The sequence below is a fragment of the Pteronotus mesoamericanus genome, unplaced genomic scaffold, assembly GCF_021234165.1.
Source record: "Pteronotus mesoamericanus isolate MK-2021 breed Mesoamerican mustached bat unplaced genomic scaffold, CSHL_Meso_final contig_246, whole genome shotgun sequence".
Taxonomy (NCBI): domain Eukaryota; kingdom Metazoa; phylum Chordata; class Mammalia; order Chiroptera; family Mormoopidae; genus Pteronotus; species Pteronotus mesoamericanus.
Window position 1 is genome coordinate 4,006,986 of NW_026555104.1, and position 72,089 is coordinate 4,079,074.

General features: G+C 41.2%; 2 protein-coding genes across 3 annotated transcripts in view; both read left to right on the forward strand.

Annotated features, from left to right (window-relative positions):
- The first annotated feature begins 3,133 nt into the window (after positions 1-3,133).
- Positions 3,134-45,454, forward strand: KCNJ16 (potassium inwardly rectifying channel subfamily J member 16). 2 transcript variants are annotated; one of them, XM_054572922.1, is made up of 2 exons: positions 3,134-3,191; positions 43,992-45,454. In XM_054572922.1, the coding sequence occupies exon 2, from the start codon at positions 44,083-44,085 to the stop codon at positions 45,343-45,345; it is 1,263 nt and encodes a 420-aa protein (XP_054428897.1). In that variant the 5' UTR covers positions 3,134-3,191; positions 43,992-44,082; the 3' UTR covers positions 45,346-45,454. The 2 variants fall into 2 exon arrangements, with proteins under 2 accessions (XP_054428897.1, XP_054428896.1); XM_054572921.1 differs by lacking the exon at positions 3,134-3,191 and adding an exon at positions 22,798-22,880.
- Positions 45,455-70,338: 24,884 nt separating this feature from the next.
- The window catches only part of KCNJ2 (potassium inwardly rectifying channel subfamily J member 2), an 8,925-nt gene continuing 7,174 nt past the window's right edge, over positions 70,339-72,089 (forward strand). Inside the window, exon 1 of the mRNA XM_054573108.1 lies at positions 70,339-70,526. Within this exon, the coding sequence (XP_054429083.1) occupies positions 70,469-70,526 (58 nt within the window). The 5' untranslated portion in view covers positions 70,339-70,468. The remainder of the gene's footprint in view (positions 70,527-72,089) is intronic.

The window sequence follows — 72,089 nt, forward strand, 5'->3', positions numbered from 1 at the left end:
TGTTGAGAGCTGGGATGACAAAGAGAGAAAATGCTATGATGTTGTGTGGAGTCTATGGGCTGCAAGAGGGTCTTGGCCTTTCAGGAGGGTGAGAGATGGACAAGAAATATAAGAAGCTCATTGAAAGTGCGAATCGGAGGAGACTGTTAAGAAGAGTAAAAAAAAAAAAAACAAAAAAAAAACAAAACAAAGTGTACACTTGTTTACACTTAGTTAAGAAAAGTAATTTATTTCTTAGTATCTCCTGTATTCTAGCTCTTTGCTAGACATCTCACTGGATTCAAAGATGAATAAGCTTCAGTCAGTTCTTACCCACTGGTATTTAAAATTTGGTGAAGGAAATGACACATGCGACTAAGAGCCATATTATGTAGATTGAAAGGGAGGGTGCCTTTAAAAGTTTGTTTTTAAAAAAATTAAAAAAAAATAACTGTAAACTGATGTTTAGAGAAGGCAAGGCAGGAAGGAGTTAGTGAAAGGAACCTTGAAAGACAGGTAGGGTTTTTTTTAAGGCTTTATTTTTTAGAGCCATTTTAGATTTACAGTAAAATTGAGGGAAGGTATAGAGATGTCCCATATAGCCCCTGCTCCCATGCATGGATAGCCTCCTTCACACCAACATCACTCACAAGAGTGATACATTTTTTAGCAAGGGTGAACCTACCTTGACACATCACTATCACCCCACGTCCGCAGTGTACCTTAGGCTTCACTCTTGGGTTTGGAAAAACCCATGTCACATGTATGCCTCATCATAGCTCCATACAGAGTCTTTTCACTGCTCTGAAAACCCTCTGTGCTCTGCCTGTTTATCACTCCCTCTGTCTGCCCTTCGCCCACCCCTGGTCTTTGTATTGTCTCCATCATTTCATCTTTTCCATACTGTTATATAGCAATACAGGATGGGACAAAAGTAGGTTTACAGTTGTGCGTATGTGAAACACAGAGTCTGTTCTCGTATGATTATTTATTAATTACGGTATTTTTCCATCTCAACAACTGTAAACCTACTTTTGCTCTACCCTGTATCTGTTTCTCCATGTTTTTTCATGGCTTGATCGTTCATTTCTTTTTTAGCACTGAATAATATTCAATTTTCTGGATATACCACACTTTATTCACGCGCTTAAGGAAAACTTTTCTTGGCATTTATAAATAAAGCTGCTATAAGCATCCGTGTACAGGTCTATGTGTGGACATATATTTTTAACTCTTTTGGGTGAAGACCAAGGAACATGGTTGCTGGATTGTATGTAGAAAGATAGGTTTTCAAATTATAGAAATTCAGTTGACTTGAAGTTCACCATGTGATAATCATTAATCAGAAAGGAAGAACATTGTCTTTAGAGAAGAGTGAAGTATATGATTTACCGAGCTCATGAATTGGCAAACAGTTCTCTGTAAAGGGCCACATACAAGATATCTTAGGCTTTGAGGGTCACATGGTCTTTGGTGAGACTCTGAAGGTCTCTATTTTTCTACTTACATGTGCATATGGGTGTGTCTGATGTTCTGGGAATTTACTTCAAAGGAATGAAGCCAGGCTGCGGTGATATGACTCAGTTGAAGTTGGGAAGCCATCCAGTTTCCCCATCTTGCTTCCTGTCCTGTCTTCTCTGTGGTCTTTTTCAGGCTGTACAGTTCAGATGCCTCATCTTCTCAGATCAGTCCAAACACAGCCACCTTCCTTGAAACTGACCTTGCAGAGAAGAGGGAGTTATGTGTGTAACTCAGGGTCCACTACTCCACTGGCATTTACGGGTGATTGGCAAGATTGGTCCCTTGGAGGGTTCAAACTCTTCTCCCTGTTACTAACAGGTTGTGTTTTGTGTGCTCCATCAGAATGTCAAAGCCTGAATGCTATCTAACAGCTGTGGAGCACTAAGAGTCTGCCTTAGGTTGGTGTTTGTGTTGCTGATGTTGTTGTTGTTGTTGTTGTTGTTATTACTATCATTATCAGCCCTGTTTTATAGATGAAGAAGCTGAGGTGCACCCAGGTTAAGCAGCTCCCAAAGTGACAAAACTAATAAATAACAACACCAACGTTGAAATCCAATTTTGCTTCCTGGAGTGTTCATACTTTTAAAAATGGAAACACAAAGTAAAAAGCCCCCAAACAGCAACTATGTTCAGCACCTAGAAATCGTCCCTTCAGTTTAGAGGGTGTTCTTTGGAGAAAAGAAAAAATACTTATTCCTCGCCAGCACAATACTGCTTTTCAGCGCTCCTGGAACAGCTCCCCCAGGGTTTGAATCGCTTGGAATTGTTATTTAGTTTCTCGTGGCCGCCTTTCACATTTTTAGGAACTTTCTCATGACGCTCCCACTTGAAGCCAGCTCTACACTTACCCGTTTGATTTTCTGACTTCTAGTCAGCCACCTGACCTGCATGACCCCCTGCCACATTCCTTTTCACCCCTGAGGTCCTGTGGCTGGGGTGAAAGAGCCGCCTGCACACAGACTGCAGGCCCTGGTGTGGCCTGCGGGGATGTATTCATCCTCTGCCTGAGGCCCGGATTCTGGGCGTGGGAGAGGGAAGACCCTCCAGCCTTTCTCAGTCTGCTATCTCTCAGGGCTTTGAAACTGGGCAGCACACAGTAAATGATCATTAAAGGTATGCTGAATAAAGGCAGGGAGGGATTTCTGATTGTCTTGTCTCGGTTTTCATTGGCTTCCATCTCAACCCTCACCTGCTAAGATGCAGACAAAGAATTCTGGTTAGAAAGGGTTTCTTTGCATTGTCCAAAGTCTGAGAGCTGGCCAGGAGGGTTCCGTACGTTAGTTCCCAGCACTCCTGTTTGTAAATACTTGAGTTGCTTACTGGCATTGTTGAGCATATTCCTGGCCCAGGAAATCTTCCTCCTTTGTATCCCTGACTGAGTGAAAACTTAGTCAGGGTATGCTTGAATGACCTTCACGCTGTACCTTCTCCAGAGGTACAGAGGTGGGGAGGTAACCTCAGTCTCAGCTGACTGGCTATCACCTGCTTTATAAGATGCCAAGGGCTACCTATGTAGATTCCCAGGGTGGAATTGTAGGAACAACCAATGTCAATGGTTAACCCAGGTTCTTGGTGTCTGGACCTTTTCTCTCCTTTATTATTAACCAGAGCACATTTTTTTTTTTTTTTTTTACCGTTGCTCAGCTGTGAGCACCCAGATCACAGATCCTCTGTGGGGAGAGTGAATAAAGGTAAGCTTCGCTCTATTTTGTTATTATACAAGGTCATGCAGCCTATGTTTTGCTCATCCTGGATTCTTTTCAGGGAGCAGCAATGCTCTGTATCCAGCAATGTAAATAGCAATGTTGAATTAAATGCAATAAAGGTAATTTTGTTTCCTAAGTGCTTCAACTAGGAGTAGGTGTGTCATCCCTTGAGTTCTTTTGAAGATTTGGTCACAAGTAGTTTCAAGTTTTCTTTACAGAATTTATTAAATAGATCTTTGTACCACTGTACATGTAGATCTCTGAAAGTGAAGTCATCATATTCCATATTCAATACCAGATGGAGTATTCTATAATTCCTTTCAGAAACAAATTATTACATCCTGTCACATAAATATATAGCATAAAGCATTGAAATATGCATCTACATACCACCTAAAAAAATAGGTTAATTTTTCTGAGAATTGCATACAATGTGTTGAGAGAGAATAAAAACATCCACTTTCTGGATTGATTTTAACATAAATTAGAAGTAAAGAATTTTCTCCTGTTGTAATCACTTTCCTCTCTCTAGAGCTTATTTTCTTGTCCATTAAAATCATAGAACTTTTGTCTCTTGTGCATTTATTCATAAAAGTGTAGATCTGTTGATCCCTTCTCTCTGGCTTTCATGAGTTCTGTAATGTATGTAATTGAATTGTGTCCCTTGTTAGTGAGTGTAGGTGGTAAATAAGAATTTTACTATAAATCTGATGATTTTGATCATGTGCATTATACTTTTATATAGTCATATAAACAGAAAGGTCTTTATGAAAAAGAGACTAGAGTGGTTCTGCTGAATATTAGCCTTATAGCTACAAGAGTCAAACCCTTAAGAAGAAAGAATACATTAGTGTATCTTTGCCACTTGACTTTGGGAAATGTAAGCAAACCACTCTCTATGTCAGATTTCAAGCAATAAAGTAACACATAGTGTTGTGTCTACACCATAGCTGTTTTGTAGAATACCATTGAAGGAGTTCTAAAATTAAGCCAAGAAGAAGTTTAAGGGTGAACATAGTCCAGAGTGCAATTCAACTCAAATTAGGAGAAGCAAGAGACAGAGAGAGGCAGAGACAGACAGGCAGTGAGAGAATGAGAGTAACTGATAGGATTTCTGCTTGACTTTATTTTTGGAGCATGAGAATGTGAGAATTGTGGTCAATCTGAGACATCGGTCTCATGCAAAACAAGACCATGACAACATTTGACACTGGAAGAAAAGAATGTAGTGGGTGGGGCACTCAATGAGTTATTTTAATGCATTTTCCTAAATCAGTGCATTTGGACTTGCAAGAGAACAAGTTTTCAAGGACTTAAAAAATATGTCTCTTTCATTATATGTGTTAATGGTGAATCCAAGTTAAGGCTTGGATATAAATTAGTTGAAAATTGGAACTTGGCAAAAAGTGCAATCGTGTGGAAAACAGTAGGTATATAAAGGGTGTTCAGAGTAAACATTTAGTACCAAAACAACCCACATAGTTAGTGGAACCTTCTCTTTTTTGAATTTGTAAAACCCATCATTTGAACAAACTGTTCACCTTTTTGTCTCATATAAATTTATCCTCGAGTATTCTATGTTACTTCCTTGTTCTAGGAAAAGTGGCCTCAATCCTAACTTTAGGAATAGAGGATGGAAAATTTCATGACTTCAGGCATCAGATAGACTATAATTGTTTGTGTGGTGAGGTGGAGAAATAAGCATTTTTGTGCTTATTATGTTCTGGATGCTTAAATGTTGTATTCATTGGATCTTCATTTCAACTTGAGAAGAGCTATTATATTCATTTTACAGAGGAAACTTAGATTTTTCCACTTTCTAGTTGTGCAATCTTGGGAAAGTCATGTTACTTCTTTGAGTCTAAGATTCAAACTCAGTCTTGTCTGAATTCTAAATGCAATTTGATCAAAAGGGAGGGGACTTCTTTTCATTGAGGCAAAGGGTAGCATAAGGGGCTCCTGCAGGACAGCCCTTTCCTCAATGGCATTGTTTCCTCTTCCATTAGCTTCCTGTTCTCTGCCATGTGTGCAGGCTCTTATGTTCCTCTCCTGTATCTTTATGTAGTTTATTTTTCATGTGTCTGAGTTCTGCCTCTGAGTAATCGCCTTCACAACAGCAGCAATTAGCCCAAAGCTATGAGAGCCTGTGAGATGCACATAGCATGCTTTTCGGCAGCACTTATTTAACTCAGCAATTTGGATGGGGAATAAGAGGAATTAAGTAATTTAACTGATAAACAGTTTCAACGATTATTTTTGTAATGGAACTATTCTCGGGGTGTGTGTGTGTGTGTGTGTGTGTGTGTGTGTGTGTGTGTAATGTCAGAATTCAAATTTAGCCTATGTTGTGAAGAAAAATTCTAAGACTGGAATATTTTGAACTTGGGGCACAGTTCTTTCTGTTATATTCTTTATCTCCCAGGATTTGGGGTAGAGATAAAGATAATAGGCTCATTTCTCTTCTGTTTTCTCACTTTTTTATGGAAAATTTTGAGCAGCTCTATTAAAGGATGATTGTTGTGAGACTAAATTCTTAGGTTAGGTTACTGCTTGATTAATTAGTTGGCTGTGACCTCAGGAAAAATAGCTACTCACCTGCAAACACGGCTGATCTTTTCAAAAATCTGTGCTCTCCTCATCACGTGTGAGACTGTTCCAAGCAATGGGTAATTCAGTACCGTCTGTCTCTGCATTGGGATAAGAATTCCAAAGTAGCTTCACAAAACAAGGTACCTGGCATAATTGCTGGACCACAGAAATTGTCCAGTCAATGTCTGATTCAAGGTTCTCCTGTACAGAAGCCAGAACAACATTGAGTCAGCTGAACGAGAGCGTAATAGCTCTCACCACCAGCACTTACCTGAAAGTCACGCTCAGCCATCTTACAGCATTCTCATGATGTGCTATTGGGTTCTATTTATAGTTGGCACTGTAAAATCCTTCTCCAGGCATGCAACTAACACTTGAGAAGGTGCCAGAACATTAGAGACTGTAATTAGACACCAGGCTTGTCACATCAAGAAGCTTGCTCCTTTTGTGTGTTTACTCGCCTTTTGTTAGGGTCAGAATTGAACCAACTTTGTGGGTGGTTAGAGAACACTCAAGGAGAAAGTTGTGTGACTAATTTGAACAAATTATCTAAGACTTACGAATTACACATATTTAAATTTAGGCTTTGTGGGAATAGGAGGTCGTTTCATTTCCTTATGACTAAAGTTTTATTTTAACTGTATTAGATAACAATATTGAGCTGATGATAAGATTACACCATTGGCCTTAGGAGTTTAAAAGCTAAAGAAATATTATGAGAAATAAAACTGAACAAAGCAAAATCACAAACAAGCAGACTCAAACAAAACCAAATGGAAGGAAAACATGCTGTGCTCTCACAGGAATGAAGTACAATAGAAGTCAGGACAATATTTCCCTGCATTATACTGTTGTAGGAAGAATTTTTTTTTTATGTGCTTCTCCTGCACAATTGTGTCTTGCTAGTATGAAGAGTGGATACCATTTCTCCAGCTGTACATGGAATTTGTGATCTGTTGGAGCAGCTTGTGCAAAAGCAGCACAGGAACATAGAGTGAGCAAAGCCAGGAGGTGAGAAGAAGTCCAAATTGTGCCTGTAGGCAATTAGCTTCCTAGAGTCCCCATGCTTCTTTTTGTGTGGAAAATAAGTGACTCTTAATTATATACAAAGTAGTATCTTGAGAATCACTATACAACTGTCACCATATTATGGACCTGGTTATTTTAGGGTATCAAAATAATAGTCTTCAGTGACCCCACTGACATCTAGTAGACAGAGTGTTGGTGAACTAAACAAATGGCAGGTCCTTTCTTCTAAGTAGATGTGCAATACTCATCCCATTGAGCACTAGATATGTAAGACCAAGCCATCAGTTCCTTGCCATTGGGAAAGTCTATGCCTAGCAAAGGAGGGCATGAGCAGAAAATGCAGCCATGCCTGGGTAATTGAAGGAGGTCTTAAAGTAGAAGTCACACTTGTGTTTTAGAAGAAAGAAGAGATGTCTATATAATTTATAAAGAACCTGATATGTTTGTGAAGATGGGAGAAGTTCCATGTGGCTGGTTGTAGGGTTCTTGGTGTGAAGATAGAGGGAGAGTCATAATAAGTGGAATAAAGGAATGGGTATGGCCTAGGTAGTAGCTTACATGGAAGGATGCTTATAGTGTTTACTCCCACCCCCCAAATCACTCCGGACTGTAGTTCTAAAACTGAGCTATTTCCCCATTACCTGAGATGGATTCTGAGGAAGAAAGTGAGCTTAATAGGAAATATGGAGAGTAGGGAAGAGATCAAAGAAGTGGATTAGTGATGTTTTCCTAACTTTATAGAGGACATTTTGGTTCCAATGCAAAGTACATTTTTCCAATAAATAGAACTGTCTCTAATGCAAATAGCTTGGTAATTAGGGCTCTATTTTCTTTTGAAGTCATTCATTCCCTGTGTTTTATCATTCCAAGCTGCATTACTGTTAACTTGGTGCCACTCTGTTAGGAAACAGATGCTCAGAATATCTTTTCACACCTGAATGGAGTACTTAAGATGGTTTTAGGAATTTGCCTACAAAGACTCAGTTCCTCTATATACCAAGGGATAAGTGGATAGACCAAAAGACACATCACGATGTGGTAGAAAGAACGTTGGACTCAATGTCAGAAGTCTTTAGTCTTACTATTTATTATTTCACAGTAATAACTCTTCATAGTCAGTTCCATCATTTATAAAATAAACGTGACATTTCCTATTGGTTTTGCTTCTCTAATGAAGCCCTGATGATTAAGCCTCTTAATATATATTTATCATAGGATTATGATAAGGTTTGACCTTGCATAATGGGTCTCACAATGTATGTGAAGCTGTTGCTTCTGTATCTGGTGCTGTGAGGCAAGTAGTTGGAAGAACAGATGTATGTGAATTGGAGGGAGGTGACAAGTGGGAACCTAGGAAGATTGGCCAGAGTCACCAGGATGAAATGGAGCCCATGTCCAAAGCTTTGAGTCTCCAATCAGATAATGGGGTTGCCAGGAGGGGAAACTGGTGCCCTCCCCAATGTAACCCAGAGGCCACAGAAGCTGAAGGCGGAGACCCAGCGGGGACTGTGACTCACCTGCTGCCCTGGGCCAACAGTGCGATACAACAGGTCAGTGACAACCTGGGTGTGTGGCCACACTGCCACTTGCCCTTCACTGACCCTCTGGTGTAAAAAGAATGTGGCTATTGGTTTACTTCTGCCTTATATCCTGCAAAATGTCTCCATGGCCCAAGTTAACCTGGGACTATGAAGGGAATGGAATTCCAGGACATGCAGTCCTAGCTTAACTAAAATAAAACAATCAAAATCTATCACATCTAACACCTGCCACTCAGGATGGTATGCAAATGATTGAGACATAGTTCCTCCCTCCAAACAGCCACCTGTGTGGTGGGACAGAGTCTTCCTTCCCCTTGATGGGTATTATGGTAGAACTACTTTGCCACTTTTACAAGCATAACGTGAGATGAATGCACATGAACAAGCTTTGAAGTGTTAAAGTTCTAATAGTTTTTCAGAGTCTCATTTTGGCTATTTGACATTCAATGACCTCTGTTTTTAAAAGTAAACACTGGGAAATAAGTTCATTCTAGATATTTTAATAAGCTTAGATTCCACGAGATCCCTTGGTCTTTGTCATATTTCACTTGGGAGGGTGGTGGTGCTGAATGGATAGCAACCAAATCCCCACGCCACCCCAGGTCCTTTCGTCCCTGGGATCACGCCTGCATGTTTGTCACCAGCTATTCGTCCAGAGTCCGTGTCTGCCCTGCTTAAGCATAACTGACTCCTCTTTTAAGCTGAGAAAAATAACAGATACGTTAATGATAGCAAAATTCCTCCTCCGCTATTTAAAAAATAAATCACAGATAGGAAGTAGTCTCAAAATGTTATGCCAAAGCTGTACTATGAAAATTACTTGTGTGCCTGCATCGTCTTGCATAAGTTTTCCCAGCCATTTCTTTTTAAGTTTCCGTTTGACCAACTCTCTCACCTTAATCTTCTGCCTCTGTTTTGCTTCCGTTGATGCTGTCTAATTAGGGTAGATTTAGTGTATTTCAAAGACTTCACGTTTTCTCCACATCATGAAGATAGTGTCAGAATGCTAAGTGGCCTCATTCTTTCATTGAAAGGTTTGTATCTACATCTCAAATGTTCTGTTGCCAAAGCCAAGAAAAGAGGATATTTTTGGTGATTATTCCATGAATTACATGAGTCTATAGGGAGAGAGTTAGGAAAACATTCCTCTACCAATGGCAAAAGTGCCATTTCATAGCAGAGACATTTTCAATGCGCTGATTGATATTTAACAAGCACAGGCTGCTAACTACTTTCTGGGCATCTTTCTCAGGGCTTCACAAATATTAAGTCTTTATCCTCCTGAAGGGTTTTAAAGAAGCAGGGGCACAGAGAGCCCATGCAATATTTCCAAGGTCACACACAGCTAGACAATGCATAGCTGATTTCGGACCAGGCAGTCTTTCTCTATAATATGTGTTTTAAACCATAATCTGTTCTGTCTAAAGAACCTCAATTCCCCATAAATTCATATTAGTTTTATTATTAGAGATCCTAAGTTGTATTAACATATAATTTAGATTACACACCCACCAGTCATGAAACTTTGTATACAACTCAAAGTGAGGGGCTGAGGAATGTTCAGGCATTGAAATGGTGAGATAGAATCAAACCACTGAGCCCTACTCTCTGAAGTCTGATTATTGATTTCTGTGTAGTATTCTATTTTGCACACCAAGCATTAAATTGTACTTTCTCTGTGAAGTCATTTAAAGAATAAATTCCAGCACGTCAGAAAGAGAAAAGATTTATGCAGTTCGTTTAACGGGCAGAACCCTGGCTGCACCAGCAGAGATTTGTCATTCTCATCAAAAGCTCATAAGCACCGACAGAACTTTAAAAATGTCCATCAATACAGACTTCACTTCATTGAGCAAGTATAATCTTCAATCCACGGAAAGAAATGTTTCATGAGTGAGGAGCATGCAATTGCTCTGTGTGGTCCTAATCACATAGGGAGGTCTGTTGGCTTTAATACCAAATATTGAACTAATACCGAGTAAGCCATTTGTAAGTAAAAGTGGAGCCCAATGGTCCTTGACAGGTTTCTTACTTTAGTGAAAAGCCTCTTCTTGATTAATCTGATCTAAAATTGCTCCTTTTCTTTGTGCCAGTGAAAATTAACTTTTCTAGTTAGAAATTACTGCTTGGAAATGCAAGTGTTTAGAATGAAAATTTTCAGGGAGAAAGAAATGTTAGTTTTTACTATTTTTTTTTTTTTTACTTTTCAACTTTTACTATTCAAAAAAATAATTACTTCAAAATACTTGTTGAATGATCATTTTTCAGTATTCACCAAAAGAATGTCTCTTGAAGAAAGAAATAGGATGTTTACTTTTTAAGTTGAAAAAAAAAAACAACTTAGAAAAAAATGTGCCAGTCGCCCTCATCTGAAAACCACTAGGGCCTTCACCTTTGAGAGGACTGAACTGGAGCTCCTCACAAACTTCTTTATTGTGTCTGGCATTTCCTTTTACGTAGTCTCAGCTCTTAAACTAAAGACCAGATCGTTCTCTGACATATTTTTGTTTCTGTTGTTTTGTTCATCTTTACTCTTTTTCTGAGTTGATTCCTAATGAAAATAACAAACAACATGTGTGGCAGTACCTCAAGGCTTAGCAAATTCTTTTATAGCAGTTACATCACCTTTTATCTTCAAACAACTCAGTGAGGTCAGTGAGAGTAACAGTAGTAGAATTCTTGCTATAGCGATGAGAATAGTAAGGATCAGGTCAGTTAAGTGACATGCTGGTACATGGCAGAGGGGGACTTACACCCCACATCATCGACTCCAGCTTCATTCCCCTTTGCAGGTACTATGGTGCCTGCTCTCCTTGTCCGTCTCTGCTGCAGAGAAATCTTGAAGAGGACAACACGTACCTTCTCAGTGTGGCAGAGGTGTACATTTTCAAATCAGACACACCTGGTTTTTAATCTAGGCTTGGCCACTTAGGACTCCTGTGATTTAGGCTGGTGCTTCTCAAAGTGTGGCCTGGGATAAGCAGCATCAGAGCCACCTGGGAACTTGTAATAAATAGTGCAAACTCTCAGGCTCACCCCAGACCTACTGAATGAGCAACTCTGGGGCTGGGGCCAGCATCCCTGTTTCTCACAAGCCCTCCTGGTGATTCTGATGAACACGAAGGTTTGAAAGCCAGTGGTCTAGGCACTTCTCGCTGCAGGACTTCCATTTCTCTTCCATTTGGGTCAATGGCAGCTATGCTATAGAATTCTTTCAAGGATTGGAGCAATGAATGTGAAACAGCTAATGCATAGTAGGGGGCACCTTCGACATGCTCACATTCCCAGCGGATGGGATTTTATTGCAAGGGTTCGTTCCAGCTCAGGCAGTACATGTCGTTTTCAAGGTGAGCAGGAATGGCCACCTCTCTTGGATGCAACACTACTTCTAAACATGGGAGAGAGGACCATTTCTAACCTACAGATAAACTGGATGGTGCACTTGAGCGGCACTCAAAGTAGTTAGTGGCTGCCATGGAAAAGAAACCAAATGAAGCCAAGCGACTGTTTTCTCCCTGGGAACTTCTAAGAAATCAGGGTGGGGTGTGACCTCTGTCTTTGTCACCACTGTTTTATTAGTCCGTGTGATTCTGGCAGTGGGGTCACAAGAACATTGCTCAGTGGCCACATTTAGTTCCATAGTTTGGATTGCTTAAAATTTGTATAGCTAAATATGGCTTAGTAATTAAGTCCTTAGCTTAAAAAAAATCTGTAAATTCTATTTAAAAACTCATTGAAAAAAATTCCAACCTGTGTTCATCAGAACATATGGAAGCTGGTCTTTGGTGGCTATGCGGAGTACAGGCGTGCGAGCAAGTGAACCACGCCAGTTCCTGCTTCTGATCCCCTGTTTGTCCTCTGCCAGGGCCCACAAATATAGAAACCACTTGTTAAATACCTACCATGTGCCAGGTGCTATGTGCATGCATGGGGCCACCCTACCTTTTATTTGGATTTATTAAGGGGAGGGTGGGAGGTGTTTTGTAACAGAATTGGGGGAGTTAAGCCACATCACTTAGCCATCTAAGTTTTTGTTTCTCGATTGAATTAAGATCCTTACATAATCTACACATGAACTTTAACTATCAGGAAGGACAGTAGCGTTATGCCTGCTTTTAATAAATGCTCAACATCCCCAGTTTCTGGAAGTTTAAAGAGAAACAACCAGCGAAAGCCATGTTCTTTATTGTTTGTTTCAATAGTTCCCAAAGGTGGGGTTCCTGACATGGGAGGAGGCAGTGAGAGAAAAACCGTCCCTCATGGTACTAGCGTGTAAAAGTACAGGGTTTCCTTAATTGTGGTCGTCTGTAACCAGAAGGCACTCTGATAAATCGCCTTAACTCACCAGGAAGAGAGGGAAATATTTAGCTATAAACTAGACTTACAACTTCATGTAACATGTTTTCAAAAGGTTACCATATCTCTGTTTACTAAATTTATCTGTACATAAAAAAAGTTAAAAGCTAGTTACTCCAGTGTTGACATAGAACACAAGGCTCTGACTAACTCTGTTTAGAATCTCTAGTTACATCACCATCCAGATAAAGAGAATATGACGTGCTGGCCCTTCATCACCCTGGGCCTGGCCGTCGTGCACTGTGGCGTTAGGAAGGAGACCTTGACTGGTGGGAACTGGTGTTGTCTGCTTCTGTCCAGCCTCAGCTGTTTCACTGCACCACAAGAGAGCTGTTCAATCATTTGCTCAAGCATTTATTATTTTAGGCTCCACGTCCAATTTAATCACTGACTTATCTTCCTGTGAAAGTATTTGTGCTGGTTAAACAGGGCAACTCGATCTAGGCAGAACCTGCTGTTTCTGCTTCTGTCCAAAGGCTCAGCGTAGAAGAAGGGCTGATCACAGTGATTTTATAATTGAATGGGGTCATTGTCCCAGGTTTTTTGTTTTTCCCTTGGAAGAAAATTCTACAGCCCTGAAAGCTCTAAGATAAGGGGAAAATCTACCTGAAAACACTGTTTCTTCTCACAGACCCTTAGTTTGTTGAAAACAGATTATCTCTTACACTTTGGCTGGATTAAATGATACACATGATCTGGGTAATTGAGGTCAGTGGAAACACTTGGACTTTATTTTCCCAGGGACTTTTCTGGGCTGAATTAGGGACCTAATTTAGCCACATAGCCTTACTTACAGACTGAGTTGCCAATTCATTGGGGGCATTTAGCATGCTCCTATTCCCCTTCTGATACTTTTATTTCATCTGAGCTTTTGGGTGCAGGTCCAGTTCTTGGCTGTGGCCCTGGGTGGGTTTTAGGTTTCACGCTCTTCCCCAGGTAGACCTTTGTGAGACACTTAAGGGCTACTCAGCTTGATTTTAGCTTATACTCTCCCATCGTCCTGATGTCCTACTCCACAAAGACCTTCTTCTCCCTTATTTTACCCTCTAATGTAATATGGACATTTATGCGGAGACTCTTGAGTGCATCGGCCCACACAGTGAAATAATGTCAATATGTTGAATACTATGATGTCCTTGGTGGGGGTGGCGTGGTTACTTGCACTGTTTAAGCAGAGCTTCATTTATAGGCCAAGAGAACAGGCATTAGTGCCAAGTCGTCTAAAATTTGGTCTGCAGCCTAAATAACAGAGTGCTAAAATATCTATTTAAAAGCACATTTGAGTGAACTATAGTGGGATTTTAATTTTTTAATTTAGTTTTTACTGTTTTATGAGTCTCAATTTCCACATAGGATCAAAATAACTTTAAATATCATCTTCTAAAGATATGCTTGCTCCCTTCAGCCGATATGTTCAGAATTATAATAAACTCTTATTTACATGCTGGAAATATACATCTAGTGATCTGTAGCTACCATGAAAAGTTGAAGCACAACTTTTAAGATTTTCATCACCTTTTGATAATGCAATGTGTTCCAATCTAAGAATAAGCTTAGCACCCAGAAGGGCATTTTGGGAAAACAATTTCAGAGCCTGACTTTTGTTAGACAGCTACTTTAGTTGGAAATAATTGATCTACTCACTAGGCCATAAATTTGCAAAAGTTGAAAGGTAGTAAAAGATTTCTCAGAGATGAAGAAATGGAAGAAAATTCTAAAAGATGTAAAATAGCCTTTCACAGGCAAGTATGGATGTTTGTATTTGTTTCCTGTGGCTGCCTTAATAGGGTGGCATCCTAGTTCCAGAGGATTTCCATCTGAAATCAAGGCCACCCTCCCTTCCAAAGGCTATAGAGGAGGCCCCTCCTTTGCCTCTTCCAGTTTCTGGGGGCCCTAGGTATTCCTGGCTTGTGGCCACATCACTCCCATCTCTGCCTTCATCTTCTCATGGCTTTCTTCTTCTTCCCTCTATGGAGAGAGAGAGAGAGAGAGAGAGAGAGAGAGAGAGTGTGTGTGTGTGTGTGCGCGCGCACGCACATCGTTTTGGATTAGGACCTACCCTAATGATCTCATCTTAACTCAATTACATCTGCCAAGACCCTATTTCTAAATAAAGTCACATTGACAGTTACCAGAGATTAGGGCTTTAAAATATCTTTTGGCGGTAAGCACAGTTCAGCCCGAAACAGGTGATAATGGCAAGAAGATGAGAAACTCCATACTTTCCTTAGAAAATAATAGAGAAACACAATGAAATAAAAAAGAAAATGACTTTCTTTCCTTTGCTTAACAATTATTCTTGTGCTTTTGCTTGGCCATTATGAAATGGTAAGATAATACGAGATGTAAACATTTATTTTTCTACTTATTGCTTTGAATCTTTCTTTCATCCCTTTGAAGAGGCATGGCCAGACTCGTTCTTTTGTAATTAGCCATAACTACTTGAATTTGATGAGCTGTAGGTATGCAGGCAACCTTAATGCTGAAATAATTAAAAAAAAAAAAAGAAGAGAAGAACGTGTCTCACAAAGAGGAGGGGAGAGTTCAAATAAAAGGGGAAAAGGAAAGGAACAATTCACTTTGGATTGAGGAAAGGTGAAGGACATGAAGTATTTTCAGAAACAGTTATCCTATAAACACGGAGAAAATAGAGATGTGGGTATTGACGCAAGAGCTCATGACTCAGATTTTCTTTCATAACTTTTCTTGCGCCCCAGACAACCATGTGTTCTGAAACTTCCACTATATTTCCAGACTTCCTAGCCTAAAGAGAAATAACAATAGTAACATTTGCATTTACTTAAGGCTTTGAAAAAAATCAAAGTGGAAATAATAGTAACCTTCAAGGAGTGTCTGCCTGGAAGAACTGAGTCAACAATTTTGGCCAAGGCTGTCTTTTGGTCTTCATTTTCACTGCAGTGATAGCAATGTATGCAAGGAGGGTGGAAAGGTGGGAGTATCAAATGAATCTATCTGCGAACAAAAACATCTCAGTGGTGAAAAGACTATTGATTAGTTGGTGTTGCCTTTGCAAATTTGAGAAAGCTGCAGAAGTTAAAGAACTTGAGCTGCTAACAATTAGTGATACACAGGCACCATCTAGATTGAAAGGACAGGCTGGCAAAATATTGAAATTACCACATCCATACACGGTGCTTTATTAGCCAAGGAGGTAATAAGCCAGAGAACTATAGCCAGCAGAAAGGTGGGGGTAATGGTAAAATACTTTTACTCACTTTTTGTGACTCAGACAGATTTGAATTAGTAGATTCAATGAAGACAAAATATATTATGCACTATCACCCCTAGGTTTAAAATAATTTGAACTGTTAAAATAGTCACACTTGAAAGTAAATGCAAAGTAGGCAAAAGGCCATGTTTCCAAAGAACATGATGTATTCAACTTGCTGAGTTTACCAGTCCTGAGAGATGGTAGGAACTGTTGTTCTCAAGACCCTATACTGGAAGGCTGTGCAGTTTCTCCAGAGAAAAACCATTATCATTGAGAATTTCCTACAATAGTTTTCATTATGATCAGAAAGACTCAATTACAGTTTTATCAATCCAGCTTTAATATATTGGCTCATAGATAATTAGGTTTATAAGAAAACCAAGCTGCCCTGGGAAAAAGAACAACCATGAATGATTAAATTCATTTTTGACTCATATCACAGAAGACTGGATAATTTATTTGGGCAGTTTATTCACAAATAATTCAATTTATAAGTATTGGTGTGGAGGCTCTAAGTTCAAGATCTATATTCATGTAAGTTTGCTGTCCCACATTTCATTTTCATGGCCTAAAATAGTCAACACTTGGTCATTAACTTCCAAGTTTCCTACTTTTGCTCCTGCTTCTAACTTAGAACCCATGTGAGAAAGCAAAATATGCTTCCGCACAGCACTCACATAGGATGCCTGCTTCTAGTTAACCTGAGTCCAGCTTCTCCTGCCAGCAGCCATGGAGAAGGGCAGACCCAACACCCTCCTTTCTCACTGGGAAGATTTCTCCCTCTCTGTCACCTCTGAGTGGCTGCTAAACACAAGTGACGATGGCTGGCTCCCTTGCTGTGGCAAACTCTGAGGGACATCCATCCCTCTTCCATTTTATGTAGTCTTTGTTTAGTTCTACAATGTTTATTGTAGTTTGTATATAGAAATCTTTAAGTGGCAAGATGAACCTGCCAAAGTTTAGAAATCATTTAGGGCCACTGGGTAGTAAGCATAGTGCCCATAATTTGGAAAGCCAGAGACATTGTTAGAACTGGTTCACACTTGGGTGAACATCCCTTTGCTAAATCCACGATAATTTGGCATTTGTATCACTCAGTCCTCTTTCCAAGTCATCACAGCCAAGGAAGGTCTCACTGCTTATAAGGCTCCTGCATAGTCTGGTTTGGAGGGTGGTTTCCCTTGTGGAGCTTCCCGGGGGTAGTGGGGCATTTGCGTGTGATGAGCTCAAATGGGTTATATTTCTTTGAGAAGGTCTATTTTTGCCTTCATTAACTGAGAAGTGTGTGGTCTTTCATATTAGGAGGTGTTAATTCTATTTCTGCTGGTAACTTGTATTCATAATAAGATTTGGAGAGTCTATTGGTATATTTAAATCTTACTTAAAAATTGCCAGTAACATTAGTTCTTATGGGTTGCTAAAAATTTAAAACAGATAATTTCTATAAAACAGTTACCAAAGTCCTAATATGCAATATGTATTCAATAAGTTATAACTATAGTTATTACAACAAAACAGGTATTTCTAAATGAACAACCTTTTTATCTCTGATGTGACAACACAGAACATTTGGAGCCAAGATATAGAAATGGCAGGCAACTTGCTGGTTTGCAGATTGAAGTCTCTGATAAGCTCTGCTCTCAGACAATACATGCATTATGTCATTTGGAGAATGAAGGCAACGTCTTCATCATTCAGATGCTGCACACCTGCTGTACTGAAGACTGAGCCTGTCAGGACTGGGATGATTTGGTGTCAGGAAGACAGGAATATGTTGTGACCTCAGTGGCCTCTACTGGCTGAGCAGGTCATACCTAGTAACTTGGTTAAGTTTTTTGGGCATTAACTTTACTTCTTAGAGTGTAGACAAATCTACATTAAAAATATGTGCCTGCAGAGGTGCTGTGAGGTCTGCAATTCAACCCGCTGAAGAAGGTAGCATATCCTCCCTTCTACTTTGCATCTGACCCGGTGAGATGCTCATTTTGCGGACGTGACGTGTGTAAGTTTAATTTCTGAATCAAACAAAGGAAAAATTCCTGGGCATTTTATGTGCATTTTTCTTAATATGATCACAGAGTCAGAGTTAGCCATTTGATCCCAAATGAGACATGACCTCACTGGGGTCCGTCCCTTGACTAAATTTCGGAGTTCCACCCCAGGGCAGCGTCGATTGTACTGCCTGCGAGCTTCGTCTCCTCCCCAATGTCAAGGATGCATTTGGAAGGAGGGGGTGTCTCTAGCGAATGTTTTCCAAACAAATATTTTGTGGGAATTTCACTGTCCTTTCACTAAAAGCCATTTAGTGGTCAATCTGGAAACCAAGAACGGAACAAGTTATCTTGTTAAAATTCTTCAATCAAAAGGTATTTGTTTTGCTTGGTGGGTTTCATTAGAAATGAGAGGAACCGGTCATTAGAGGGAAGTAGGAAGACCTCTCAGGAACACCTGGAACACTTTTTCAGCAACACACATTCAATTAGATTCTTGAGAAATGTTACTAAGAATAGGCCCTGAGTGCAGCCCCAGTAACATATTCTGCAACTTCCCGACAGTGACTATTTTGAATGTTTTCCATCCACTGGAAATCGCTTTTTCTGTCTCTTCTGCTCACCACCTCTTTAGTTAACAGGGAAATAAAACCACCAAGTTCTTGCCACCCAACCTGTAGACTTGACTGCAGCTGTACGGGTTCTTTCCTTGGAGTCATCCTGGACTGTTCTTCATCTCTCCACTGTTATTGGTAGTCTACCTGGACTGTTCTTTATCGCTCCTTCTCTTCCCCCTCCCTCCCTGATAGGTTTCTGACAAGAGCAGATTCAGACTTCTAGGTATCTCTTGAGTCTCTTTCCTGAGCTTTGGTCCCGTAGGTTATGCAACATCTCCTTTACTGCCCCGCCCCCTTCTATCGTCTAGCCAACCCATTCTCACCACCACTGCCAGAATGCATTCTCTTAAATCCTAGTCAGACTGTCTTACTCCCTTGGTAGAAGTCCTTTCATCCCTCCTTAGAATAATCAAAATTCTTTAACCTGATTTACCACATGCTGCTCACCACTCCAACTCTATCTGTCTCATACTTTTGCTAACTCCAAGTCAGAGCTAACATAGTCTGTCCTAACCAGCTGCATTCAGTATGAATAAAATAAAGGTATACATTACACCTTTTGGGAAATGTGATCCATGAGTAACTACTGCAGAATGGATTCACTGAAGATCAAAAACAAACGCATTCATGGTTTGTAAGAGAGTAGGAACCTATCCAAGAGTGAAAAATGCTAAACATGAAAACAAGTTTATTCATTAGTAGGGCTTTAAGTTGAATATTTACAGTTTCCTTAATGTCTGATAAGGACTTAAGTGCTTACTAAATTATATGGGAATATTTAAAGGTCTAAATCATTTTTTTTTTTTGCAGTATCCCTCTTAACAAGCTGGCAGTTTTAAACCCTGTTTCTCTTCCATTCCATTAAACAATGACAACTTTAATAAGGCATAGTGGTATATATAATTTAATGAGAATGTACTCTAATGTACCAACTAAAGACCAATTATTTTTTTCTGATCCAAACATTAGAAACAAGAGGCTTTCTCTATACATCCCACTCCCATTCATAGATGCTTTGAAGTTGAATTTTGATGGAATTGGGTCTTTGAAGTGGCATTTTAAGTGGAATCTAGACCGATTATGGGCTGCACGTAAAAATGAGACATTCAGAGAACATCCAGGACATTGAGCAAACCCTACACCAGGGCTCATCACACAGGGATGTGCTGAGCAGACTCACGTCAGCTCCAATGAGCCAACCGTGCACCCCTCTTAGCAGCGCCATGATCTGAGACATCACACCACTAACTCAAAACCAGCCGTGCGTGGTGTATTGCCACCTCAGAAATAGGCAAACTCTACCAGTCAGCCCTTTTTTTCCCCTCAGAAAGCCCACTGTTAAATTCGCCAGCACACAACTGCTTATAAATTCAGTTGCCCAAATGCCCCGGCAGCACTGGTTGACTCCTGTTGCCTTAATAACTCAACATTTCAGCATTTGCCTATATCTTCTTCACTCTCAAAAATGAGAAATTAAGTAATCAGTATACACACCAGGAATAGTAGGATGCTTTATAGATTTTTCACTGGAAGAAGTAAAGACTTGGGAGGTAAGTTAGGAGTTAAGAAGCAACTTTAAGATTCCTAACTCTTTTTCTTGATCTGAAGAGCAGGCTGTAAGAAGTAGTCCCAAACATATTTTGCAGAGGGACAGCATGAGGACAGGAAAGTCTTGTGAACGCTACAGGGGGACATATTTTTATCAGAGTTTAAGGAAAGACTTCCTCCCTGGTAAAGCCACGTCATCCTTAAATAGGAACAGAGCACATGGGGGCAGGAGAGTCAGTGAGATCCTTGTTAATGAAAATGCTGAAGCAGAGACTGAGGGCCAACTTGAGGGGATATCACTGAGGGACTCAGGCAATGAATTCTTGTTGTGTTAATACTCTCGCGAGGATTCAGCTTCTGAATGGAGCCCTCCCCTGACAACTCCCGACTCAGACCTTTGGGCAGTTCCCACAGGGCCATTGCTTGGTAATGTGTGTGTTTGGGAGTTGCTACAAACCACCAGCCAGAACACCAATTCAAATTCAGAAAGAAAAAAAAAATGACCCAAACAGGCACTCTTATTAATTCTCACTGTTCAATTTTAAAATTAAATAATTTGAGAGGAAGTTTATGTGATAACCAACTTACTACTGCTTCCAGATTTTGAAAGCTATTAAGGTAATCTATTCCTTTGTGGCACAGTTTGGCCAAAGAGAAGAAAATAAGTCAGTGAGTTTCAAATAACTTAGAATCACAAGTAGTGGGAAAGAGTTTTATAAGTAGTGGAAAAGGAACACATTGTTTAGCAGTGAGGACTTCAGTCACTTCCTCTGTATCCTGGGGTAGCCAGGCAGCAGGAATGATAAGGAGCTGGCTGGCCTGTAAGTATGGAGCTGGTGAAGCTGGTTTGGGTCTCTCAGGAGGCCTGGTGTCAGCAGTAGCTCAGGCTGTTTAAAACAACTTAACATTTTTCCAGGTGACAATAAACAATTCTGTCCATTATCTAGTATCTATATTGTGCAGCATAAGGCAGGCTGTTTTTCTCTATTTAAAATTGCTTTACTCAATCGGTTTGATTATCATGTGGATTCTGCAATAAAGCCATGAGACCAAACAGGATACCTTCTTCAATGCCACCAAAAATACTTATTTTTAATAGAAACAACACACTAGAGTAATTGTAGGACATTTACTTAATTAAAAAATTAATAATGTAGCAACATCCTAGCCAATGAATTGTTAACATCTCCTACACTAAAACAATACAAAATTAAAAGCTCTCTTCATGAAAAATAAACCCCTCTTGACCCCCGTATTCTTTCCCACCTATCATCATGTTTTTCTACTCCATTTGACAGCAGAATTCTTTATAAATGTGGTTCATATGATGTTCAGTTCCACTCACCCTGGCCCCCTTGTTCTGGCCCAATCAGGCATTTGCCTCTCTAAGTCTACTGGGATATCTTCCATCAAAGTTACCAGTAACATCACATTGCCACATCCAATGGTCAATTTTCAGTCCTCATCTTGACCTATCATTAATCTCTGACAGATGATCAGTTCCTTTTTCTTGTCACACTTTCCTCATTTCGCACCATGCATCATGATTTTCCTTCAATTTCAAATAATTCCTTTGTTAGGTCCTCTTATCTTTCTAATCTCAGATCGGGTTGCCCTGGGGCTTAGTTGTTGGAACCCATTTCTGGTAACTACTCTCACTCTGTGTGGTCCCATCCCTGTTCATAGTTTTAAGAATCATGTATGTACGGATAACTTCCCATCTTATACCTCCGTTCTGCATCTCTCCTTCCAACTCCAAAATAATGTATGGTCTACCTGACATTTTTATTTGGTTGTCAGAGTGCATATCCAATTACCGCAACAAAACCTCAGCTCTGGAGACCCCTCTTCAAAATTCCTTCTCTCCCAGTTCCATCATCTCAGTAAATGACACCAGCATTCACTCGATTTCTTATAAATGCCTATATTTTCATGACTATTTCACCCAAATTATAAAACTTCCTTATAGGTGAAAAATGGACATCGAATAAGAAGCTTAGGTCCTCCCTTATCCCAAACTTAGAAGAGGCAAACAAACAAGCCATAAAACAAAACCAACTTCTCAGAAAAACATCTATACCTTTTCCTTGGAACCACTGCTGAGGTTGTCACTGGGCTAGGAGCACACACTTCCTTGGAACCCAAGTGAATGATGTTGGGCAAGAAGCCCTTTGCTGTAGGTGTAGGGTTACACCTACAGGGTGTGTATTTACACAGAAAAAAAAAATCTTTTAATGACAATAATAGAGCACCTGCATTTAAGAGGGACACACTTGGAAGAAGATGTACAAGTCCTGGAAGTATTTGTAAGAGAAAATCCAGTCTTCTGGGACAGTAAGAAGTTTAGGGGCCATTTTGTGATTTGGGGAGATCCTTATTATTGAATAAGCTCACCAAGATTTGGTCGAAAGACAGAGATGTAAATGGGCAGGGCAGAAGGTGATTTCTTCTTGAGTCTTGTTTTCTGTATGCTACCACTGGCAAGACTCTCTACTACGTGTAGGCATGGGAACCAGTTAAAGAAAGTGTTGATTCACCAGAGAGAAGCTGAGAACTCAGTGGCCTTTGTGTGTGTGAATGTGTCCGGAAAGGCAAAGAAGAGTGAGATTCTCCCGTGGGCTTTCTCATCTCCATGGCGGTAGGTGCTGGCAGCCTGAGAGAAAGCCCGAAGTAGCTGAGAGCAAAGAACCCCTGAGGTGTCTAGCTGCAGTGCTCTTACAAGATGAAAAGGACATGGAGTTTGGGCCTGAACTTCATTATCTGTAACTAAGGTAAGACCATTTAGTGGGTTACAAAGTAATTCAATCCAGAGCCAGTTGCTCACCTGCTCTCTTAAGCTCATTCTTTTCTGTAGAACACCTGCGAATAGGCACCTACATGATACTTCCTTTGGCTCAGTAGGCATGCTTTATCGCCGCACCGTCTGTGGCTGGGAATAGGCTGTCTTTCTCTCATATAATCTCTGGGGAGTGCTGAACCAAACAGATTAAGAATGTCCGTGCCATTTTTAGATCAGTTAAGGGAAGTAACGTACAGAGAGAAGGAGACTAAAAGCGTCATGACTTAGCCAGCTGAACATGACTGACTGACGTGGGACAATGTGGAAAAGGATGAGTCTTTAATTTCCTGTGGAAACAATCATTCATAAAACCGGCTCGTTTTATGTCTTTGCCACTCTTCCACTGTTCCAAAGGGACAACAAAGCGGCACTGAGGATTTGAAACTGTGTGATAAAATACATTGTCACTGGTTTGTAATTAATTACATCTATACAGCTAAAAATGTAGACAGAAATACTGTAATGACTCATTAGGAAAAAAACCTGCTGAAAGGTAACTTCAATAAATTAAAATCTCCTCAAGCACTGAAGTCTGATTAGGCATAAAAGCACTGGGTTTTCTCATTTTTAATGCTTCCCTTCTCCTCACAGTTGCCCTTTGATTTGCACTCTGAACTGTTGCTATGGAGCAAATAACACCCAGTATGTCCCGTGCCTTCAGGTTCCTGTGTCATGAGTGGAAGGAGCAGAGGTTGAAATAACGCAGCCTGGCTGTTTGGAAGTTCCAGGACTGTATGGGTGCTTGCCCATGGGCTTAATCATAACTATGTCTTATTTACAAAACTCTCTAAGTTTTTTTTTTAATAAAAGCAACCCCTTCTTTCACTTTCCTATGAGCCTTGAAATAATTCTGAGAATTCAGAAGGAGCTAAGGGGCAATTTTCCCAGAGGGTCTGAAAGCCTATAACCCTGTGGAGCCCAAACTGACTCCTTATTAGCAGCATGACCTTCCCAAGTTCCTAAACTCCTCTCTGCCTCCTTTTCAGGAGCCTCTAGTTATCCCCACCTCTTAGATATTATTGAACTTCATTTGACAGGGTACCTGGAGCATAGAGAGAACAAACTAAATGGAAACAATAATAATTAGCTGTTTCAGAGAGGAGGGAAACTCTGCTATAGGCAGGGATATGGGATAATAGCTAAGCTCAGAATACTATCTCAACTGACTCAACTCCAAGAAACATTCCTCTCGTTCTCAGGTTTGTGAAAATACCAAGCAATCACAATTTTGTAATGAGGAAGTTGGGATACTATTGCAATGTCAAAGGTAGTTCTAGCAACGTACGCCAGCCCTGACCTGCTTCTGATGTGGTTTTCGGGACAGTGGTGTTCAGCTTTCAGACCTCCGCATTCCACCTCTGGGCCTCACCCCTCTGAGGAGCCCAGTGTCTGCAGGCCAGGGATGCTGCCGGGTCAGGGAAGGTATGTTGGGATGGGCTGGCCTGAGGGGTAATAGGGTTCAAGAAGAGAGTTAGGGCCAGGGCGTTCTTTTGTGTATACATAGTTCAATAAAGACAAACCAGTCATTTCATATCACGATCTTTTAAAAACCAAACATCTGCCTCTGTCATTGTCATAGTGGCTATTTCAAATCAGCTAAGGCAAAGCTTGTGTTTTGTACAAGTGATAAGTTTCCAGTGAAAACCACTGACATTCACAGGGCACTTGCTGTTTACACAGTGTTACCTGAGTTGATTCTCATCATTACCCTTTTCAAAAGAATGGAGACCCAAGACATAAAATAACTGGTCTGAATTCACGTAAGTGGTAGGGATGAGATTCAAACGGAAATCAGTCTGACTCCAAAAATCAAATCTAAGTGATGAAAGTAAATGCTCATTTCATTTGCATTACATAAATATTATCTCTGCAATGACATGTTGTGATAAGAACCTGATAAGACCCTCCTGAGACCCAGGTCATCAAGACCTAAATTTGGTTCACCTTCAAGAGATATGTCCAAACCTCAAGTGGGAATTGGGACTTGTCTGATCTAGAAGCGTCTCCTGCCCTTGGAAAGTTTCCTGTCAGCCATTGTCCTGGGATTTCCCTAATTTTTCACCAAGGAAATCCATGATTCAGTGTGAGGTGTTTTTTGTTTTTTTTTTGTCTTGTTTTTTTAAGTTTTGGACATATATAGAAGTACAAAATTAAAATGAAAACAGCTCAGCTAAAATTGAACAAAGGCACAGATCGTACGAAAACATGGGTCAGTGTGATCTTTCTACTGGCATGGCAGTGTGGCTGATAATTACTTTTTAAAAATAGGAAAAAACTCAAGTGTTTTATTTTGATGAGAAGATGAGGCCTTTCTGGCACCGTTTATTTTTTATCTTCCTGGATGTTCTTTTTACCACTGTTCATCTCATAAGGAGATTGGATTTAATGCTATGTACTAGTTAATGAAAAATAACATAACCTAAACCGTTACATCTTCCTGTAAAAGGAGACCTTCCAAGTTATCTAGGTCAGCCACCTAAATGCTCAGGAAGTTCTTCCCTGAATTCTTCAAATTCATCGTTCAAATTCTGAGCAAAGAATCCCAATCTTCACTAGATTGGTAGCAATGCTAACAATAAAATCTGGATACAGATATTAAATAAACCCCTCTCAGGTCTCTGAGCTGGAGCGCAGCCGCTGAACGAAACAAAGATGACAAAATGAAGATTTCTAAGCCTAAGGACAGTGATTCAGAGACAGAATCAAAAGACAATTACTTAAAGGCCCTCAGTTTCTGTGATGCGCGTACCTATATGATAATTGTGAAAGTGAAAGGAAGGGGGATTCGCCCATGATTTACCACTAAAACATCACAGCTGTTATAGCATTGATTTAAAAAAAATGATTTGTATATCTTGCACAATTTTAGAGCACAAGGAATTTTATTTTCTGCCTATGTCCCTTAATCAATGATATCTTTTTATTAAATAAATGTGCCTCTCCATGGATCCCACCGCATGTCCCGGTTGTACCCCCGTAACATCACACAGCCGGGCCCCTTTCTTGACCGCGTGCAGACATGGTTGAGGGTGGTGATCAACTTGGAGCAGGGTCATATGTTCATTAACGCAGCATGTCCAGATCACAGCCCAGGAAGTGTAGCTGCTGCTCAAGAAGCTATACTGAGTTTTGAATACATGAATGTATACTTTCTTTAACATTTTCTCCTCCTTCAGTTCTTTTTCCCAGGCTCTCTTCAGCTCCACTTCATTGTTATAGTGACTTCTCTTAAAAAACGAGATACCCAGAATTGAATGTTAGACTTTAGATATGAAATATCCACAATTAAACAAACTTTTACTACTTGCCCTCAAAATTCTGTGGATGAAAAACTACTTTTGTTGAACCTTTGCCTTGGTTGTCTGGGAAAGATAGACTTCTAAGCTCACTTGCTGCCCCTCCCATTCTCATTGCTCATCTTTGCTGGCCTTCTAGGCCTGAGATTGCTCAGTTTTTATTGGAATAAATTGCCTCAGTTTCCCTGTTGTGAATTTCTCCCATCAGTAGCACTAAGAACACTTGACCTCACATGCAGGTCCCTTTGCTCCAGGTTTTGAGACAGATCAATGCATAGAGCATCCAAGTGGCTTTAAAATATCTCAGGTGCTCAGCCAGCATCTCTTGTGGTTAGTCCTTCTCTGAACTTGTGCCCCAGTCCCAGTGACTGGGTTTCCTCTTTTTCACTGAGGTCAGTTCACAAAACCCACCTTACCCTGATTCTGTTTGCAACAGCTCTTCTTCTCATCAAGGCTCCGAACAATGAGGTGAGTTTCTTGCAGTCCTTTCTCTCCAGGTCTCACTACCTGAGTAACCCTGGATACATCTACCAAACTAGTGAAGCTACAGTTCCTCATCCTTAAACTGGGGATGATACTGATACCCAGTTCTTGGGATTTGGGGTAAGATCATACACATTCATGGATGTCAAGTGCATGACACTTAACAAGGCTGAGGACTGCATCTGACCCTTATCCTCTCTCAGTCTGGAGCCTATACCCCGAGCGCGATTATTTTGGTCGCATGTCTTTGATGCAGAATGACTGCCTGCCTGAAGAGCCACACGCGCAATACTCTCCCCTCGGTCAGGCTCCCAGCTCTGTGTTTCCCTTCCTTCTTGTTCTGTGGCCTCTCACTGGGTGGCTGGTAAGCTGATTAACTAAGGCCCCATTACTCGTTTCTCACACACTCTCCTCCAGTAGCTTAACTGGACTTCTGCTCTCCACAGTCAAACCTGTACCCGCCTCCACACACAGCAGATGCCCCGTTCCAGGTCAATTCTAAGTTCTTGGACTTTGCCCTTAGGAGTCTGGCCATTATGTTGCCTGTTAAGCCACATATAGCAGATTTGATACCTAGAAAGGCATTGATGTTTTCTTGCCACATTAGTGCTTCAGGCCATTGGGGTGACTCCCGGAGGTCCCCGGGCCTACAGGCTACAGAGTGAAAAGCTATGAGTGGTGTATTCTACAGCCCGCCACTAGACCAGCCTTTACACTGATCTCTGATCTCCAAACACTGAAATACTCACAATACCAGCTGCTCTCTGTCTGCAGTGTTACCACTTAAACAAATTCTATTCTCTCAGGATAGTACATTTTTTACCCATGTGCAGTTTCTTTTAAAATGAAGATGGAAATGTGGGTTTTTGTTTTTTTTTCCAAATCTCAGGCTTAGGTTGTTTTGTATTCTTTTATGAGAGAGCCAGTCAGGTGTGGCCACAAGAGGAGACAGTGTCAAGGCTCAGGAAAAAACAAAGTTTATTACACTCCCAGGTCTTCGAGACAGGAGACACAGCATGCCACAGAAGACCACATGGGAGAGGCACCCGGGTGGTCAGGAGGCAACAGGGAGGGGAAGGTCTGGATTATAGCCTCTCTTGGGGTTTGCTTGGAAAAGGGAAGACAGGGAGGGGCCAATAGTTTAAGCTTGGCTAGTGTGAATAACTTTGGCAGACTCTGGGCTCTAGGGGTGGTTCTTAGTTGCTTGGTACCTGGCCCTGGGATGATTAAGGCAGAAGAGCATTGCCTCCCTGGATACACAGGCCAGAGAGAGGAAGTAAGGCTCTGTGCAGGAGAAGCATCTTCCAGGCTGAGTCCTTTGCTATGCCTGAAAATTGGCTGGCCCTCGTAGAATAATGCTGGGCAGTCTCTCTCCAGATGGAGGAGGGGCCTGGATCACCATTATTATTGTATGAGGAGGCAGGTTTCTGATCACAACTGGCAAGCATCCTTGAGGAGAGCAAGCCAGTTTTCTGTCTACCTCAGTGAAAATGGCCTTTGCCTAGTTACAATGGTTTCCTAAACAACCTACCGCATGTATGGGGGAGAGGGAAGAATGTTGATTCTCTAACTCCCATATCAGCAACCAGATTACACACACATACACCCCACCCTTCTCTTCAGCACTGAGCCTTTATGATTAAGACTAATCCTCCATAAGAGTCAGGTTTCTGGCTGCAGAATGAATTAATGCCAAAATAAGTGTGTACTTTGGATCCAAACAGTAGGAAGCTTTATCCTTGCTGATTTCCTCAGGATGCTCTGTGACATCATCCACACTCCATTGTTTTTCCCTTTGTGTTCAGACACTTTGGCTCAATTCCAGAAGGTGTCCAAAGGCAACAAGCCTTCCCTCCAAGGCCACCCATTGGCTGCATAATCTTGCAATAGGAAACATTCCTCTCCATGAAAGAGTATCACCCAATTAGCTCTTTTTGAAAGCTTCCTTTATCCTCTTTCCTTGCTGACATTTTTTTAGATTCTTAATGGTTCGATCAGGTGGCCTTTGGCTGGTGGACAGTCAGCTGTGCTTGTGTGCATTGGTTTGCACTTCAAGAGCTGATCTTATCAGTAGACTGCGTAGACCTATCTTGACAAAGCTTGCCAATGTCCACAGATGCCAAAATATTGCCCTGCAATCCTGGTGTTTGGAGTTCCAGGAATAGCCTATAATCTTAATTCTAGAATCTGGTTGGAGCCTTATCTACAAAAAATATGCATATCCAAGAACATGACATTAACCTTTATGCACCATTTATAACCTAGTCACAGAGACATGGGACACAATCCCAGTTCTTTCACTTTCCAACTCGATGACGTACAGTGAAGACTTCATTTCCCTAAGACTTAGTTTGTGAATGTGCAAGACATAAAAGATACTAAAACCTGCTTTTCAGGATTGTTGTTAGGATTAGGGGTGAGTGACACAGCACTGAGGATGTGAAAGAAGAGGTCCAGCTGGACAGGGGCAGATGTCACTGAAAGTGGAAGCTGGGGGCACATAGAGAAACCTTGATCAGTGTCACAAATTGCCTGTAAGCTGGACCTCAAGGCTGCACCACACTGAACTGCTGGTGATACTTTTTGACTTCCTGGCCATCACTCTTGAGATAATTGAGATTTTGATAGTGTGTTCTGTTGCACTGACAGTAAAATCTCCTTGGGTAAAGGGGCTGCAGAAATATGCCCGCAGATGGGCAAGATCACAAATCCTAATGTGTGCTTCCATACAAAGAGTGTTCTTTGAGTTCAATGACAAGGCTGGGGGTCATGAATGGCCCTGCTGGGGAAAGTGAAGACCAGCTCTGGTGGATGCACAGACGAACCTATACTGTGTTTTCATGCCTAGCCAAACCCGGGACCAAGAACTAAGTGGAAACTGGGTCAGTGGTGCTGGAGAGTGAGGCGTGGCATCTTACATTTTGATTTTCACAAGATTTGGGTGCCATTTAGCCAAATATGAATGACTATTATGTCTCCTCTCTTATGTGTGGATATAGAAGCTTGCATTGGATACTTACCAACTGTTGACAATCTGATCTGAGGATTCGTTTGTAATTTTTTTTTCAATGAAGGCACCCCATTTATCTTTCTGCAAGGAAGTTACATGAGATGTGGGATTTCAAATGCCAATAATATTTACATTTCTCAGTTAAAAAGCCAATATTTCTTTCTCTGGTCTGAAACTCGATGAATGGAAAAAGCTATTTTAGTTCACAGCATATTCTTTCCGTTAAGATTTTAAATTTCTGCACTATTGCCAAGGCTCATCTGTTGAATGAATTTTTCATAAATGTTATCTTCCCTACATGGGGGCAAAGTGGCATTTTGATTAAGTTGAAACAAAAGATAATTTTATTATGAGAGAAAACATTTCTCTCCATCCCCTTCTCCAATCAGTCTCAAATAAAAGAAGGCCAGGCTGTCTGTATTTATAATGGTTAGGAATTACTTTTAATAAAATCAGTAGCTAAAAAATGTTTAATTTTAAAAATATATTAGAAATCTCTCTCCATATTGCTATGTTCTTGGCCAGGAACGAATTTTGATTTGAATATGGGAAATCTACTTATTCAAGCCAAGCACCACTCAAATTTCCATACGCAGATTATCTGCTGGATGAATTAGCCCATGGGATTAAAAATAAAACCCCCTAAACTGCCTTTTGCTCAACTACCCAGAATGTTCCCCTTGATTACATCCTGCCTGTCTGACAGCTTGAATTCAGGGAACAGAAAATCATTTCAATAGCCTGCAATGCACGGAAATGGGGCATTCTTTCCAAAGCAAATGATTTATTCCAAGCCAAATGCAAATCGATTTCTGACTGCTTCCCTTCTGTGGCTTGTCTATGGCACCATCTTCCATCATTAGCCTAGAAACTCAAAAATTAGCCGCAAAAGCAGAATGCTGGAGGAGCACCTTTGCACTGTGGGGGAGGAACAAACTACCTTCAAGGTCTAATAATCAAATAGACATGAGACAGATTAGCAAAAGAAAACAACCAAACTTAATACATACATATGTATAGGAACCCTGCATACATGAGAGTCAGAGACCTCATATGCCTGAGAGGTGCAGAGACAGGAAGAGAGCGTGGGTGCGTAAGACATCCTGAGCCAGGAATGTGGTCAGGTCCCTTGGGGGCTTCAAAGGGCCATCACATGATGATAAGTGTGTCCCACCCTACCAGTAGGTCAAAAGGTTATCTCTGATCATCTCTTATTCCAGGCAAGGCCCCTAATTCAAGTTCTTCTATGCAGTTAAGGGAGGGACAGAAGTTTATCTTGAGCCTGTGGCTAAAGTTGCCTGTAGCTCAAAACAAACTGCATACCACAGAGGCAAGCCATGGGGTGATTTGTTCTGAAACCCACAGCACCATAAATGCTGGGGGCGATATCAAATGTAACGGCCTTCCTTTGGGATCTACAACATCATGCCACTTTGACTTTATTCTGCCATAGAGCCTGTGTGTGCTCTTGGCAGGCGATCTTGATAGAATGTCTGTAGTATCCTTGGCAAGACTGAGCTGCCCAACAGCCGCAGTAGTCCTCACAACCCTCAGTGACGGTTCTCAGCATGCCTCAGGGACGTGTAATGTTGGCTGAATTGAAGAATGCACTAAGGCTGTCTCCATGCTTTTGACAGGCATTGGTATATTTAGCTAAGTGTTAGAGTGTCTTACAGTGAAGGCTGAAACACCTTACCACCACCAAGTTTAAGTGCAAAGTGCCATCTGCCCCACACTGAACTCCCCAGGGTCCATCCCAATGACGAGACCGGCCCAAGAAATGCCAGAAACAGCATCCCTTCTCTTTGTAAGAGAAATGTCACTAACTTGGGTCACCTCTGTTTGTATAGGCATTCATAGATGATGCAATCAAACCCTCCAACTCAGGTAGGATGACCCATTCTTCCTGTGGTGAGACACAAGTGCACATGGTGGAGAAAGTATAGAAAGTAGTGTATTGAAATTCCAGAGTATTAAATGCACTAACTTCCATCAACTATTGCCTGCAGTCGATGGCAATGCTTTAGTGCCCTTGGACAGGCACAGGTTAACAGAAAGCTGATCTCGTGTGAAAAGCAGCAGCACACTGCCTAAGGTATTGTCTCAGTAGGCTATCTGTCTGGATCTTCCTAGGGAGATCTTTTGTCCTGTATTTTAAGGCCTTCTCAATTTCTCTGTATCCACAAGGGAAAAGGAGAATTAAGATAACAGCCAATAACAGTTGCTTTATTTTCCTCCGCAATGAAGCTGTCCTGAGTTTTCATTTTGACAGTTTAACACAGAAACTCAATCATTTAAAGGTCAAAGAAGTTGTAGACACTATCCAGGGGGTTCCTGGTCTACTAGCAAATCACATTTGTGAGTTCAGTTGTTCCCAGCAGAATGAATAGACTAATAAGTAGACTCTCTGCACATTGTCAAAGAGGACAATTTGCAGGTAGTTCTCACAAAATGGGAAAATAACAATACAGGACTTAGTTTGCTGTTGGAATACCATAAATACCAAACTTGGAGAAGGTCGAAAGCCATGACACAAATGCTTTCCATAAATTACAGTTGTTTTGGAATGGACAGTTCCAAATGGATTTAAAGCCGCTCCCATATCAGACTATATGGGAGCTACTAAAGGTCAGTTGTAAGTAACTTGGCATCTAGAAAGCAAAGTGGGCAGCTAGTACAAAATGACTTCTGTTCTTCATGATATCTGTGGTTTTCCTGGGCAGGTCTGCCATGTCTCCCTCAAGGTGATGTCATGACAATTAGGGCTAGAAGGGAATTTACAGACAAGTCTGGGAAATTAACAATGAATAATTCATGGTGAAGAAAACTGGTAGATATTCTTTCTCTCCCCACCCCCACAACTTGGATCTACATTTGAATGAAGTGTAGTCATAGCGATGAGCATTGCAATTGCATACATATGAAACACAAGTTACTATGAAAGGTTTGGAAACACAGCTTCCTTTAACCCTCCCGTGCAATCTTAAGATCTGCATTTCTCAGACTGGCAATTGGAGGCTCAAAGAGATTGAGTAATTTATGCAGACATACAGTTAGTCTTACTAGTGATCAAACAAGCATCTCAATTCAGTCTCATGTCTGTCTGAACCAGTGTCTCAATTCTGGAAATTTTAAAGCAAAAGATCTCCATCTTGAGGATGTATAGGAATTGACTGGGGTGGGAGAAGCAGTCAGAATACTTGGGCTGCAAGTATTGACCTGCAGATGTAACGTACCCCCCACCACAAGATTTGGGAAGCAGGTTGTCAGTAGACTGTGCTTTGAAAAACACTGACATACTGTACTACTGATAGGGGTATCCAAATAAGGTTTTGTAATTCACAAATATGAATTATTAAGAACTGGTTAGGGCCAGCTATTTAGGTAAATCTACATCATGAATATCTAATTGCCATGCTCAAATTTATCCATTTCAAAGAACCATTTCCTTGGGTCTTAAAAGTCTATTAACCACCTGGCTGGTGTGGCTCAGTTGGTTGGAGCACCATTCGGTACACCAGAGGGTGGAGGGTTCCTTTCCCCATCAGGGTACATGCTGGGGTTGTTGGTCCAGTCCCTGGCTGGGGTGTGTATGGAAGGCAACCGATCGATGTTTCTCTCTCATGTTGATGTCTCTCTCTCTCTCTTCCTCTTTCTCTAAAATCAATAAACATATATTTTTTAAAAAAAATTTAAAGTCTATTAACATAGACCTCACAGTACTAAAGTTGCAAAATAACACAATTTTTAACATTTTCTTTCCGAAGTTATTGAAAAATATTAAGATAAAAGAAAGATTCTTAAAACAGACTTTGGTATTCCAAGCCAAGAAAGGACGGTATTAACAGTTTAATGTGTTTTGGAATGGGGAGGGGGTGCTGCGGGGGGGAAGCAGCATGTGATGCCTGTTTAATTTTAACCCTGCTTTGTGGACCCCGCTCTGTTCCCAGCTGCTTTCATGATTTCTCCAACTGGTCTCCAGTGGCCAAATCTGACCCTGCTCCCTCTAACCCCCCTTCCTTGTTTTAAATGAGATCTGGTTTTACTTAGATGAATTAAATGTCACTATATTTGTTTCTGTGAATTGTTCCAGCAAAAATTACAGCATCCATGTCTGACTTGAAACGTCTGTAAGACTGTCTGCCTCTCTGGGCTATTTATAGTTGCCTTTTAAACGCTCTAATAAATGCTTTTCGATTGCTATTGGTTTGCTTTTCCTTTATGCAGCCTGAGAATCAGTCCACTTCAACAGTCCCAGCTGAAAATACCTGTTTTATTCTCTTTTGCAAAAGTAATGCATATTCATTGTAAAATATCTGAAAATATAGATAGGCAAACAGAAGAAAAGGAGAAAAATTATCATGCTACTCAGAGAAGGCCACAATTGACACGTTGTATGTTATTGTATCCATGCTTAAATACATTAAAACTTAAAAACGTATACCGTACATGCTGTTTTATAGTTCTGTTTTATTTTTTCCATCAAAGTTTTCATTTTTTCCTGTCCTTTTTTTTTTTTTTTTCTCTTTCTCTTTTAAGGGCTACATTAAAAGTATTGAGTAACGATGTAAAACAATCCCACATGTATTGATGGCTAGGCCATGGCCAATATTTGCTACTACAAATAGGGCTACAAATTAGCCATGGCTCTGCGCTCAACCATGGCCATTACTTCAGGGTAAGTTGCACCAGCAGGAATTGATGGACCAGAGGCTGCACCCAATTCATGGACTGTTGTCGCATAGAACCAACTCACCAACAGAAGTAGTTTAAATTAAATCACTGCGTATTATATTTGACTGAATCTTTAAAAGAACAGTATGATAACCTGCTGTAGTATGAGAACAGCATTCCTAATAATTTAATTGCTGCTTTAACAAATTTTATTAAACACTTCTTAATGCTAAGCATTTCTTTCAAATTTCCAGAGAGTTCTGCAGCATAGTTACATGCAGTTTTCTTTTAAAAAATTAAATAAATAAAAACTATGTATGAACTGGCTGTTTGGACAGGGGAAAGGCAAGGTGACTAGAGGGAATTGGGGGCTGATGTCTGAAGAACTATCAGCACAGATGTTTCTACAGTTCTAGCAATGCCGGTGCTCTTAGTAGGACCAAGGTCCCCTGAAAATAGTGTACTTCTCAATTTGTATTGTGTGATGACTTATTAACTCATTCAAAGTATAATTAATGAGTGCCTACCTGCCACATGTTTCTATAGCTGCCAGGGGGAGGGGAGGGGTACAGTGGTAAATGAGACAAGGGGGTGTTTTGTTGTGGAACTTACAATCTGGCCTATGGGCAATCCGGCCAAAAAACAAGTAATTCAGTTGGTAGTAGTAAGTGTTTTAAAATGAGTAGAGTGTGTTGCTCTGACCAGTGTGGCTCAGCGGGTTGGGCGTTGTTCCGGGAGGTGAAAGGTCACCAGTTCGATTCCCGGTCAGGGCACATGCCTGGGTTGCTGGCCAGGTCCCCAGTCAGGGCACGTGTGAGAGGCAACCGATCAATGTTTCTCTCCCCCTCTTTCTCTCTCCCCTCCGTTCTCTCTAAAACATAAATAAATCAAGTATTTTTAAAAATGAATAAAACATGTTAATGAGACACAGAACTATGGTGTAAAAGGTTTTAGTTTACATCCTCATCAGTAAAGCCCTCTTTAAAAAGCTGCCATTAAAGATAAAGCTTCAGTGATAGTAAGAAACTTTGCAGGCAAAAAATGCAAAGGGCCTGGGACAAGAACCTCCTCTTTGTTAGAGTGGAATTTAGCAAACTTTCTCTGTCAAGATTCAGAGAGTAAATATGTTCAGGTTTGTGGACCACACAGCCCCTGTTGCAACTACTCAAGTCCGCAGTGTAGCCTGACGGTAAGCAGCCATAGGCAATATGTAAACAGTGGTCTGCATGTGTTCCAATAAAACTTTATTTACAAAAACAGTGGACCAGATTTGGCTATGGTTTTCCGACTGCTGTGTTCATGAGAAAGACAGATACAGCGATGCTAGAGAGTGAGCAGTGAGAACAGAAGGAGGCAGTTCCCAGAGGCGGGCAGAGGTCAGGTATCTATGATCTGTATAAAATACAGACTTTGCCATTCACACTAATTGCAGTGGAAAGATACTGAATACTTTTAAGCAGGGGAGAGACATATGTTGACTTTATTTTTTAAAACAATAAATTCAAGTGCAGCAGGGACAGAAAGAGATCTCATAGGGAGCTGTTGTGGTCCTTTGAAGACCTGGTCCACTGAAGACGTGGTGGTTTTAACTACAATGATACATGATTAGAGTGGAGATCACCTCTGAAATCAAGCCAACGGGACTTGCCCCTAGTTTACGTGATAGGAGTAAAGGAGAGCAACTCGACCATGCTCGTCCCTATTAAACTGAAGTTTAACTTAATTTCCTCTGTTTCAAGCAACAAAAACTAGCCCTGGTTAACACAAGCAGAAGAAAATATTATTGAAAACATATCAGGTAGCTTATAGCCTCAAAGGAAGTATGTAGAGAAAGAACCCGATTTGAGCATAAATAAGAGGCAAGGCAAAATTTTATCTCAGGACTGTCTCACTAGGAACTGTGACTTGTACCCTTCTCCAGGGAGACTTAGCTGCACTGCCACACTGCTGGCCTCTTGAGTCCTTATAGATGCCTGGAATAATAGGATCCAGAACCCTGTGCCACTTCCACAAGAGGCAAAGTCTTGTCTCTGATTGGCCACTCCACGCTCACGTGACCCTGCTCCAGATGCAGGGTGAAGAAACACTATAGTGACTGGCAGCTTTTACCACCTCCACTGGCTTCCTCCTCATCCCAGCCACTATCAGCTCTTACCTGGCCATTGAAATACCTTCCTGGCTTACCTCCATCAAGTCTGCTTTCGATTTCTCCAACCAGCTTTCTACTGGACAGTCAGAATGATCTTTTAAAAATGCAAACTTTATCCTGCCATGCCCTTGGTTAGGATACTTCCATTGCTTTCACTGTTTTGGGGAGAGAGACCCAAGTCTATAACTCTACCTGTAAGTCGGTTATGTCCTGCCTCTGCCTCCCTTTCCAGATTTGCTCCTCCTGACGCCCACCCTCTGCCTCAATTTCAGGTCTTTGGAAAGTATGCCCTGTGCATCTGTGAGTTGCAGAGCCTTTGCAAATGCTGTTCCTCTGCCTGGGAAACTCTTTTTCTTATTTAATTAAGTCCTATCAGCCTTACAGGTTGTAGCTCAGACATCCATCTCTCTCAGTCTAGATAGACACAGAACAGAAATATTTATTCAAATTAAGAATTGAAGGAAGACTACACATACAGAGAGCTCTTGGGGTGCTAGCCTCTGAATTCTTTTATATTATTCTTTTATTCCTTACAAAAACCTTTTGAGATGTCAACTCTTGTCCCTATCTTTTAAATAAATACAGAGAAGCTTAAAGATATTGCTAAGATGCTGATACTGCACAGCTAAGATCCAAGGCTTTGATTTCCATGCCCCTGCCCTTTAACTATTGGATTATAGGGCCAGGCGCTCCTCAGGATAGCAGGAGGGTTATTTACATTTCAGGTTAGAATAATCACTGGATGAAAGTGGCAAGAAAGGAGTTGGAAGGCTATTCTATAAACCAGGGAAAACCAGGTTTTCACCTAATCAGAGGTGGCTGAATTCAGTGATAAAATGCAGATGAGTTCCTGTAATGCTAGACTCTTGTGAGAACCAAGCCTTAAAATTAGCTTAGAACAAAGGACGCAGCAGCCAAATCACACCTATAAATAGTAAGTGCCTTAAACCAGCTAGCGACTGTGCCTCCCACAGACAAACAGGACGGAGAACCAGGCCAGAGCTGAAAGCGTTCACCCAAGGCCGGAGCCAGGAAAAGCGAAGGCTGGGCTTGACTGTCGGATCCTGGACCGAGCTTTCCCGGGCTGCCCTGGTTAAGCGGCACCCTAGTCCCTGCTCTGGCCATTCTCCATGTCACGACTGCTTCACGTGCTTTCTCCTATGTGGCACTCCCTACGATCAGCGGTGATCTCACTTTATTGTTTTCATGTTTACTGGTGCCCAATACTCAAATGCAAATTCCATACAGGTGGGATTCTGTTCACTAATTCCTAAAAATGGGTGGGTCTGGCACACAATAGGAGATCCAGTTTTTAAAATGAACAAAAACCAAACAAGTAAACAATCAGTTATAAATTTTCCATTGGACACTTTTAGAGGCCTTTGGGGGAAGGTCCTTTCCTTACACAACAAGGGGAAATTGAGCGCTAGTCTCCTAAAGAGACCAGAAATCTCATGGTATTTAGCTTCTACACCAGCCTAAGTTGAGCGCCAGGTAAATTCTCTGCAGCTGGGGCTGGCATGCTTCTGCAACAGGGATGGGCAGGCTGACTTTCAAGATAAGAAGAGAGAAACCTTCAGAGCCATCTTAGTACAGCATGTACATACCATTTAAGACAAAGAATAAGCATCATGATGTCGACGTAAGAAATGTTCAAACATTTTTATGAGTTTATTTGAGCCAAACTGACGATATGTGCTGGGGAGCCAGATCTCAAGTGCTCCAGAGGGTAACAGTTCTGCAGCTTCTTTTCTTCACTTGAAATTAAGGAGGGAATTTACATGGATGTGGGAGAAAGCAAGGCACGCATTAGATTACAGGATGGTTAACAGTTACCAAGATCCTGTGCTCTCTTGAGGGTTAACACTCCCTCCCAGGGCTGTTACTTCTGGCGTTGCAAAGGTGTGTTAACCCAGATGCACAAAACAAGCGACAGGGATGGCTTAAGGCAAAGATAGACCTTTCACTAAAACATTTTGGGCCCAGAGCCTGACTATTCACTATGACCTGCCCAGTTAGGAATTTATGATCAGATCACCCTGTGAGGTTACTTTCCATAGATCCGTTTTTCCATCCAAGTAATTACCTTGTGAATTTCTTTAACTTGTCAAATCTGCCAAATGTCAGCCTTGCTCCCTTTAGGTTGGCTGCTTAAAGTAAATAGCAAGAAAATGATTATTATTATTTTTGCAATGAAATTCTTAAACTAAATTGAAAGTGTGTATGAGTGTCTGTGTGTGCATGTGTACCTGCCTGCATGTTGAGAACAAGGAATAGGGGATCTCTTATTTGTTAACTGTTGTGAAAAGGAAAGGAAAAGGTCCCAGTCCCTGGGGTTAGGGGAAGGAGTGGAAGGACAGAGAAGTAACCCAAGTGGCTTAGTGGCAGGAAACAGTGATGCCATCCCTGAACTTAAATAAAAATATCTATTGGGAACCACCTAGTTTCTGCCTTGCTGTCACACAAGTGGAACACTCTTCAAGAGGGTTAAAACAGACATTGTGATATTTTATAGATGGGGAAACTGAGTTCTCAAGGATTCACATTTGAGGAATATTTATTGAATAACGACTATGAGCTCAGTACAGTGAAAGATGGCTTCCCATTAATCACCTTGTTCAGCCTCCCAGTAAGTCAGAGACATAGGTATCATCCCCATTTCATGGAGGAAGACACTGAGGTGCAGCGACAAGGGACCGGCCATAGCTGCTCAGGACGGTGAGGCCCGACCCGGGCCTGGAGTCTGCTTCCCAACTCATGGGTTCTGTACAAAACCAAAGCCAAAACAAAAACCATTTATTTCAGACTATTTCTTATTAAGGGAGTTTGATTTCTGAACTGTACTAATTTAGTATGATCATTCATGTTACTTTGGTACTATCTTGACATCCAGAAAATGAAGAAACATCATCCCAGCCTCCATATGACCTCTCCTTTATAAAACAGCGTCACTTTGGGCGAGGCAGGGTTCATGGCTGGGGTGGAGCTATCGCTTCAGGAAAAGCTGGCTCCTGAAAGGATCTCCAGCAACTTGGAGCCTCCGCCTCTCCTTCCCAGCCCCAGCATCCAGGCTAGTTGTTTGCTCATAACATATAATAAATACATCCCTCCTTTCCTATCATAAAGTGGCATGAAACTTTCTGACATTGACTGAAAAGGAGAAATGATAAGGTTATACCAGGAAAAGGGAAAATCCATGGTCATCGGTAAAATCCAAGGCCTGCTCTGGGGATGGCGGTAGCTGAGAAGGACACGTGAGGACTCCATGGCTTTGTCAACAAAGGAGAAACCGTTTGCAGTTTGGGAGACGGCGAGTACTTGGAGACGTCTGGACAGTAGGTACGGGGTGAAGCAGGTGTTCGGGGCTGAGTGACGGGCTCCACCTAAGCCTGTCTGAATGTCTCAGGAGGATTCCAGGCAACATAAGGCTCAGGCGTGATTCCAGGGCAACACGTGGCAGGACAAGTTTTGAGCAGAATAACCTAACTTGCATGGGTTCTGTTCCATCTCTTTAACACCCCTCTTTCCTTCCTCCTCGGCAACCAGAGCCCACCCCTCTGTGCCACCTGGCCACGCCTTCTCTCTGACTTTTGGGTCCCCCTCCCCACACATGACAAAGCTCCACCCAAGCCTATCCTCAAGGACAGTGACCTACACTTGGAATTTAGGCCATCTTTTCTACTCTCTACGCCATCAGCTCTCAAGTTCCCAATACAATTTATCTGACCTAATAGTTGCCAGGCAAGTAACTTGATTACTGGTGAGTCACATAAGTCATTTGCATTATAAAAAAGATACTGGTTCATCTGAAAGGCCATTGGCATTCATAAAATGAATTTACCAAAGATTCTTTAGATGATTATTTGTGGTTATTATCAAAGTGACAGAGGATTATAAAGTCTTAACCATTGCATGTGCCCCCAATATGTCAATGAAAAGCTAAAGCTTGAAGAATTGTCTGCAGGTAGTCTGCTTGGTAAATAGCTGAATTTGGGAAGCTGCAGCAAAATGGCAGAGACTTAGGGAGTCTCATACCTGGTGAGCCCAATAGAGACACTTTTGCGCATTGAGAATGGAGACAGATACACAGGATGTTGCTTATTTGTTTTGATGAAAATCCTCCCTGTCGTGTTTTAGCCCTTTTGAAATATACTGAATCAGTAAAGGTTTCTCCTTGAAGTCATACAAAGACCTAGGACGCTGAGGACAAATTGCTGATCGCACCAAAGTACATTAAGGAACTTATATATATACAAGGAAGAACTTCTGAGGAAATTCACTGTCTGGATGGGGTTGGCAGTCCCCTCTAAGTTCCTCTGTCTCAGGTGTCTCTGGGGGAGGTAGTGAATGGGGTCATCTTGCAGCTGCGCTGTCCTAAGTGACTGCAAATTATCCTGAGCTTCCGTGGCCTCCCCAGGATCCCCCAGCCTCCTAACTGCGCTCTGTCTCTTACTCTGGCCACACTGAGGAAAGAACTCCATGTCACGGCCAAGAAATTGTGCTCCTTTTTCCACCTTTGCCATTAATTGCCTGGAGAAATAGTTTGAACCTGGTGCAGAAGGGGGTCCTTACCCAACTCAGCATTTACTTTTGAACTCTATGCTCCACAATGTTGAAATTACAGTGATCAAACCTCCATTTTTTTAAAGAGAATTTTACAACCAGTGCAACGGACACCATCTGTTTCTGGAGAGCAAGGAGCACAAAACACAAAATATAAATAGAGCAGTAAGAATGTTGCAAATACTTTTCCATGATGGAATCAATGGTGATGAGGTGATTATGGAAGCATTAAGGAACTTTGAAAGCCAGGTTTTAATCCTGGGAAACACAAATATTATAGACTCCCCAGTCAATCAACAAGCTTTACCTCAATCATTTAACGGTAAACAATTGGAAAAGTGCCCTAATTAACATAATATAAAAAACAAGAGATGGATACATATTTGTCTAGCCATTTTGGCCCAAGGGCCTCCGTAAACTTCTTCACTCATTGAGTAGCCTGAAAAATGGTTAAGACTGAAAAAAATTATTTGCTTATAATCTATCATTTAACTTAAAAAACTACTGCCTTTTAGAAAATGCATCCTTTATATGGTTGGACAAGCTAAGAATAGATGAATAAAGTGTACGCACCTAACCAAAATCTCAAAGCTTTTCTCTGGTAAGTTAAAATGAACCCCAGCATTGAGCCACAGCCGGGGACGTGATAGGTTGGGGGCAGAAGTCTCACAGCCAAAACTTGTGTCTTTGAAATTGTTACATGATTCAGAAATTTTCCACATACTCAAATTTGCTCACCCGTTGCTCGTCTTAAGTGAAGATTCAATTGCCAATTAACATACCAATGAAAGATGTTTTAAAACTGGCTTATTTATAAAAGTTGTTGGCACCCCTGGAATCGAAAATAATGCCAACCAAATGCCATTTCAAATAATCATTTTTCTTTTGGCAGCAGAAAAGATCGCAGTCACACAGTAGCCCTTGATTTATGAACTGTGCTTTTCTCCTTCTCGGACTCCCACGGTCTGCGCAGGCCCCTTTAAGGAACTGGGTTGGAAGCGTTCAATAAGAAAACAATCCTATCTCCAAATACGCTTTTGAATTTCAAATCATATGGGTCTTTGATTATAATTGGCTCCATTCTCATGCCTCCAATGACCAGGTGAGAGAGTGGAGACTGAGAAGTCAGCCTGGAACATACAGGGAGGGATATATGTTGTGAGCAGAATTTGTGGAAATATCTTTCATTCAACATTCCAGTAGGCATTTTCTCAGCCCTGGGTCACATCCTGAAATGACACAATTGTCACCCCAAAACACAGATGAAGGGCTAACAAAGGAGAGGGTAGCTACTCCAAAGCAGGTCTGGAGGAGAGCGGGCAACACGGCCGCAGCAGGCAGACGGACAGGGAGAAACTCCTACGTGCCCTGCGGGATTTTTTGGCCGAGTGTCCATTCTGACAGTGGCCCACCAAACAAAGTGTTTATTGTACTGCGGGCCTGATCCCTGGAGAGGAGGGAAAATGACTCCTTTTGACTGGAGGAAAATTAACTCTTTCCTCTCTTTGGCAGCCAGAAGGCAGACTGGATAAGTACTTAGCGACCACTTTCCTTGGTTGGTTTCAAGGGGCGGGGCGAGGGGGGGGGGGCTCAATGTCAGGAATAGTAATTGTTCCGACTGCATCATTCAATGCCGCAGGGTTGTAGGATCCTCTAAACTGTCACCTATTCTTATACTCCCTTCCACCATCCAGCACAGGTAGACTGTGTGGAAAACACTCAAATAATTACTAAACCATTAATACTGGGCTGCAGTGACTTCTTAATTTTTCACTGAAGTAACTAAAGATCATTTAATATTGATTTTTTTAAAACTTGCTTTCGGACTTGCGCCTAGCCCATGAAATGTTAAAAGCAGTAAGAACTGTATGTTCTGTTTAGATTTTTTTTTTTTTTTTTAAAGGCTGAATTTGGAGGGACAAAGATGGCTGTGCCTCGGGATGGCCGTGGAAACACCAGGGACATACTGAAGAGCTGGAGGGAGGGGTGCATTGGAAGTATGCTCCCTTTAAGAGGGAAATAAGATTAGCAACTTTGGCAAATTTTTGGGCTTCTATTCAGAGGGACAGAGAAGAGCTTCCAGTGCCAAAAAAAAAAAAAGAAAGAAAGAAAGAAAAGATGGATGTTATGAGACAAAGGCACAAGCAATTTTATACCTTACTGAAAGCCTAACTGGGAGTGGTTTTAACTCCTCTGGGGTTAAGAAAGATTTTTTTTTCCCCCTCTTAAGACTAAAGGTAGAGCTAGGGTAAAGGAGTTGAATCTGAAAGAGTGTTCCAATCAGTTCTACTCCGTCCTGGGAAGTACATGAGGAAGAACAGCCTCCGTGGAAGAGAGAAGAAGCAACAGGTGCTGAAGGTGAGGGACTATATTATAGCAACCAGTATGTAAGTTACGTTTTCACATGAAGATAGAAACTCTTAACTGCCTCCTTCTTCTAAGGAAAACCATCTTATCAGAACAATTAAAAAGGTTATAAGACTGCTAGATAAATACCTGAATTATATTCTGCCTTTTTATATTATAGGCTATTTTGTTTTCTAAATGCCCTCATGCCAGAGGAGTCTACAAAAATAAGAGAATTTTTAAAGTCAGTTCAGAAACAGTAGTGAGGCTTCATTTGGGATAATCACAGTGTTTACTCAAGCCTTATGCATTTATAAAAATGTTATTTTCCCTAAGTCATATTTTGTTCCTATAGTGACTGAGTTGAATGCTAAACTGAACTGAGTAATCAATACCGAGCCTCTGTCATTCCGATGAAGTCAGCTATTTCCGACGGCATAAAATTGCTTTGCATTCGGCAAAATGCTCTTAAGATGGAAATTAAAGCTAGAGTTAAAGCGAGTTTAATTTTCTTTTTTTCAGGTTTTAGCTGGAAACCCCAACCAACAAAAAGCAACGCGCCTAGACACATTTCTAGTACAAGCCACCTGGATGCCCGCGGGGCAAAGGAAAGATGAGCTATTACGGTAGCAGCTACCCGATTGTGAACGTGGACCCCAAATACCCAGGGTACCCGCCCGAGCACCTCATCGCCGAGAAGAGGCGAGCCCGGAGGCGCCTTCTCCACAAAGACGGCAGCTGCAATGTGTACTTCAAGCACATTTTTGGAGAATGGGGGAGCTATGTGGTCGACATTTTCACCACCCTCGTGGACACCAAGTGGCGCCACATGTTTGTGATATTCTCTTTATCCTACATTCTCTCCTGGTTGATATTTGGCTCGATCTTCTGGCTAATAGCCTTTCATCACGGAGACCTGTTAAATAACCCGGACATTACGCCTTGCGTCGACAACGTGCATTCCTTCACGGGGGCCTTTCTGTTCTCCCTGGAGACCCAAACCACCATCGGCTACGGGTACCGCTGTGTCACGGAGGAGTGCTCGGTGGCCGTGCTCGCGGTCATCCTGCAGTCCATCCTCAGCTGCATCATCAACACCTTCATCATCGGGGCCGCGCTGGCCAAAATGGCAACCGCCCGCAAGAGAGCCCAGACGATTCGCTTCAGCTACTTTGCGCTCATTGGCATGAGAGACGGGAAGCTCTGCCTCATGTGGCGCATCGGGGACTTCCGACCCAACCACGTGGTCGAGGGTACAGTTCGAGCCCAGCTCCTCCGCTACTCGGAAGACAGCGACGGGCGCATGACCATGGCGTTCAAAGACCTGAAGCTGGTCAATGACCAGATTATCCTCGTGACACCCGTGACTATTGTTCATGAAATTGACCACGAGAGCCCCCTGTATGCCCTTGACCGGAAAGCAGTGGCCAAAGATAACTTTGAGATTTTGGTGACATTTATCTATACCGGGGACTCCACGGGGACTTCCCACCAATCCAGGAGTTCCTATGTTCCCCGGGAAATTCTTTGGGGCCACAGGTTCAATGATGTCTTGGAAGTTAAGAGAAAGTACTACAAAGTGAACTGCTTACAATTTGAAGGCAGCGTTGAGGTATACGCGCCCTTTTGCAGTGCCAAGCAGCTGGACTGGAAAGACCAGCAGCTCCACAACATGGAAAAAGCGGCCACAGTCCGAGGATCCGGCGGCGTGTCAGAAACCAGGGTCAGAAGAAGGTCGTTTAGTGCAGTTGCCATTGTCAACAGCTGCGAAGGCGCAGAGGAGACCACCGCCTCTGCCATGGATGAGTGTAAGGAAGCACCTTACCAGAAAGCTCTCCTGACTTTAAACAGAATCTCTGTAGAATCCCAAATGTAGTCACAAACTATAATTGCATTTAATCATTTTACTATCTAGCAATTACTTTCAGGCAAGTATTAGTTATAAAAAGGGCTTTAAAAGAACATTATAGTTCTGTATGATGCTTATGGGGAATAAGAAGAGCAGGTAAAACGTGATGAAAGGTAATCTAAAAATTGCATAGTATCCAATCATGAAATTTTTTTTTTTTTTGCGCTAGCAAATTTTGTGTTAAGGATGCTACTAAGAGTCTAACTGATTCATATGAATTTCATCTCCTTTTATTATTCCATACACTTGCATCTTCAATCGGAGGTATAATATTCAATAATGGGGGAAGAAAGGTAGGATATAGGAATAAATAAAAATAGAATAGGCAATTAGCATCAATAATAATCTCAATGTATCAAAACTGATAGTATAATGAGTGGCTTCCAATAAAAAAATCATCTAACCAAGATATGCAAGGCATGCATTTAGTAGATTGCAATGTTGAGATATTTAACCGTGATGTCAACTTTTACATTCAAGTCACTTTGTGTGCCCCTCATTGTGTCGTGGCATCAGCAAGAAGAGCTAGTGTCTGTGAGAAATAGACAAGCCACCAATTCAGATGGTTCCTCAGAGCCACTTGCCCAGGTAATGATCAGTGAGAACTAGGAGCTATTTTTCCTCTAACCCATGAGGCAGAAGAAGCAAAATTGGGGTTATTGTTTAGAGCAGTATTTCTCTCAGGTACCTTGGTTGACTCCAACCAGGAAGGGCAGAAATAAGGCAACCCTGACCTTGGTACGTTTTCTGACCAGGGGGCGTTTTATGCCCACCTCCCACCTTCCCCAAGGACGAGGTGAGGGAACAGGATGATAGAGATGGTGGTGGGGGTGGGGGGCGGGGAGCAGACAGCAGCCCTAAACATTCTGGGGCTCTGGGAGGAAAGGCGTTCTGTGTCCTAAAGGACAGCAGCTTCGACTGGCTCCCTGAGGGATGGAAACTTTTTTCTTGGAGGGTGAGGTGGGAGATGAGGGGAGGGTGTTTACTTGTACCCAGAAGCAGCTGCGTGTGCTGCCCCTCTTGGTCACTTTAAAAAACATAAATGCCATGAACTGTGGATTTTAAGAAATTTTTCTATTGAATTTAGAGCAACTATTTAAAGATTTTATAAAAAATAATTAAAGGGATTTAATGCACATTATTAAGTGGAGAAGCTGAGGGTTATCAAATTGCTTAAATTTAAAGACATGAGATACATCTGTATACTTTATCTCCATATTAAAAGATGTTCATCATAACTACTTTAAACACAAATTCAGTCACCTGCGATGAAGAGTCACTTTGTTTTATAAGTTGGAGTTATTAGCTACATTCAGAATCATCTGTATATTTGACATTGTTTTTGAGTTGGCCATCAGTATATGCCATAGATTTTTATTTGTTTATTTTATTTAAATGCACACACATAGTTTTGGATTTCTGAAGTCTCCCTCTCTATTTCAATTAAGGCACACAAATAAATGGAACTAAATCACTTACTCAAAGATGACCAATAACAATAAAGTACATAGCTATATAAAGTGTTTTTCTTGTTTTTTCTCCTTTTTCCTTCCTCCTTCTTCTTTTTCCTTCCTTCCTTCCCCTCTTCCTTTCTTTGGCCTCTGAGCAACAAAGTTATTTTTTAACTGAACATGTGCAAATCTTTTATTTCTGTTGTTTCATGGATGAGAGATTTGTTCCGGTCACAAGTCGCAGAACTGTCTTGGAGCTTAGCATTGGAGAGATGAACAATGCATTTTTACCTGTGCTGCTTCTGGAGTGCGAGCCCCACTTTTCCTTGCACGTACCCTGTACATTTGGGTTTTGTAACAGCAATTGCTCAGAGAAATTAGAGCACTACCACCTACCAGTATTGTTTCACTTTCCTTTGCTTCCTGGACTCTGTCCACTCATGACCTTGCTTTGTGAGCATTGGAACAGAGAGATCAATGTTCAATAAATACGTCCTGTTGTCAAATTCTCTTACCCAGAATAGAATGTAAACTTGGCATTCCTGTGTAAGATTTATCTCTAATTTTCCGTTTAGAGTTATAACCTACTTAGACACCCCCAAAGAGTTACTCTGTAATAAAGCTCTCAAAAATAACTCAGAAAGTGTGCACGAGTGCCTGTGTTCCAGGGGGTGTAAACTCTGTCACCGTGGTTGGCAGCGGGGGCCACGCACAGCAATGACAGTGTTTCCTCTTAGAATTAGGACGCAGGCAGAATTACCAACCATCCTCCTGGGTTGGGGACAGCTTGAAGAACAGCTATATCTGAATTACAATTAAGTGCTTCTGTCAGCATTGCAAGAAGGATCTGTGTGAAACGGCCTTCCTAACTTCAAACCTGTGTCAGCAATGAGGAGTAGGCTGAATATTTTTCCTTACTTTCTCCCTAAAGATGAAATTATTCAGTGAACTTAGATGGAAAGCCAACTGTGGCATCAAGGCACTGGCTCCGCTGTGTGCTGTAGCCTGGCCACAGGCCCTTGCGAGTGAGAAGGCGCAGGGAGAGAGGGAGAAGTGCTATTTTCATGGGCGGCCAACCTGTTCATCAAACTCTATGAGGTCTTGGCACAGATATACTTCATCCTCATGACAAAACAGTGGGTGGATATTTTTAATTTTCAGGCCATCAAATATCTTATTTTTGCCTCTTTCTAACAATATCCCAATTGGAACTGCAATGTGCCCAGGTTAAAAAAAAAAAATTTCAACTCTGCTTTTCAGTCTTCCTTGCAGCTGGGGGGTTGGGAGTGTTTGAGATTTCTGTGACATGGTTCTGGCCTGCGAGGTGTCAGCAGAACTCTGGATGTGACCTTTGAGGAAGGCTGACTTAGTGCCATGTGCCCTTTACTCCCTGCATCCATCCTTTTGAACTTCACACTTGGGAGCTGAAGCTTCTACGGGGCTCTCGTGAGAATGAGAACGCGGACCCGCCTTCCGAGGGAGGTTGGCAAAGGAGAATGGGGTGCACCCTGAGATGGTATAGCTCCAGGCTGCTTCTGCCGGAGTGCGCGTGAATGCGGTTTCTTCCTGACATGGTGAGTGTATATCTAAAGATATATCTAAACGCGATTCCACAGGGGACAAAGGCTGGTGAGGAAAAGATGATGTTTACATTAGGTCCAACTTGCACATGACATTGGATGGATGAGGTCTCCGTGGAAACCACGTAGTTTCTGGGAGGTTGAGGAAATACCACTATTACTGTCAAACAAACACAGAAGAATGACTTTGGCCTGGAAATCTCTCTGAAGACACCCACGGCTGAGTGACCTTGGTAAAAGGCCTGAGCAGGCCTGCTGCCCTTTATCTCTTTCCTTCCCTTTCCCAGAGTGACACTCCATGCTTTAATGAGACTGTCACTGTGGCTACGGGCCTGGCACCCACTGAGACTCGGGCCACAAAGCAGAACCCTGCTGGGACTGTGTTTCCCACCCCCTAGGGAGTCCAACTGCACCAACTTATTCGATTGTATTAACATAGACCAAGAAATCTAGATCTTTTCTGGAAATATTTGTATTTCGTTACTTCTGAGTTGGCCAGGATTTGTGCAAAGTAGATTCTCTGGACTGCACATATTTAAAAGATTACGAACCAAATTCTACTCTGTTTAAAGCATCCTATTAGCTCCCCTGACCGTAAGCATTGATTCTTCTGCTCTGAATGTTCTACAAGCCCTTGTGTGTGCGCGCATGTGTATGTCTAAATAAACTTTGCCTGTGAACTTCTAGAAACAACCCTTGGTCCTCTATAAATCACAGAGCCATGCCTCAATGCTAAATTTGGTGTGGCCTCTCTCTCTCACTTTCATTTTTAAAGGAGCAGTATGACCCATTTGCTGGAGAAAGTAACTTTGGGCCCCACACACAGAATGTCAGTGGGGATAATTCAGACACACAGAGGAAACAGTGGGGAGGCGCTTGGCAAGTTCCCTGTAAAGGTTCTCCTGGATTTGAGGTCTTTGAAAACGAAAGCTTGTCCTAGAGACTTGGTTCAGATACATCTGTGGGCAGAGAGCAAGCAAGGCCTCCGACAGGGGCCTTTTCCCGGAGAGACAAAATCATAGTGTTGCCAGGAAACCATCGCTAGTCTGCATTGCTTTGCAGCTTTTCTTCAGGAAGAAAAACATTATGTCTGAGCGAATTCCCAAGCTCTTTCCCTGTGCCCAGTTGATGAAAGCCACTTCACTCAGTCGTCTCATGACTCTGTGACGTTTGGCTGGGGACAAATGGCATCTTATCCCATCATGTCGCCCTTGCTCCTTTCCTCAGAAATGTTGGGGATATTTAGGGTAGAGTTCAGAGACTTAGTCAACATGGCTGCATGTTCCTAAGTTCATTAGTCTCTTAGTTGCTGAGTACCTAGCAGGGGAAATGTAAAAATAAAGAAACTATCGCCTCTTGCTATTTGGGCCCATTGATTCATGCTGCAAAGTAAGAGTGCTGGACCTCGAGTCTGTCATCACAAGAAAAGGCAGCTGGACTGAGATGGAGGGGCTTCTAAGTAAATACGATCTGGTAACCTGAGCCGGGTAATCACTGAAGTCAGACCGTCCATGGGAACTCGGGCGCCTCAGCGGGCTGCGGAGAAACAGGTTAATCATGTAACGTTTTCAGCAAACCGGGAGGATGAAAACCCAAACAGATAGATTAAGTCTTGCTAAATTACACAGCCAAAGAATGCTTTTTTTCTCTATGCTATAATTTACCACAGGGGCCTATAAGACATCCTTAATCACTATCTAAGTAACATGAACTTGAGAGAGAAAGAGCCCCAAGAGGTTTAGACCCTGTGAAAACTTCGTTACAGAAAGTTATCAGAAACCTTCAGATTTCCACATAAAATACTTGGGTCATGTGCACTGTGCACCGTGGGTAAAGGCTCTTTATTTGAATTGGAAGCACATGTTTCAGATCAGTTATTTACTGTGCTGCCTGTTGATTCTATCTGATGCCGGTTTGCCTGGAGAGGGGAGGCTAGCCCTAGGGGGCCAGGGTAGAAACAGAGCTAGCCAATTCCTAAACGAAAAATGTTTTCAGATATTAGCTCATTTAATCAGAGTTCATTTTACATAGGAGGATCCCTCCAACTTAGAGGAGTTAGGTGCCCAAAGAGACACAGCAGCGGATGGACAGCTGAGGGACCCAGGGCTTTGAATCACCACTGACAACGAGTAGTCCTCGTGCTGCCTGAGGTTGAGATGTTTTTATTCTACAATCATTAATTGGGAAAAAGCAATCATTTCAAGGCCCTTTATGAAATAAAAGCCTGTTATTTTCTAGAAGTGCTTTTTGAACTGAACTGTTAACTTCTCATTAATTATTTAGACAGGCTAGAATGTGGGAAAGGAAAAAAATGTGGAAAACAGCTGTGAAAAGCAATGAAGAATGAGGATAATCTCATCCTAAATGTAAATAAAAATTATTGCATTCTCAAGGAAAAGGCGCGCCTTGTTCCTGGGCAACACTAACTAACAACGCACGGTGGGGCGCACCCCAGTGTGCGGGCCACTGCGCCAAGCCTGTCACCTTGGGGGCAGGAACGTGTAGTCCTGTGGCAGGCCAGCCCCAGGGAACCAGCGGACACCCTGAGTAACGGAGCATTTCCTCCACTACATGGGCATGGTCCGTTCTTGAGGCAAGACCTGTAAGGAAAGGTGCCCAATCTGAGACAGTCCCAGAGACTGGGTGGACCACAGCTGCTTGTCTTATTAAGTGTGCAACCTGGAGCAACTTTGCTGGCATTTCTGATGCTTGGTTCTCACACCTATGGTTTTTCTTACTGTATGAAGTCGTGACCACGAGGGCAGGCTTAACAACCAGACTGCCTAGGCTTGGATCCTATTTCTACTGTTTTCCTCCTGTGTGACTTCGGGCAATTTACTTAACCTCTCTGTGCCCCAGTTTTCTCAGCTGTGAAGTGTGGGAAATAATAGTGCCCTTCCACACACATGTTGTTGTAAGGATTAAGTGAGATAATATTTGCAAAGTGCTTAGAATAGCACCAGGAACATATGAGGCCTAATAAAGTGAAAGGTGTCATTACCAGCAGCAGACTCTGCATCTTTTTTAGAGTAAAAATCAGACACAGGTCTTATTTTTTAGCCATTAATTTACATTCCATAACTTTCAATATTGACTTTAGGCAAAAAAAAAAAAAAAAAAAAAAGGGAGGGGGATTAAAAAGAAATCATTTAGTAGAAGGAATATAAATTATCCTCACCTAAAACAGTATACTGATTTGTATAGTGTTTTACCAAAATCACATTGGATTATGTAAACCATACTTTCCATTTCACAGGGCATCAGGATGCAGTAAAATGGTGCTTTGAGAACAAAAATTCTACTAAGATGCGCAGGAGGCTTAGTGAATAGTACCAAACCAAGGAGAATCAGATTGCAAGTCATAGAGGAGACTCTCTCTTGTAAACTTCCTATAGGGAATTCAATTTAAGCTTTTCAAAAAGTACTTAACTACTTTATGTCATAATACCATTCATTCCACACAAACTTCTCAACGTGTCCCGGCCCATTAAAGGGGTCCTAGGAGGAGCAGGCTCATTAGCCGAACATGGCCCATCGCAACCCACACAAGCTGGCTGGCTGCTAGTTGAACCTGGGTCAGCTCGCTGGTCTGTGATGCACCTGCAAACCACCCAGAAGACTCAGAGCCACCCCTTCATGTGCCAGAAGAGTACTGCGCTCATCTGGGTCGGGGAGGAAGCGTTCTTTCTCTCTAAGGTACGACACACAATAAGAAGGGGATCATGGACTTCAAATCAGATACAAGTGGTTTCAAATTCTAGGCATGCCCTTTGGCAGTCATGTGAACTCAGGCAATTTTGTCATTGTCACTGAGTCTCCGTTTCTTCATGAATATAAATGGCATTAATACTTCCCTTGCGGGCCACCACAAGATATGCACCTCCCCTCACATGCCTATACATGCAACTCTCCCTTGGTATCCAGGAGGGTTGGTTCTAGGACCCCAGCCCCCTTCCCGGGATACCAAAACCTGAGGATGCTCAAGTCCCTTACAGAAAATAGTAGAGTATTTGTATATAACCTATGCACATCCTCCCCTATATTCAACTCTAGATTGTTTCTGATACCTCATATAATGTAAATGCTATGTAAACAGCTGTTCTAATATACTGTCTAGGAAATAATGACAAGAAAAAAGGTCTGTACATGTTCAGATGTAGCCATTGTAAGCCTGACTACAGAGTACACATCAGCTACAGGGTAACAAATTTTTTTCTGAATATGTTCTGTCCACGATTGGTTGAATCCCTGTATGTGGAACCTACGGGTATGGAAGGTGGGCTGTATGTGTGTGTGGAGATATACATACATACACACACACATTTGGTGCACAGGAGTTGCTTGATAAAGAAATATTCTGTGTTTTCCTTCTATGTATCACTGATCGCGTGTTTCAAAGGAACCTGAAAGCAAAAGCCTTATTGCTATAGGATAGTACTGCTCTGCCAGTTATCACAAAATTATGTTTTTCCTAGATATCCATGCTTTCACCTTGACATCTGAGGTCAGTTTTCTAAGTGTAATCTCTCTTTGCTCCCAAGAGTCATTTATTCTGTCTCTAGCACTGTCACCAATGAGCTGTGGGACTTGGGGGAGCTACTCAGCCTCTCTGGCCCACTGTTTCCAATCACTTAATGGCCTGGACTTTGCTTAAAATCACTGCCTGATTCCTTGCAGCCACAAAATGTAATGATTTTCCCTCACTCTACTTTTAGTTCTGATTTTTTTGTTGTTTTTGTTTCTGGTTGGGCTTTTATAATTTTTTTCATTAGCATCTATAATTGACTGCGGTCTTTTCTATTCTCATAATTACAGCACTCTCTGAGTTTAATAGGTGAGTTCTAATTTCATGTTATCTGCTTTAAAAAAATTCTTTAATGTATAGCTAACGGTGATGTACAGTTTATACTTCTCATGATACTAAATCACTCATTCAGTTAAAGTGATGATATTTGCTGAACTTAGTTTTTAGTTTTATATTGCTGTCCTTTTCTAAAACTGGACCTATTTTAAACAGGAGAATTAAAAATGGCACAGGTCTGGTTATTTAAAGATGTAATATTGCTTTTGTAATTACAAAAGCAGGAAGCAAGTAGTGGCATGAAAAATGTAGTAACTGGAGTACTAAAATTATTAGGGTGACCTAAATTTATGACAAACTAACAAAAGACATCTGATATGCTATTAAATTGTATGAAATGCCTGGCCAAGTGATTCAGTTGGTTGGAGCATTGTCCCATATACCAAAATGTTGCAGGTTCGATTCCTGACCAGGGTACATACCTGGGTTGCAGGTTTGATCCCCATTCAGAGTGTGTACCAGAGGCAACTGGTCAATATTTCTCTCTTACATTGATGTTTTCCCTCGCTCCCTTCCTCTCTAAAATCAATAAACATATCCTCAGGTGAGGATTAAACAATTTTATGAAATTCCAGAACACGTGATCTGTGGAAGTTGGGGTAAAATGTTTAATCAAGGGCGGTACCAACCCTTTCTTCTATTATTAGAGGCACATCTGCAGAGGGGTGACTTGTGCACTGAGTAACTGGAACAAGTGTGCTTGGCCAGCCTGTGCTTTATTTTCATTTTGGGAGAAGTGGCTGCTTGTTTTATATCCTCCCAATAAGTATAACTGACTACGACAGCAGCACCTAGGTTCCCAGATGCTAGTGGTCTCTCAGTCTCCTGGGCATGAGAGAGGTGGTCTAACCTCCACCCCAAACAACCATAAGTAATTGGACAGCACGTCAGAATATTCGGGTACTCCTCTCAATATCATGTCTTCTGTGGGGAGCAGCATTTGATAAATAACAAAGCCCCAGCTTTACTGTAACCAAAAATTTCCAGAATGGCGATTATTCTTACATTACAGGTAAGTTTGAGAATAGTCATGATATTGTGGATCTGAGCAACATCAGGTCCATCAAACAATATAAAGTTGTTTTTTTTTTTCAGAAATGTAACATAATACCCAAGTTATGACTCATTGTTTTAAAGCTTTGGACAATAAATAAAATGAGGGACGTGCACACCAGCTTGTCCTTCCTGGGACTAGGAACTGGGTGAAAGCAAAATAGTAATGATTTTGCAAGCAGAGAGAAGAGATTAAAAAAAACAAATAAAAGCACTCTACCTTTTTCACCAAAGGCTAGGATGATATGTTGGTTTTTTGAAATGCCATAATGATAATAGTAACAACTATTAATAGTAACAATTATGTAAAAGCCTCTGGTAATTGTGATTCTATTAGGAGGTTGAGCATTCTTGGTCACCATTGTGCCACCTTGTGGTCACAAGGGAACACAAGTTTTTTTCCGAGAAGTTAATCCATTACGTTTTAATTTCCCCTCCACTTCTATGGGATGGTATTTGGAAATCACATTGCTAATAAGGCCTCTGAATGAAATAAAATGGGCATTATTCAAGTCGGAAAATTGCTCACACTGAAAAGCAGCAAGTGCCACTGGTCTAAGTATGGACTTCATGTAGTAGTTTTTTTGTTTTTTGTTTTCTTTTTTGCTACCTCCACATGGAATATATATTTAGAAGATGAAATCAGAGTTCATTTGGGTGGCCATTCTGTATCTACAAATATGGACATGGTAGTTTGGATCATGTCCATTGAGATCTAATAAATAATCTAGCAATCTACTTATAGCAAGAGAAAGCAGCCAGAATTTAGGTATCAATTTAGGTATCAATTAATGTATTAGTATAATCACATTAATGCATATATAGAAATAGCTCAATAAACACAAATTTATAATGAGCAGAAATTTGCTTCATAAATATGTGCCTGATAATCTCAGAATTTTTATGCATTTCTAGGAGTTACGATATTTGTTTAAAGGACCTTTCTGTTTTCTAAATCCCACTTACGTCAGCATCCAGATGTGAAGAACAGAGAAAGATAGGGTTGGCCACCTTCCCGCAGTGTTCTTCTGTCTGCTAGGGACTAAATAATATATTTGGTAACAAATTCAGGAACGCTAATAGCCACTGTTTTATATTATCAGGACTTGTTTGATCAAGGATATAGTTTTAACCAAGAATGAAAGTCTTAGGGGAAAATAAATGGAGTTCCAACAATTCCTTCATAAGGAGGTGTGTGCGTCTAGAGAAGGAGGGAAGCGAATACATTCTCACAGAGGTACTGCCGTGCTGCAGCTGGCTTTAAGCCTCTTCTTCTGTTTCTTAGTCTCTGTTCCTTTGTCTTGTATCTGACAATTTTTTTCTCTCTCTCAGTCTCTTTCTATTACTTATTCTCATTTTCTGCATATCGGCCTCTCTGTCTTTCTCTTTGTGTCTCTCTGTTAGAGTCTCTAATTTAATTTAGGCGGAAATCAAGGCCGTCCACTGATGTAGATTCAGATCCCAGCTCTGCGCATGGCCAGTGGAGTACCCTTAGGTAAACTACTCCAACTTCTAAGTCTGTTTGCTTATCTGTTAAATGGGGGTAAAAGTGCTTCTCTCATGTGGTTGTCACAATTCAAGGACGCATTGCAAGTGAAAGTTCCTAAGACAATACTTAGCACAGAGTAAATGGCCAATACATGGTGCCCTTCTTTATTTTTACTGTCTGAAAAAGGTATTCATTCTTAATATCATCATAAGAAGTTCTCATGTTTCAATATGGTCTCATTTAGAGGAATAATGTCACTATGAGTTAGAGATGAAGCTCATAAAATTTAATACAGAAAAATCTCTCATGTGCCTCTTCTAACCACTTTATTCATGAGATGCTAAGAAACACAAAACGTTTGCCTATCATTCCATAATTAAATAGCAGAACCCATCCACAAATCCATATCTACCACCTGTTACCTTAATTCAGAGTTTGTTACAATGAACAATAAATCTAATTCTAAGCCATGGTTTTATTTTTCTGACCCGTTCTTTCATCCTTCCTTCCCTGTTTCTTTGTTTGTTTGTCAAAACTAGAATTAATGCATTCAGCAAAATAATAGTTTTCAGTTGCAGTACCTGATTTTTCTAAAATTCATTAATTCAGGTATTCATATATTGAGTATTTACTCTGTGTCCAGTCAATCATAGACATTGTGTAGGCAATAATGAACTAAACAACAACAAAAGTGATCGTACTCTCTTGGACTTACAATGTAGGAGGAGAGAGAGAAAGCAAAGAAGCAAATACAGAATTTATGAGAGGCACAGCTAAGGTCTATGAAGAGAAAATAAAGGAGTGTACCCATGCCGAGAGTAACGGGCACCGTTCCAGGTAGGGTGGTCAGGGAAGGCCTCTCGTTGGAGGGAACATCTGCTCAAAATGTTAGAAGAGAATGTCCCAAACCCAGACCAGAGCAGGTAAACCACACGGATACCTGGGGCATAGAGTTCTAAGCCAGAGCAGAAACCCTGATGCAGGGAGAAGTCGGAGAGTCTGGGGGAGAAGCAAAATTTAAGAGTTCTGTGTTGGCCAAGGTGTCTTTCAGGTGCTTATTGGATACTCACATGGGGATAAATGGAGGAAGTTGTATCTGTGAGATTGGAGTTATGGAGAAGGTCATTCCTGAAGATGTAAGTTGGGAAGCCCCGTGCATATATCTGCTTTTAAAGGTGCAGGTTTGCATGAGATTTGCCAGGAACTGAGAGCAACTTGAAAACACGGTGCTAGAGGCAGGGGCCCTGCCACGTGGTAAGGCTGAGACCTAAGGAAACTCATTACAGGAGGACAAGAAGGAGCAAGGTGTCTGCAAGGTATAAGGAAAGGTAGAGAAGAGTGGCTACTTAACCGCCAAGTAAAGGAAGTGATCCAAGAAGTCATTGACCCTCAAGTGCGGCTTAGAGGTCAAGTGAGCTGAGTGAGAACAGAGTTGACTGTGGGACTCGGCATGAAAGCCTTTGGAATGACTGCCTGGGGCGAATGCGGACCGAAGGAGATCAGAGGGAGAATGAGAGGTGGGACATAGTGGCCACTTCTGGAAAGTTCTGATATAAAGGTGAGAAGACGCATGAAGTAATAATAGCTGGAGGGAGGTACGGGGTCAAGGGAACTTTCCTTTTATTTTATTGCTTTCTTTGTATTTTTCTTTTTTGTTAGTGGGAGGTAGTTTAGCATGTTTGTGAACAGATGGGAATGATCCCATAGAGAGGAAAAAATAGACGATGTAGGAGAGAGGGGATAATTAAAGAAGTATAGTCTTGCAATAGTTGAGAAGGGATGTGACATCTAGTGTACAAGAGAAGCAGGGGTAACGTCGGAGCCCCAGGTACAGGAGGGGAGACAGCACGTGCAAGTAGACATGCGGAGGTGGGTTTCATGTCGGGGTCCAGGGGGCTGAAGCAGGAGATATTGTTCTCTCTTTAGGTTTTTGTTTTTTTTTTCATTGTAATGAGAAGCAAGGATTCAGCTAAGAAGGAAAGGTGTCAGAGGTTCGAGTAGAGATAAGAAACATCCAAATAGTTATCTCAGAAACCAGGAGGGTGAATGGACTAGGGAAATAAAACTAGGCTGCTAGGTGGTCCCAAAGTCCCCTTTGAAGTCTGTGATCACACGTTTAAAGTAACATCAGCCACCAGCATTGCTTTGTGCTTTTCTTCTTCTATAACATTTGTCATGAAGTTTAGTTCTCAAGAATATATAAGTTTCAAAAACTCCAGCTTTCCAAATCCACATTTTCTTTGAGCGGGGCACCTGCACTCGTGCGTTCAATAAAATAACTAAATTTACCTGCCATTGAAACATGAATCATGAGGATCTAGAAGCGAAGGGCTAGATCACCATTTTTGGCTCAGGAAGAACACCTGTCACATAACTATACCACAGAGAAAAAAACCCCTGACTTTGTAACATGCCAGCCCTCCATCTCTCTCTGTAGTTGGTCATATATTACAACTGTTGAAGGCAAATGTGTAAAGTGTGTCCCAGCCCATGGGTCATCCGTCTGTATACTATTTCACCAACTTTCTTCTTCTTTTCTTTTCTTTTTTTAGTTTATCCCATTAAAGCATAGTGGAAGGGTCTAACTGCTAAGTTCCATGTGCTAGAGAAACATGAGTTTGTTTTAAACTGATATTGTTTTGGAACAGTGGGTTCACGCTGCAGCTAAATAGCAATCAACTGAGAAACGAAAATGTCAATCAAACATCCGTTGGTCCTCATGAAAGTTTGAATTATTACTTTTTGTGTTCATTGATTTGACCCCTCCCCCCCACACACACATTTATGTATAATGTCAGGCAAAATGGGTCTTTTTAGTTAACGCCAGCCTGACCTCCACCTACACACCCTCTATTGCTCTTAGTCTCCTGTGCAATGGAGCTTTTCCAAAGCTGCCTTTTGAGGGGACAGAGCTAAATGAATTTGGTGCTGCCTTGGTTTGGGATATGTTCTCTGGTACCCTTTTAAAATGAAGTTTTTCAAAATTTACTTTTCGTACTTTAAAAACACGCTATTACTGAGCACATGGGTAATGTTAAAATCTAATAGGGCTATTTAATCAACCTATCAGAACATAAAGGCTAAACAGGGTCAATTTTCATTGAAACTGTTAAAAAGACAGAGTGATGATTCAAGTCTGGTAATGGGTTTTTCAGTACATAAGTGAAATATTTGGAAAGCTGTGTTTGGTTGTACATCAGGGTATGCATTACCATATTGACTAATGAATAATGATGCAAACTGGCTCTATTTTAATGTATAGTTTGTGTCTGTCATTGTAGATTCAATAGTAATATTTGAATAGAGAATATGTTTATATTTAGTTTATGGTAAAGCTACTGCTTATCAGATAGCTGCAGTAAATTACTGATTTTTGTTGACTATTACATAAGCAAGAGAGAGGCTCACAAAAACTTGTTGATATGCTTATTTACAAATACTTACAAAGGGAACACCCTTGAAAGTATCAAATGCACTACCTTCTTGTTTTCTGATTATTTGCAAGGATAGCTGCCAGAATGCTTAATTTTTCCAGGAGCCTACATGAAGAAACTCTATATTCCTATAAGGACATTGTATTGAAAAAAACAGAACATCCTTGCTTTTAAATTCATGTGCAATTCATTATTGGCTATGAAGAAAGCAGTGATCTCTAGCTTAGCATTCTCTGTACTGAAAACTACAATGATAATGAGGATACTAATAGTAATAATAATAAACCACCTTTAGACCAACCTTCAGAGGTCATCAGATTAAAGTAAAGTGCAAAAACAGAAGAAATAATATGATGATGTCATATTGAACGCCTCAGTACTGAAACCACCCAGGGCACAGACAACTAAGGCCATGACTCACTGAACTGTAATTATATTATAATGATTTAAATTATATGACTCCCAGGAGACTTACATTCATGCAGAAGTTTTAAAAGTGATTATATCACCTTTATTTCTAGCAGATAAAGTTGTTGAGAGGTCCAATAAAATAAGGTAAAATCTCTACCATTTCAGTTTGGCCAAGGATATCACAGAAAATAACTCTGGGTGGAATCTGAAGGAAAAGCTTGTTCAACTCTCCCTTCCATGCTTGTAAAATAAAAAAAACAGCTAAATAACAAAAGGGAAAAAGTAGAGAATTAATTCGTCCATGGAGTTTTGAGGAATATTTAACCCCAAAGATCACTAAAGTCCTTATTTAAATAAAAAATTTTAATACAAAATAGGATTTGGGGGAAATCCTATATTGTTCAAGGTCATTAACATCACCATTTCCACTTCATTAAATTCTGAAACTCGAAATTCCACAGAAATAAATGAGCTGGCTTTATTTCTTTTTAAATGTTTGATGAATTTTCTTCCTAGAACTTCTCATGAAACACAATCATTTATTATTTTTAAAATCCTATCTTTATGTTTGACCCTCCCTTCACTTTGTATCTCTATTTAATTGACTCCTAGAGGCAATTCTGAACATACCCATATATTGCCACATGGTTTGAATGACTAGTTGTTCTCTATGGAAGCTCATTTAATGTATGCAGCCTACTAGAATCAGAGGTGAGGAATAGCATTCACACCCTTTTTAGTCAATTCAGCTTTATGTTCCATAGCATTACTCTGGGCCACCGGTCAGCCAACTTTTTCAGTTAATGGCCAGATACTAAATGTTTTAGGTTTTGTGGGCTCCATACAGCCTCTTTCTCATCCACTCAACCCTGTCATCGTAGCACAGAAACAGTCAGGGACGATCTGCAAGCACACAAGCATGGCTCTAGCCTGATACAACTCATTTATAAATATAGAAATCTGAATTTTATAAAATAATCAAGTGTCACAAAATATTATTCTTCCTCTGTCTTCTCTAGTTCCCACCATTTAAAAAATGGAAAAATGTTCTTAGCTCATGAGTTGTGTAGATAGTGAACCAGGTTTGGCCCGAGAGCTGTAGTCTGTAGACCCCTGACCTAGCACCATGGAAAATGTGATGTCCTTGATTCAAAGTATCAGGAAGGTCCAGGTTTCAGACAAAGGTTTTCTTTTCTATGGGTCTTGTGTAATAAGTATATTTACCTACAAAGCACATATCTCTGTTCTGGGTCATTTTCTTTATGCAGTAGTTTCCTAACACAAAGGCTCAATCCTATATTGTTTTTCATGAACAAAAGAAAGGGGATGTGTTTGGGAGAACTCATTTAAGAGTTGGCCATATCTGGTACCAGGGAAGTTACTCCACAGAAAGAAGTGAGTTTTTTGTTTTTTGAACTTTTGTCCTCTTTGAGAGGACAAGGAAGTGAGTTTTTTTTTATTTTTGAACAAAAATCACTCCATGATGGCATCTCTAATTGGTTATTTTCCCTGGGTTGCTGCCTTTTCCACTTTAGCTCTGTTCTTCATCAGAATCTCTAATACAATCAATAGTATTCCAAAGGCCCCAAGACCAGCTCTTCTAGATACCTAGTGATCTAGACATTTGAGCTCGATGGCCAGGAAGCACCGAGAGGTTTCCATTGAGGAGTCTGTGGGGAGGCGAGGGGAAGAGAAGAACAGGTCGGCACTGGTGGGGCTGCTGCGTGCCCCTGCAGCTCGAGTGGGCTCTGCAGGCAAAGACGCAGCCACCCCAGTGTGTCCACGGCCAAGGGCTAAAGTGCAACTTCTTCCATCAGTGTGACAACTCATGTCCTTGCTCTCCAACTGATGGAAAATTCCTAGAGGAGAAAGGAAAAAGAAAAAAATAAGATGGAAAGGGGACTGTTGGTCAGTTAAGGGATCTGAGTTGGGGAGAGATAGAGACTGCAGCCCCATTCTGCCCACTGTGTATTGGCTCAACTGAATCCCCTTTCTGAGAGCTCAATGTGCAACTAGGTTGGTCATCTAGGGAAGCCTCCGTTGCAAGGTGAAGACAGAGAGAACTGAGCCATGTGCTTCATTCACCCTTTGGAACATTTGATGTCATTTTTACAGAAAAACAAATCCATGTCCTCTCTTTTTCCCTCGCTTAGATGGTCCTCTTCCTATATTTTGTAGAAAGGAGGCAGAGCGCGATGCTTGGTTGCTTGATGAAAGGCAATAGCACCAGGGCCAGTTCTCTTTTTTCTTTTTCTTTTTCTTTATTTTTTTCCTTTTTCTTTTTTTGTAACTTTTAAGCCACTGCAGTGGCTTTTATCTGCTCATAATTCTTTCCAAGCCAAGTCCTCTGGCTGTTCAAGCCATCCCCCTTTCTAGCAAGCTAAGTCCGGGACAAAGGAGTTATAATTCTAGAACCTGACAGCCGGAATCAAACCATCACAAACCAATCGCACAAGGCTGTTCCCTTCGGTCCAATAGTTGAGATTATTTTCCCATGCTGTTATGAACCTTTCGGGTCCCTTGGAAAGAAAGCTCACCAGCAAGGACATCTTTCTGTGCAGAGGACCTTTCTAGCCAGAAGGTTGTTGAGATCATCTGTCGTGGGTGGAACGTGTCCTTTGGGGAGAAGGTTTTTTAGACCAGAAGCGTTAGTTATGGAGGTTGCATTGTTGTCGTTCCTTTCAAGGAAGAGAATCAAAGTGTAATCGCACTAGGTTATGTGTAAATTTATGCTGTTTTTACTGGCTCTTAACCCTTTTCCTTCCAGGAATTGTTAAGTTCCTTTGCGGTCATCTATCAGTCCTTGGTTTTTCTCACCACTGGTGACTGTTTGATGGTAAGGCCCCTGAGCCGGCCAACAGAATAGAAGTCGGGTCATGTAACGGACTCCCTGGAAATTACGTAAGAGAAATAAATACCCTGGTCTTTCCACAGAGAGGAAATTAGCAAATTCACTTTGAGCATGAACTCATAGACTCACTCAAGCTCTCCTGTGAGAAAAAGTTTTCATAGCCTGAGGGGGTCTTCAGTGGAGTTAGGGGTGAGACCTTGTACAGGGGGAATCTCCCATTCCTAACATTGCCCGAAATGGGCTGCAGGGTGGGCTGCGTTCCGAAGCAGGCTCGAGGAGGGTTCAGGAGACAGGAGACAAACAGAACGTCTGCCAATGCCTAGGCTTCTTTCTGTTTTCTTTTCTATCTTTTTTTTTTTTTTCTTAGTTTTATATCATGGCCTTTAAGTCAATTCACAGAGGTTGCTTTTTCCTTTGGAGAAATAATTTCAAAAATAATTTATTATTATTATTATTTATTATTTGCTGACTGGACTGTTTCACCTGCACGGTATGGCTTGGCTTTATATTATCAAGGGTGCGTGGGGTTTTCGGGGGCATGTCGCTTTTTGACAGAGCTTGTGGAGCTAGACTCAGGCAGCTCCCAAGCTGTCACGTCCAGAGGTGAACTAAATGCTCAGTTATGACAGTGATATAATTCTGAGCACTGTGTCTGCATCATTGGCTCAGTTTGGGTCCCAATCCCTTTTCTGTAGGATTTGAAATATGGGCCATGGAGAGGAAATATGAAGCGAGGTGAGCAATGCATGAGGAAAGAAGATAGAACAGAGAGGAGTAAGCAATTTTCTGGGCTTAATTCACTTAGGGAAGGGCATGGATTCAGTTCGAGCCCAGGATTACGGAGATGTGCATACATTTCCATTATATTGGCTATAGGTATGGCATTGGTGACTAAGCCTTGTGCTATAAATGATGCTGCGCCCAGTAGATGTTCAGGTAACTTCTGCAAGGAAACACAAATATTTCCATCACAATATTTTCATTGTCTTCTACTTTAAGGAAACTGCTTATGTTCTGTGTCCATACCTAGTATTTTACTGAAATACTGAAGCTGTTTAGACTCAGAGCTTTATAGATTATTTTACTTTTGGAAACTACCGAGAGCATTGCCATTCTCTACTTTGAAGTTTTCATATTTTGATGCATAAGATATGTGCATGCAGTGGGTGAGTAGATGATTTTTTTAATTGCAAATATAATGTAAACTATAACTGGAATCTAAACATCATAAAAATCCAAATCATGGAAGCAGGTTACTGAGAAAGGGAATCTCAATGCTGGGTAAATCTCTTTCTCCCGAACTAACAAATACAACTCAAAACTTAACCCTCTTAATCCTCTTACGAGGTTTTTAGGTGTGTTACCCTTGAGTGACCAGATATAACTCCTATGCGTGTGCATGTCTACTTCCAATTTTCTTTCTGCCAACAAATTTATTTAATACACTTATTCCTTTACTTAATTCTCCACTAAGGAGGCACTAAATTTTTATGAAAAATAATAGACATTAGGAATGATTGCTTTGGGGCTTAACCTTTGTTCAAGTGAGAAATATATAATTTTTCATAAATTTTTAAAAGCACTATTGCATGTGATAAGATGCATGAATTTTAATGTCAGTAAACAGGAAAGCTAGCTCTCCCAACTGATTTTTGTTTCCCCACATTGATTTAACAGGTACAGTACGAGTCTTCATGTATTTCAGTGTACAGGCAGGGAGATGACAATCAGGATACAAAATAGCATTGTTTATAGGGTCAGTTTCTGACTTGCTAAAACGTGGTGACTCAGTTATGCAAATCATATAAATGAATATATTTTGGTATAAATACAAGTTCGAACTGAGATTTTTCTTGTTGATAAGACCAGAAGCTGAAACATGGTGGCAGAATTTAAGTCTGTGTTACAAATTTAGAGTTTCTCTATTGCTAACCATAGAAATAATTTTCTCAAACATGTGTTTACGTCCTAATTCATTTGAATTTCTTTAACATTTAAAATGGACTGATGTAGCTCAAATCCAAATGCAGGAGGGGAAATGTCTGGATTTGATTGTAATTAATACATAAAAATATCTAAGTAAGCACCTATAAAATGAGTAATGACATAACTTGGGTTTTCTTTTAATAATCATATAAGGCTATTAATCTTATTTGTTCTGCTATCATTTGTCATTAATGTTATTGGTGACAGTAGGTACAGCATTTTATTTTTGCATAATTGTCATACAAGTTTTATTTCTTTGGAACTTCTGCATAGGGTTTTGAATATGAAAACATAAATTTATCAAAAGCCTGAAATTAAATATCAATTAAGGGTATATGCCTGTACAACACAGACCAGTAAATGAAGGAGGAAAAGATTCAATCAAATCCTTAGATACCGATCAACTTTATTTTTAAAACAGAAGAAACCTTCCCGCAGAGAAGCATGAACATTGAGCCAAACGTTTGAAATTAGGAAAAAGAAAAAGGCCAAGCTTTACATACTGCAGTCAGGGCGAAAATGACCTGGGGGAATTAGTAAGTGCTGTGAAAAACATGGTCCTAGTCTATGCTTCCTAGATGTGTCTAGCAGAGATGCTCTGAAAACTACTGTCCTGCAGGAAGCAGAGGGAAAGCCAGGACTTGGAATCAGCAGGCTCAGAATTCACTTTGACGGCTTCCACTCACACAAGGAGCTTTCTTGGAACATAATTTTTATATCTCTATTTCCTTATCAGTGGAAGTTAAGATTTGGTAAACCCTCTGAAGATGAAAACAGTAGAAAGGATCCCATGTTAGGACTGCAGCCAGAGAACAGATGAAGGCAGGAGAATCCTGTAAGTGTTCCTCCAGCTCTTTCCTGTCAACTCCTCAAGCTTAGGGGCCCAAACTCTGGGTCAAAATTAATGTTTGATTCAAATAACCCTTTATTCACACATCTATTCAGATGCTGACCTTCTGTTTACTTTCCTCCATTGGTCTAAGGCCAACCTGTCCCTCCAGATACCGCTGTGGTATGTTCCTAAACTCCTCAGACGCTTACCTTTTCATTTATATGGCATTTTCAGAGTGTAATTGTCCCACCCACGTGAGATAAATAAAATCTTCCAAAGCATGAAAGTGTAATTTACTAAATAATATCTTGGCTGCTCTGGAAGTGTGGGCTTCTCAAATAGCAATCCCACTTAATTGTTGTTGCTTTTAACAATATTTGATGGAAAATAAAGACCACATTCATGAGCACAATAAGCACTTGATGATTTTTCAATCAAAGAGAGTATGATTTTATTGTACATATACATATCAACACAGGCACATTTGCAAACACACGGGTACTTCACTTACCTCTATTATTCCTAACACAGCAAGTACAAGGACTAAAACATTGAAGTGCTCTGGGAAGCTAAAATAGATGTAAATCCATATCCTGAAGCTTTTTACCCAAAAAAGGGCTGAACAAAACAAGGTAACTCCAAATTCAGCATCTCCTCATCCTGTTTCAAAAACATACATCCACTTTAAGCCCCTCTGCTCATAATTGCTTTTACTTTATATACATATTTTTTAACATCAGTTACATAATTTCTCAGCCCAGTGGAGATGAGAATCAGCAAATTAGACAAAGCTTGGTAACAGCCTGATAGATTCAAGACACATTGGCAGAAGGAAAAATGAGAAGTAAAGGCTGTCACTGATGGAGAAGAAGGAAAAACAAGCAGAAGGCTTAAGTAAGTTTAGTCTAGGGTCATTTGATGTAGGGGACACTGCTTTTACTATACACCGATAGGCCTGCTCTAGTCCAGGTAAAATGAAATAGCTTATGTTTATTAAAATGAAGCTGAATCATTATACAAAATCCGTATTATACTAAAAAATATTGTTACTTTCATTCATTTATTTATTCAACCGACACTTAAGACTTTTTTTTTTAACTTGGCTATATGCAGGGCAATAAGGATATAAAGAAAATAAGACACGGCAGCGAAGTTTAAAAAGGTGACTATTGGTGGGTAGAAACAAATACAGAGAAAAAATATTTGTAATAGCATACGAGGAACAAAATCTGCTCTTCTAGAAATACATACACAGTGCTACAGGGGCACTCAGTGGGAGAGCTTGAGGATGAATACAATATATCAGAGAAAAGAATTCCCACCCAAACAAATTTCAGTTTAGAAAAGCCCTTATGTAATATGTTGCATCCTAAGTATGCCAGATAAACGAGGCACAGTCACTGTGTGTTACAGTGGTTACAAATGACAAATAAGGCTTGCAGGATATTTGCTTTAGAAGAAATGGTGTCTGTGAAAGCAGTGGTATGTGTAACATTCTAAGAAGCAGCTTCGAATTTATACAAAGGATTACATGCACATATTTAGACAAATCTGGGCCAAACAGGCACTTTAGGCCACAAACAGGATTGTCTTCTAATATGTTCTCAGCATCCTTAACACAACTGCACATGGTAATATGTCATACATACTAAGTCTTCCATTCTAGATTTCTCCATAAATTTGGCACCATTTCATTCCACTCCTTGGAAACTCTCTGGAATTTTTGTTTTGCATAATCCATTTTAGCACTTAATCACAGGCTGCCTTATATTGTCATTTGGTTTCGTGTATGCATTGCTTGTCTGCTCAATTGGAGACTATGAAGTATTATAGGGAAGCAGTTACTTCTAGGGCTCTTATGGCTCCCATAAGCATATAGCATAGAGCTAAATTACAAAGTCACTACTCAACAAATACATTTATTGACTTTAATATGAAGATTAAATCTTACCAATGCCATAAGTAAAGTTGCCAAAGCTGTTTCTTAATTGATGAGAATATACTCAGTGCCTTAAACTACCATAGTAGGTGGCTTGTCCACATAGCAACAGATTGCAAACTCATCCTGTCTACATTTCAAGTCAATCTGACACTTATTATTCCTATTAATCATTGCTGTGAAGATCAATAAGTGGTTCTTAATATCTAGTAGATGCAAATGACAGGAGTTTTTCATCTCTCACCATTGTGAAATTGGACTGTATATATGGTTAATGGAAGTCTGAAGCTACATCTGTTTGCTGGAGATCTTCATGTAAGTACAAAGGAAAGATCTGTGTTCCTAGTGGAACAATCCCCTTCTGCGTCACAAAACCATTCATAACCTGACTACAGATCTAGATTGTGACTAATATTTGGCTCTCATAGGTGGTTACCATAGAGGGGATCAGTAAGAGCATAATTGTCATTTCCTTGGAAAAATTTAATCCGCAGATGGATTCCAACACCCAACTGCATTGGTGTCCAAAACTAATGGGAATTTTTGCTAAATAAAGACTGATTTAGCCAAAAAAGATGTACTCTGACTAGAGAAATCTGTACCACACATCACTCCAAAAAGTATATTTATCCAAGCATTGGTTGTATTGGAACACTAGAATTTTCCTAATAGAGACAAAAGGAAAAGTCACTTAATTAAAATGCACATTTATATTTTTTCCTTCTTAAGATGAAGTGATGAAATTAAACAATGCTATAAAGCATTTACAAAGTTTCAGTTACTTACCAAATGTATTCTTTCATATTTGTTTATGTAGCTAAGTAAGGTAAATTTTTTCATTGAAATTGGGAAGCTGCTTATTAAAATAACCCAATTTTCTCCAACTCTCTACTTCAAGGAATAAGTCCATGGGAGAGTAAGAGAAAAGCCGATGAGAAAGAGTAGGATATTTATTCACCCCCTCCTTCCATAACTAAATTTATACAACCAACTGTGATCTTATAACTTGGTGTTCCTTTCTTTAAAGATTTTCCTACCATATAAAACTACTTTGGCCTGTGGTGCATTCAGTTTATTTACAGTAGAATATTAAAGTAAAACCATTTCAGTCCAAGTTCCAGAGAAATGGCATCTTTTTCTGGGTGACTGATGTTCAAAAACAGCTGGAAATTAAAGTGCTGCCTCTCTGAATTCATATGGTTTGGAAAATTCTTAGCCATCTACAGATGCACAGATTGAATTATAATAAAGAAGAGAACATATATAAATGATTAATTTCCTCCTTCCATTTAGGCTTAACATGTTTTAAGGAATTAATTAGACCTCTCCCACCTGTTTCTTAGAAGAAATCCAATAGAAAACACATTTCAGAAGGTTATCCCGGTGGGATCAGCTGTAACTCATTTTCTGTCCTGGGGCCATCTAGAGTTAGCCTATCTCCAAGTTCCTTTTAGCTTTGGGTTCCCATGCCTCCACCTACTTTGCAGAGAGTTCTTCCCAGCTGTTTATAAATAATACACAACTTAATAAATAAACGTTAAGGTAGACCTCACTCCTGTGAGGCATGATTCCCTCATACAGGGCTTTAAAAGACAAGACAGCTGGTACCCGGGCTTGGAGTACTGTGTAATCTTAACAAATGGAATGGAACAGGAATGCGTTTGGCTATCAGAGCGGTCACACCGCGTGCATAAACTACTCCACACCCTTTTAATTTCAATATTTTGTTCAGTGCTAGGAAAAGAGGCACACGCTAACGCAGGATTAAGCACAGATCTGTAAAACCTAAGCATATTTCACCAGCACCTCCTAGAGGCCATGTGAGGGTATGAGGCTCGGAGGTGAGCACAGACGCAAACCCTTCCCTTGCATTGTACGTTTCACCTCTCTCCCACCACAAATGTATCTGGGCTGTGCCGCCCAGAGTAAGAGCTAGATTGTTGAAGTAGTTTGGCGACTCTGGGAGCTCTTTTAGAGGAGTAAATAAACCGCACGGAAGACGAATTTGATCGTTTGAGGAAGTTAACATTAACCACACACACGGATTTCAAACTCGATGTTAGGAAGAGACTACTAAATGTATTATACACTTACTATGTAGTTTACACACACATACACAAACTCACACGGATTAATCTACGAAGTTCCAGTACCCAGATCCAGTACACATTGAACTGGACAGGGGTTTTTTAAAGGGTCTACATGCTCTTGCCTTGTTGCTGGAATGAGGGCTGGGAGGCGCTGATGCAAGGGCAAAGCGTGAGTGTCTGTAGGAGTTGCTGTTCCAGAGAATTCATTACTCTCTAATTGCTCCGATTTTAGATCAGCAGAGCGTGCCGGGCGGTGGTGGAGAAAGAGATTGAGGGAGGACAACGCGAGAGGGAAGGAGTCGTTCACTCTTTGGAGAAGCTTAGGCGTTTTGTAAGTAATTGACGAACGGTGGGGAAGAGCGAGCCCAGCGGCTATGCACTTGGAATACTCGAGCGCGTCTAAATCCAGCTGGGTTCTGCGCGCCGGCCGCGGTCTCTTTCCCCATTTAATTCGCGGCTCCTTCGCGTAGCGCAGGTTTTGCAGCGGATTCGTGGAGCGTGGGAGGGAGTGGGGGAGCGCCCGGGTTGAAATGCAATCCTCTCAGCTGCAGACGTTTCGCCCTGGCACTGGCACCAGCACTTCTCAGGCCCCTTGAGAAGCACGCACAGCGCAGTCGCACAGAGAATAGAAAAAAGGGAAATGTGGGGCTGGGAGAAGGGTAGGAAACTTTGCCTAAGGCCAGGCTGCAATTAGGTAGCCGCCAAAGCCCGGAAGCGGAGCTTTCCACCTGCTGCTGTCCAAGCTGGGGCGCAAGCTCCTCCTGCCCAACCGGGGCCTGACTCCCGGACCGGGCTCGGAGGCCGGAGGCGTTGGAAACCACGGCAGGTTCTCCTCTTTGGCAGAGCCTAGGGCCGCGGGTGAAGCATCCTCCCCTCCCCGCCGCGGTTCTCGGGGCCGGACGCGCGGCCAGAGTCGCTGCGATTGGCCGGCAGCGGCCTGGGGGCGGAGCCAAGCAGGCCGGTATCTCGTGGGCCGCCTCAAAAGAGCCCAGGATATTGCAGAGCGCACTGGAGCCCTGGCCAGCGCGCAGCCTTCCCCGGCGCCGGCAAGCTGAGTCTTAGGAATTCTGGTTCGCTTTGGCTCACTGGCTCTTACAAACTACTGGATCCTACATGCCTCTTTGGCCCCTAACTTCCACTCCATGTCCCTATGCTCCCGCGCCAGCAACAGGTAAGGGCTGCTGTGTGATTTTTTTTCCCTCCTTCTGTCTCGCTGCCTGTGTGTCCTGGGGAGTGGACTCGGTCTGCTATTCCTGACTCTACCCTGCCCCGTTGCTCCAGAGGTGCCCAGCTGTCATGCTGCAGTGGCGCTCACCCACGCTCCCGAGTCCCAGATCATGCCTATAGAGTTTGTGTGCGCACCAGAACATCCCCAGATCTAAAAATACTGAGACATGCTTGGAACAGTTGAGCAATAGAAACATTTCTCTGCAGCATCTGTTTGTGCTCATAACTTCCAATGCACCAGCTGTAGCAAGATACTGAGTTTGGAGACAAGGGCGAGGGAACTTGCCTTCGACTCTCGACTCTCGCTCTAAGGAAAGAAAGGGAGGGGACAGAAAATGTATCTAACGTACTGGTCTCAAACCTTGGCAGACCTTGGTACTCTTGTCTTGGTTTTGTTTTGTTTTGTTTTGTTTTTTTTTCTTTGTCGTTGCTTGAAGTGTAGCGTCGAGTTCCAAACAGAGCAAGCGTCGCAAAGTTGCTTTGCTGGGGAAGAAGAGATCAGGAGCCCAAGTTGGAATTGAGCCTAAAGATCGAAAAACTTTCACACCATTATGTCGCTCTCCCCCAAGCAACTTAAAATTCTTAATAATAATAGTACTAACACCTAGGTTGAAGACAGCGTGGTTTCTAGGGAGCCCAGGGGTGGAAACGACTTTTTCTGCAAAAAAGATTGCATCATAACACAGACTCATCGTGACAACTGAAAAAAAAAAAAAAGAGAGAGAGAGAGAGAGAGAGATAGGAAATGTTTGTGCCTGGGTAAGAGTACCAGTCGGGTGGTAACAAGGATAAGGCTGTGAATCCTGGGGATTTTTATAAACTCAGAATTTACCTGTTAGGAAATAAGACTTTATTTGAAAGTGTGTTTTGGGTATGCAAAGAATGCATATTGCCTTTTATCACTTTTTTTCACATTAATAACCTATAGGCTGTCAGATTTTCTTTCACTAACCACTTGTATGTCTGCTATATATTATCATGCACTTGTTAGCTTTTTCTTGCTCACTTCCACCCTCATGCTGTGTGTTTTATTTATATTTTCCATTATCTGGAAAAATCTCCATGCTCAGGGATAAAAGGTGTGACTTCAAGGACTGTGGGAGAGGTGAGAGTTGGGGTCAAGGTCATTTCACTTTGCCTTTAGCCCCTCCCCCTCATGTTTTGGTGACACTTTATTTCATGTTATTGGTGTCTCTAGGAATATTTGTTCTAAACTCTTGTGAATTTGTCATTAAAAGAAACCCACAATATTTCTACTTCCTTGAGCCTCTGGTTAGCAGTAGAATCCTTGTATGACTTCGGGTAGCATGAAAGATTGACCATGTCTTTACCTGAACAGATTGGCTGTTTAAAATTTTTCTTTATTTTTAGTGTATTTTTTTGTTTACCACATACGTATATTTTTCAACATTTGCGCATGCTGAGTGATGCTACATGCACTGTTGATTGTAAATGTTGTAGTTATCGAGTAGGTAAATGGGTACCCCCTTCCCCTTCCTCTTCCCTG

What these genes read in the sequence shown, in the direction of transcription:
- KCNJ16 (XM_054572922.1), top strand. Translation starts at nt 44,083, where the DNA reads ATGAGCTATTACGGTAGCAGCTACCCGATTGTGAACGTGGACCCCAAA.